The 51,834-nt window shown below is 30.5% G+C and overlaps 3 protein-coding genes across 4 annotated transcripts; 1 reads left to right on the plus strand and 2 right to left on the minus strand.

The window, feature by feature from the left end:
• Window positions 1-9,926: 9,926 nt before the first annotated feature.
• Window positions 9,927-11,156, minus strand: LOC104644557 (xyloglucan endotransglucosylase/hydrolase protein 2-like). The gene is made up of 4 exons (XM_010314624.3): window positions 10,951-11,156; window positions 10,757-10,857; window positions 10,435-10,640; window positions 9,927-10,351 (listed from the first exon to the last, which is right to left on the minus strand). The coding sequence occupies exons 1-4, from the start codon at window positions 11,123-11,125 to the stop codon at window positions 9,991-9,993; spliced, it is 843 nt and encodes a 280-aa protein (XP_010312926.1). The 5' UTR covers window positions 11,126-11,156; the 3' UTR covers window positions 9,927-9,990.
• Window positions 11,157-18,500: 7,344 nt separating this feature from the next.
• LOC101265885 (protein CELLULOSE SYNTHASE INTERACTIVE 3-like) lies at window positions 18,501-29,981 on the plus strand. 2 transcript variants are annotated; one of them, XM_010314537.4, is made up of 8 exons: window positions 18,501-18,702; window positions 19,075-19,216; window positions 19,423-19,524; window positions 19,914-22,974; window positions 23,859-26,400; window positions 27,492-27,946; window positions 29,101-29,217; window positions 29,465-29,981. In XM_010314537.4, the coding sequence occupies exons 3-8, from the start codon at window positions 19,460-19,462 to the stop codon at window positions 29,624-29,626; spliced, it is 6,402 nt and encodes a 2,133-aa protein (XP_010312839.2). In that variant the 5' UTR covers window positions 18,501-18,702; window positions 19,075-19,216; window positions 19,423-19,459; the 3' UTR covers window positions 29,627-29,981. The 2 variants fall into 2 exon arrangements, with proteins under 2 accessions (XP_010312839.2, XP_004250595.2); XM_004250547.5 differs by lacking the exon at window positions 19,075-19,216 and having other exon boundaries at window positions 18,534-18,702.
• Window positions 29,982-32,597: 2,616 nt separating this feature from the next.
• On the minus strand, window positions 32,598-33,895 carry LOC101267475 (NAC domain-containing protein 2-like). The gene is given in 3 exon segments (NM_001278979.1): window positions 32,598-33,292; window positions 33,369-33,646; window positions 33,722-33,895. Coding segments are annotated over 3 exon segments (876 nt in total). The 5' UTR covers window positions 33,879-33,895; the 3' UTR covers window positions 32,598-32,851.
• Between the last annotated feature and the right edge of the window lie 17,939 nt (window positions 33,896-51,834).

The following is a 51,834-nucleotide window of genomic DNA, read 5'->3' on the forward strand; positions in this document are numbered from 1 at the left end:
TGAATTGCCCATACAACATATTTAAAGACCACAAATATGTGAGCTCTTTCATCTTTGAAATTAAACTACAATAAATTAGCAAATTGATCATCTCTATTGTTATATGTTTTGACACATGAGCATTTTTCATTAGAAAAGGATACTACTCTACTTAATATAATAGGAACAATTACCTCCTGGATCGAGATTACGATCAAAATTTCAGAGACATACCTTAATTAAACTAAGGTTTTATTATTCGTTTGGTCAATATAATTGAGAAAAAAATTAAAAATTAGTATTTGATCATAATTATTATTACTTGACAAATATCTTGTTTCCATGTTCTTTGAAAACAATAAGAATTTGGGTTGAATTTTAGTATTTGAGAATTTTTAAAATTTGAAAGCTTATCATATGAAAGGATTGGAGGAGCAGCTTGACACGACTAAGTCCTACTTGTTGGATTTTGGCAAGTGTGAATGGGAAAATAAAAGAGAGAATATGAAAAGTGAGGGAACTACTTTGGAGGGAAAATGAAAAGTCATTTGCAAAGTGCAAATGAAAAGTCATTTCTCCCATATCGGTAAAAGAAATGGAAATTGTTGTCCTTATAGAAGGAAACACTTTCATTACTTCTTAAAAGAGCTAAGAAGAAGATGCCCCCTCGCGCTGTCGTCGTCGTCGCTCGATTTCGGCTTCTGATTTGGCTTTGGATTATTTGGATGGGTCTGAACAGATTTCACTGAACAGACATGTTCCTTGCTGAAAATGGCTATAAAAGGAAGTCAATTTTTGATTTTTCAAATACTGAAAATATTTCTTTCTCTGCATTTATTTTTCTATCAAATAAAATCAAAGTGTCGATCGACTGAGTCTGTGTGACTTGTTGCTGTTTTAAGTTCGTTGAAGTTAAAGAAGCCTGAGGTACCGCTATTTCTTTAACAGGTTTAATCCGTTTTATCTTGGGAGAAATTAAACCATAACCTTGGGTACAGTGAGGGGATTAAATTTCTTAAGGACACACAGTAGTTTCTGTGGACTCGGATTAATTCTTGTATTTTATATTTATTCTGTTTCATCTTATTTCTGTTTCTGTTTATTAATCTTATAAATACAAACTGTAAGAATAACAATCTTAAGAAATTTAACAGTTTCTGTATTTGAGGTTTCTGGAGATTAAAACCTTTATGATTTTCTACTCTGCTTGAATTTTCAAAATTCATTCGATTAACAATTAAAAGAACATAAAAACTTTATCGTTAAATCAGAAATAGTTTGTGTAAAGATTTGTTCTTTACTGTTAGTATTTTAAATACTTAATTTATCTGTCATTTGTGACAGAAAAAAAAAGACTAATTCAAGTCAAACAAATGCTGGAACAGTAAGTGCTGCAACAACAACGGTTGCACATAATCGTTCAAATGCTGCCTTAGCACCGGCTAAGAAACCTGCAAAGTTTTCTGGAGTCGACTTTAAGAGATGGCACCAAAAGATGTTCTTCTATCTCACTACGTTGAGTCTGCAGAAGTTCATCAATGAGAATGTTCCTGTTATGTCAGATGAAACTCCGGCTGATGAACGATTCTTGGTAACAGAAGCATGAACACACTCAGATTTTTTGTGTAAAAATTATATCTTGAGTGGTCTGCAAGATGATCTGTACAATGTGTACAGCAATGCCAAAACCTCAAAAGAACTCTGGGATGCTTTAGAAAAGAAGTACAAAACAGAAGATGCTGGAATGAAGAAATTCATTGTGGCAAAATTTCTGAACTATAAGATGATAGACAGTAAGACTGTCGTCACCCAAGTTCAAGAATTGCAGGTCATAATCCATGATCTCCTTGCTGAAGGATTGATTGTGAATGATGCTTTTCAAGTGGCTACAATTATTGAAAAGTTACCTCCATTGTGGAAGGACTTTAAAAACTACTTGAAACACAAACGCAAGGAGATGACTGTTGAAGATCTCATAGTAAGGTTGAGAATCGAAGAGGATAATAAGGCTGCAGAAAAGAGGTCACGTTGTAATTCAGCAATATCTGGAGTAAGTTTTGTTGAAGAAGATTTCACAAAATTAAAGAAAAGAAAGAAAGCATCTGGTCCAAAAAGCAATCCTCCTAAGAAGAAATTCAATGGAAATTGCTTTAATTGTGGTAAACATGATCATAGGGCTAATAAATGCCGGGGTCCTAAGAAGGACAAGAAAAAGAAAGATCAAGCAAACTTGGCTGAATCCAAAGGAGAAATGGATGATTTCTGTGCAATGCTTTCAGAATGTAACTTGGTTGGAAATCCAAGAGAATGGTGGATAGATTCTGGTGCCTCATGCCATGTTTGTGCCAACAAAGAATTATTTTCATCATATACTCCAGCACTTACAGATGAAAAATTGATTATGGCAAACTCCGCTGTTGCAAAGATGGAAGAAACTCGCAAAGTCCTATTAAAGATTACATCAGGCAAGGTGGTGACTTTGAATAAGGTCTCATATGTTCCAGAATTGAGAAAGAATTTAGTTTCAATTCCCGTTCTGACCAAGAATGGATTTAAATGTGTATTTGTTTCTGATAAAGTAGTAGTAAGCAAAAATGATATGTATGTAGGAAAAGGCTACCTTAGTGATGGCCTTTTCAAACTCAATGTAATTGCAGTTGATATGAATAAAGATTTTGCTTCTTCTTACTTGCTTGAGTCTAAATGTTTATGGCATGAACGTTTGGGACACGTTAATAACAAAACCTTGCGAAAACTGATTAACTTAAATATTTTGCCAAAATTTGAGTGCAATAAATCAAAATGTCAAATTTGTGTTAAATCTAAGTATGCTAAGCATTCTTATAAATCTGTTGAAAGGAATTCAAATCCTTTAGAATTGATTCACATTGATATTTGTGACATGAAGTCAACACCATCACGTAGTGGGAAAAAATATTTCATAACTTTTATAGACGATTGCACTAGATATTGTTATGTCTATTTGCTAAATAGTAAGGATGAAGCAATAGATGCATTTAGGCAATATAAAACTGAAGTTGAAAATCAGTTAGATAAAAAGATCAAAATGATCAGAAGTGATAGAGGTGGAGAATATGAATCTCCATTTGCAGAAATATGTTTAGAAAATGGAATAATCCATCAAACTACTGCTCCCTACACTCCTCAGTCTAATGGAATTGCAGAAAGAAAAAACCGAACTTTAAAAGAAATGATGAATGCATTACTTATAAGTTCAGGTTCACCACAGAACTTGTGGGGGGAAGCTATCCTTACAGCAAATCAGATACTTAACAGAGTGCCTCACTCAAATATAAATGTAATTCCATATGAGAAATGGAAAGGCAGAAAATCCAATTTGAAATATTTCAAAGTGTGGGGGTGTCTAGCCAAAGTCCAAGTTCCTATACCTAAGAGGGTAAAAATAGGACCTAAGACTGTGGATTGTGTATTAATTGGATATGCCACAAACAGTAAGGCATGTCGTTTTTTGGTTCATAAGTCTGAACATCCGGATATTTATGATAATACAGTAATGGAATCAGATAGTGCTGAATTTTTTGAATATATCTATCCGTATAAAACTAGACATGAGTCATCTAGTGGGGGATCTAAACAACCCAGAGAAGAACCAAAAGAGAATGAACAAAATGAAGAAAGTCCAAGACACAGTAAACGTCAAAAGACATCTACTTCATTTGGATCAGATTTTGTAACATTTCTTCTAAAAAGTGAGCCTTAAACATTCAAGGAAGCAATGTTGTCTAGCGACTCAACCTCTTGGAAGGAGGTTGTTAATAGTGAAATTGAATCAATCTTAAGCAATCATAATTGGGAGTTGGTTGATCTTCCTCCAGGGAACAAACCCTTGGGTTCAAAATGGATCTTTAAAAGGAAGATGAAAGACTATGGAACTATTGACAAATATAAAGCAAGACTTGTTGCCAAAGGTTTTAGACAAAAAGAAGGTCTTGATTATTTTGACACATATTCGCCAGTGACAAGGATTACATCAATTCAGATATTAATTGCACTAGTTGCAGTATACGGTCTTGAAATTCATCAAATGGATGTGAAAACAATCTTCTTAAATGGAGAGCTTGAAGAGGAAATTTACATAGAACAACCTGAGGGTTTTGTAGTTCCTGGTAAAGAAAAGAAAGTGTGCAAACTTATTAAGTCACTTTGTGGGCTAAAACAAGCACCAAAACAATGGCATGCAAAGTTTGATCAAACCATGGTGTCAAATGGATTTAAGATCAATGAATGTGATAAATGTGTTTACATTAAAGATACTCCAAATCATAAGTTATTTTATGCCTATATGTAGATGATATGCTTATAATGAGCAAAGACATTGCTAATATAAAAGCTACAAAGTGTATGCTTGCTAGTAAGTTTGATATGAAAGATTTAGGAGTTGCTGATGTGATATTAGTAATTAAAATTCTTAAAACTCCTAATGGTCTAGCATTGTCTCAAACTCATTATATTCAAAAGATACTTGAAAATTCAAATTTTTTAATTTTAAAAGGGCAAAAACTCCAATTGATGTAAATCTTCATCTTGCAGAGAATAAAGGCGAAAGTCAGTCTCAATTGGACTATGCTAGCGTATTGGGAAGCTTAATGTATGTCATGAATTGTACACGACCAGACATAGCTTGCGCTATCAGTAAACTGAGTCGATACACAAGTAATCATAATCATAATCATTGGTTGGTAATGAAGAGAGTTTTGGGATACTTAGATGACACTCAAAACTATGCTTTACATTACAACAGATATCCAGCCGTTCTTGAAGGATATAGTGATGCAAATTGGATTACTGGGTCAACTGAAACAAAATCCACAAGTGGATACGTTTTTACTATTGGTGGAGGAGCAATATCTTGGAAATCATCCAAACAAACATGTATAGCTCACTCTACAATGGAGTCTGAATTCATTGCTTTAGACAAGGCAGGTGAAGAAGCGAATGGCTCCGGAATTTCTTAGAAAATATTCCATTTTGGCCCAAACCAATGGCCCCAATATGCATACATTGTGATAGCCAAGCTGCAATAGGAAGGGCTGGAAGCATTATGTATAACGGCAAGTCTCGACACATAAGACGAAGACATAACTCTGTGAGACAACTACTCTCTAGTGGAATTATCATAATTGACTATGTGAAGTCAAAATATAATGTGTCGGATCCACTTACAAAAGGCCTAAATAGAGAGGGAGTTGAGAAATCATCGACGGGAATGGGACTATGGCCGAGAACAAGTCATCGTGGCGGTAACTCTACCTAGAAGACTGGAGATCTCAAGATCTAGGTTCAAGGAGATAAAACAAAGTCATTGATGACAGTTCAACATTGTCAAAAGAAAGAAAAAAATTATTATTATTTTATGGTCCATTCTCATGATGAGACAATATTTAGTAACTAGGATAAAGACATAAGGACTTTTTAATGGTTTCTAAGTTTGATACAGGGAATATCAAATGGTGTATCTATGGGATAACACATTTAGAAATCACCTATGTAAGTGTGAAGTGTAAGCCGCTTCAAGGAGAATCCGGTAAGGCCAGTTCTTTAAGCACTTACTATCCAAGATGTGTTCATGGCTGAAACGAACAAAACAATGAGAACTAAGAACAATTCAAGGGTTGATTGTGTGACATATGTTGTCTAGGTATACACCAAAGCTCGACGGTTCAAAGATATCAAATCTACCGATTGACTGAGTATATCCGATATATGTTCACTACGGAAAGTTTAAAAGGAAACCTACTTATCAAGATGCGATTAACCTTTACCTACAAGACACACAAGTTTTTTCATGCATATGTTTTAACAATAGCCTTCCCCATTCATGTGGGGGATTGTTGGGTTTTAGCAAGTGTGAATGGGAAAATAAAAGAGAGAATATGAAAAGTGAGGGAACTACTTTGGAGGGAAAATGAAAAGTCATTTGCAAAGTGCAAATGAAAAGTCATTTCTCCCATATCGGCAAAAGAAATGGAAATTGTTGTCCTTATAGAAGGAAACACTTCCATTACTTCTTAAAAGAGCTAAGAAGAAGATGCCCCTCGCGCCGTCGTCGTCGTCGCTCGCTCGACTCCGGCTTTGGCTTTGGCAAATGATGTGATTGATTGATAAATTTTTTGGACAAAATGTATTTAATCAGTTTTTGTTAAATCAAATAAATCCTGTTAATATTATCTCTTATAAATTTACGGGTAACGGTAACATTCTGAAAAGTCGTTACTTTTCCGAAAAGTAGTTATTTTCCTAACAGACACATTTTTTCGAAAAGTTGTTATTTTTTCCAAAAGACACAACTTTCTGGATAAAATGGGTCTGAACAGATTTCATTGAACAGACATGTTCCTTGCTGAAAATGGCTATAAAAGGAAGTCAATTTTTGATTTTTCAAATACTGAAAATTTTTCTTTCTCTGCATTTATTTTTCTCTCAAATAAAATCAAAGTGTCGATCGACTGAGTCTGTGACTTGTTGCTGTTTTTAAGTTTGTTGAAGTTAAAGAAGTCTGAGGTACCGCTATTTCTTTAACAGGTTTAATCCGTTTTATCTTGGGAGAAATTAATCCATGACCTTGGGTACAGTGAGGGGTTTAAATTTCTTAAGGACACACAGTAGTTTCTGTGGACTCGGATTAATTCTTGTATTTTATATTTATTCTGCTTCATCTTATTTCTGTTTCTGTTTATTAACCTTATAAATACAGGTTATTGTAATAATAACACTACTTGAATAAGACAACTAAGTATATGAAGAAATTTGCAGAGTGCAAGCGGTGTTCCACGGACTATAGAATTGGGGACATGCATGGTTGATGAAGTTTAACCAAACAGTTTAAGACACTATGAGGCATGCACCACAATCTATATCGCAGATATGAGGGCCTATTTAAAATCCTTTTTAAGGCGGAGAGAGATCTCATACAAACTTGATACGCCTCCACACCTTAATAATATGTTTGGATCATTGTTATTCATTGTATTGTATTGTATTGTATCGTTACTATACTTACAATGTTTGTTTTGATTGTAACTTAAAATGTTTTGTATTGTATTGTATTGTTAAATTTCATTGTTACGTAACAATGAAAACCCCTATTTTATGGAATAACCAATTTGGTGTGTTTCAATTGTTACTTCATTTCTTTTTCCAATTATATCTTTACATAATATTTTAATTTAAATCTAATCAAACCTCCTACCCTAAAATAATTAAGGACATTTAAGTAAATTTATAAATTACAATATAGTACGATACAAACAATTAAAATATTACTAAACAATAACAAACAATACAATCTAACTAAACATTATATCTACCAAACAATAGAGTACAATACAATACAATATATTATAAAACAATGGGTAACAATAATCCAAACAGTGTAAGATTCATCATGCCTTGAATGCCAACATGCTTAAGCCATACTAGGTAAACAAGAATGACCCAAACAAAGGACAATTGAGAATACATATATTAGAAGTGACTTAATAATACACGATTGAGAATACACATATTAGAAGTGACTTATATAATAAATTTAGTCTATAGACATAATAAATATTTTACTGATGATACTTGAAGTTGATGAAATTAACACCCACTCTTTTCTTTATAGTCATATTGGAAAAAAATAAATTTCATACTCTTCATTTAATGCTGATTTTGTCCATTTATTCAAGGTTAAAAAAGACTTTTGGATTTAACATAAAAATTATGATTAAAAGTATATAATTTCATTTTAACATCAATCAAATAAACTTATATCAAAATCTAGATACTATAGCTAAACCTAAAATTAAACTGCAATTATGTGTTTCGGCAAAATTCATCTCTAAATTAGTTAAACTTGTTTTCTCTCTCGATTTCATGAAGTCATCCTTAACAAACATCTTTTTCATTTTCGTAGATAGAAGATTCGGTGAATCAATTCAATTAGATATTTTTTAACCCTTATTTTGACAAATAAAGATTAAGAATCAAAACATAAATGGATATAACATCATGACACATGAGGGAAATACAATGAAGAGGAAAACTTAAGATTTAATTTTGAAGAATTTAGGAAGAGATTCATGTTGGAAGTGATTTTTCGACGCAACTCAATGTATTATGAATTTAATTTTGAAGAATTCAAATTTATGAAGAGACTCATATTGGGAGTGATTTTTCAAGGGAATTCAACTTAGATTTCTCAAATGCAACTCTACCTATTGTGGGTGAGATGTACTTCATTGAATTGAAATTCCCACCTCAGCCCGCTATAGGTTAAATTGCATTGAGAATAACATGTACTGATAAATCATCATTAATATATATAGGAGAGGCAGGAGGCTAGGGTTTTCTAAGAGTTAGTAATATATTTTCAAAAAAGTCTAATTTATTTCCAATTTTTATGCAAAATCAAAATTGTGCTCTTTATTTTTTTAATTTTTTTTGGAACTATACAAATACACCCTCCTTTCATTTTTACTGGTCAGTTATTCTTAAAAAAAAATTCATTTTTATTTGTCCTTTATTCTTTAAATAGATTTTCAATTTTATTTGTAGCTTTTGGCATATATCAAGAAAAGACAATTTTTTTTTCTTTTTACCCTTTCCATTAAATGCTATTTTTCTTGTCATTTTTTAAAGACTCAATACTTAACATTATTTAGAAAAGTAAGGAGCCAAAAGGGGAAAAAAATTGTGAAAAAATTGAAAAGGGAACATCAATTTTTTTTAAAAATCGATAGGGCAAAATCACTCCTGACGAAGTGAGTTCCCTTTGAGTCTATGACACAATATTGACATCGTTACATGAGAATACACAATATTGACATCGCTAGTATATAATTTAATTACTTAAATGCACGATGTAATTTAATGTTATGAATCTTATCAGATTTTGATATGTCAATCTTATTAGATTTTGGTACATTCACATACATGTATCTCAGAATATATGGACTCAAAATTAGGTTAATTTGTTTTATATACACTCTATCCAAGTATATTCACATGTATCTAAGATACATAGACAAATCTTGTGCCCTCACCTCTTTCTCATCTTGCTTGTCACTCTCTCATCTCGCTCGCGTATCTGATTTGCGAGATACATACACTAGAGTTTTTACTAGAATTATTGAAAAAATACCATAGTTTGTCATATTTGATTTGAAAATCTTCTCATTTTTTTAATATTATAGAATTATAAGTTTGAAAAGAAAATGGCTAGCTCGCCCCAACCCTCGACACTTCCATGGTTGGGTTGGGTTGAGCATTTGCATGCCTTATCAAATGAAGGATTGACCCATCCTAGCCCTTCAAATTCATTGGCCCGCGAGGCTTGAGCTGGGTCGGCCTTTTTGACAGCTCTAAATTTGCTGTCTTGGTAGCTTTTTTATTTTTTTAAAAAATATGAAATTGCTGCCTTGGCAGTGTTTTTATTAAAAATAAATTTTTTAAAACAATCACTGACCTAAAGTCCCTTTCCATTGTTTCTAATTGTATCTCAAACACTCATATGTAACGGTATCGATATTGTGTTAGAGGGAAATCATTTAGTCGGGACCAATTTTGTCCTTTTGATTTTAAAAAACTTGATGTGTCCTTTTGGTTTTTTTGTCCTTTGAGTTTCGTGCTCTTAATTTACTATTTGTTAGACGAGTCAACTTAAAAAGATGCCATCGAATTAGTCTCTTAGTTATCTCCTAATCGTTGTTGACAAAATCATACTATCATTTACAAAAATTACGCTTCAAATGACAAATTGTTTTTTTATAATTTTAGTGACCGATAAACTTATTGAATTGACAAAATCTTTTATCTTTGATAATCGAATTTGTTTTAGTGATATAAATCCGTACTTCCAACTTGAACAGCGCTGGCACATGAGTTGTACGTATAGGTGAATTTATATAGTATACTCACATAAGTTAGTAATATGTTATCACTAGTCAAGCATTCATTAACTTTATTATTACTATAAGAACATCCTCATCAATTTAATATACATTCTGGAAAATTTCTACTATTGTTCCTCATGCAATAACTAAAAATCATTTGTTCTGCCTTCACAGTTTCAAATTCCTGAACTTCATTTGGACTAAGACTGGTAATTGTATTCCAATAATAGTTGTTATTATAGCATTCTTGACGATTTGATTCTTGATATTGACATCCATTAATCGTAAAATTGCGATAATAAGCTTTGAATGGTCCTTGGCTCCAATCTACTTCTCCAACCCAATTTGTATCATTCCATATGGTTGCTTCAATGTGCATTTTGTGTGTTGGAAAATTCACTCCATAATTAGTATTGTTCTTGAAAACTCTTATTGGAACATTATCCGCGTAAAATCTTCAAAAAAAAAATGTTAAATAAATAAATATGCATGTACATAGTTAATAATATTGACGATATGTATAACTTAAAATACTTACATGATATGATGTTGATTCCAAAGAATTCGATACGTATGGAAATCTTCTGTAGGATCAAAATCAAGATTGAATTGTTGCTCTCTACTTCCTCCATCATTTGCAAATATATTTGTATTTAATGTATATATACCATCTCCTCCAAGGAACTCAAAATCAATCTCATCATGATGCATTCCAGGATCTCCATTCATTGGCAGTGATGTTAACTGTAAATGTTCACTCATTAATCGATAACATTCATAAATTGCGTACAATTTTGATGATGAATCGATAAGATTGTGTAATTCATAAATCGTTTTGTATAAAAAAAAAATGTACGTACGTAGAATGTTGTTATTACTCCTGTACTGTTCTTGTTTGGTATTTTTAAGTCGATGCTAAAATCTCCAGAACCAAAATGTTGGTTAGACATAAATCCAGAACCTGAATTCAACAAAATTGAGTCAAAAAATATATTATTTATATGAATTTAATAAAAGCTAGAGATTGATGCTTAATTAATTAAAATAAGAAAACCTGTATATTGGTCTATAGTTAGGCAAACTTGTTTTCCCTGGTCAGTAACAGTTAGATGGTCACCTCCATATTTTTGATAATAATTTTGGTAAAATGGAACCTCATTTGCACTTAAACATTGATTAACAAAAAAGAAAAAACTAATGAAAACAAGAATTGCTTGAAAGTTAACCATTGTTTGTTTTGATAATTTGTTTGGTTGAACAATGACACAAATTCAATTTATAGAAAATTTAGGTGGAAGAAAACATTGAATGATGTATTTTTAGTCATATTTCTGCATTTAATACTTTTTTTTTGGTCTATTTTGTAATTGTATTTCCTTTTTTAAAAGTCAAATTATATTTTTTTTAATCATATTTCTGCATTTAATACTTTTTTTTGGTCTGTTTTGTCATTGTTTTTCCTTTTTTAAAAGTCAAATAATAAAAAATTTGACTATCATTAGAAAATGTGTTTTTCATCAGTCAAACTATAATAATTTTGACGTTGTATGATGTATTTTTTATCATATTTCTGCATTTAATACTTTTTTTTTATTTTGTTATTGTTTTTTCCTTTTTTTAAAGTCAAATTATTTTTTATCATATTTCTGCATTTATAACTTTTTTTGGTCTATTTTGTCATTATTTTTTATTTTTTAAAACTCAAATTATAATAATTTTGACTAACGTTATAAAATGTATGTTTATCATATTGATTTTTAGAGTCAAATTATAATAACTTTTACTAAATTCTACATGATGTATTTTTCATCATATTAATATACAAAAATGCAATTTAATTTAACTTTGAAAAAAAGTATTTTTTGTTTAAAATATTAAATTAATGTAATTTAATTTGACTTTGAAAATGAGTCAAGTTGACTTTAAAAAAGAACAACATGAAAAGTTGACTGAGAGTCTGAGATATATAGCATTAATTTAACTTTAATGAGATATTTTATAGTCATACAAATATTTATGACTTATTTTAAATCATAAATTGCAAAATATTTATTTTTAAATATAATATTTAGTAAAATTGTATCATATTAATTGAGAGGAGTTATTGAATTTTTGGAAGTGGGAAAATGATATTTAGGGGAGTAAAACATTTGCATAAGAAAATGTTAATATAGGGAAACGTGCAATGTATACACCCCTAAAATACCATATACAGTATCTTTGCTTCTTTAAAAATGTGTCCTCATAATATATACATGTAAAAGGTAATTAGATAGATAATTTTAATTTAATTTTAAATACTCAACCATAACCTACCCACTAAGACTTATAGTTGGTTAGATAGTATAAATAAAAGCACTTAGTATTATCACTCTCTTCGTTTATTTTTTCCTAATTAATCTAAAGTATAATACAAAATTAAACTTTAAAAGGACATCAACCTAGCTATTATAAATTATAACACTATACAAATCAATCAAAACGATCTCTCTATATCAATTTTGAGGTAGAAATAATTAGGTCTGTATATACAATATTTTTTTCAACTATATTGTATGGGATTAGATGAGATATGTTGTTGTTATACACAAATCAATCGTTATACATGGTAGAATTAAGGATATCTAAGTCGCTAGGTTAGATTAAAATTGAGTAAACTTAAATGGATAGGGTTAAAATTAGTCCAAAAGTTATTTTTGAGTGAAAATGAGCTAAAAATACATTGGACTAAAATCAATAGTACATCATGATCTTGACTTGAACTCTACTATATGAATTATTTTTACATTTTTAGGCATTATTGTTAAAAAGTAATTTAATTAATGAAGGACATAAAAGTAGATCAATTGATTTTGAAGATATTTTCATCATTCAATATTTAACGTGGAATATATAGCTGTATAATATATTAGTCTTTATAATTGTGCATTGTACGATTATAACATGTCAATTTTATTATACTAAAAAAAGAATTATTATATAAAACGCAAGTATTTAATAACATTGATGAAAGACACAAGGTTTTTGATACTTTTTTTTTAAAGCATCAGACGGATAATTACGTTGTAACCTAAAGGAAAATGCACATATTAACCAACAAAATTTTATTCATACAAAGATTATAGAAAGGTTTGTTCATCCACATCTTTGTGAAATCAATTTTTTAGGAATTTACCTCAAAAAGAGTGTGGATAGTGAAAAAAAAAGTGTTTGGTCGAAGTCCAAAAATCTTTTTTATTAGCCAAGTGATTGAATTATGGGAAAATGGTATATAATGAAAAATTATTAATTTATCTTATAATTACAGTTTGATTTAATTGTGCTTCGAAGCAAATATGTTGTCCGTCGTCTTTTCCTTAAACTCTCGATCGCCACTCTCAAGCAATTGTTCGTCAGTCTCGCTCTCGCCTCTTTTGCTTTATACAAATAGAAATGTATAAATTGTGTTTCTGTATAAAACGAGAGAAAATTGTATATACACATGCAAATACATATATCTTCGTCTTATACACTTATAATTATACAATACAAATATTTTTCTGTCTAGTTTTCTTTTGTCTTTCTCTCTTTTTCGCTTTGTACAAACACAAATTATACAAAATACAATGTATAATTTATGTTTGTATAAAGAGAGAGAGAATGATATTTGATGTACAATCGTTTTATTTCGATTCAATTGTATACAAATTCAAATTTTATATAGATATACAAACATATAACATTGAATTGAGAGGATGCCAACGATTTATACAAACGAGAGACTGACATTAATTTATACAAATGGTCTGCCAGTGAAATTATACAAATCTGAAAAAGAGCCAACGAATTATATAAATTGTTTCTTTTGTATATATGTATAGCGAAGTAATCACTGCCTTTGTATATATGTATCGAGAAATAGCATAGCAAAGTTTGTTATGGAGTTGAATTATGCAAATTATAAGTAAATATAACATACAAATATGATTTTTGTGTTTGCTATATGTGAAAGTTACTCTTGAATTAATGATATCAATTTCGCGAGAAATATAAAAATCACCATCTCTTTTTTTCATTTTTTTGATGCTACCATTTTTTCCCAAGAGATCGAATTGAGATACATAATAACCTTTTTTTTCTAAAAAAAAAAAACTCGAAAATATCTAAATCAACTAACTATAATTTCCAAAGTTGTTTAAGAAATTTCCAGAAGTTATTGGAAGACCAGATAGGCTACTAATATTGTAGGAACCATGCACTATATGTATCATGTATATATTATAAAACATGTGATTTATATCATTTGCTAGCGACGATTTGTTCATGCTAACATGGATTCAATCTTAAAAATAAAGAAAAATAAAAATTATAAGCATTGATTTTTTTTCTTGTACATGTTTTTTTTAAGCTTACAAGATCGTTTATTTAATACTTTTGAAGTTTATTTTTACTCATTCACAATACTAAAAATATGTTTTACTGATTCAATAATTTTATTGGGTCATATTTTCTGGCTAGAGTAGTAAAATTATTATGTTTGAAGCTTCATTATTAAGGCTATTTTTTTAATTTGACTACACATAAATGAGTTTCACATGACACATGAAGTGAAAAGAAATAAACAATTGAACATTCATTATTTTGGCTAAAAAATTTATTTGTATGCAAAATAATAGAGTTCTAGATATTTCTTTTACAACTTATTTCCAGACAAGCATACAATTGGAATAAGAAAATACAACATTGAGGCAAAATATATGGGGTATATCAAAAACTCCACATTTTTCATCAATTTCACGCATCCAAAAATAAATGAAATATCTTCAGACCAATATAATTCTACTTTCCAAAATATTATTTTTTTTGGAATAACATAAGGCTTTAAATCACATAAAAGATTATAAATAGAGATGCAATAAACAAAATTAAAATATATCTTTTCATAAAAAAATTAATAATTAAAAAGATGTCTATAAAAATCAACTTTTAAGATGTATAATTATTTTCTTGATTTAATTACTTCCCAAATCCACAATAGGGATTTACTTTCCATTAAGTGGTTTCTAATCACTTGGAAACTAATTGATATTTTTACCATATTTTGGAATTAAATTAGATTTACTTTCCAAAAAGAGTCTCATTCCTCCCCTATATAAACTCATATATGTCTTATCATTTTCTCATCCCTCACTTTTCAACTCACAATAAAGATGATTATTGAAGATGTTGCAATTCAATTCAATCAATGAGTATTCATGTTGTAAGATCTTTAATTCATTGTTTTTCCTTTAATTTTCTCTATTTTTTTTAATTGATTATGCTATTAGATCCATGTATTTTTTTAATATCTTACCTTTGTAAGAAGTATAAATTTGATTTGCATAGGTTATACAACCACTATTATTGTATGGACTCTTGATTTCTACCAACATATATAAGTTCAGTTCAATTTGTTTACAAATGAACACAATATTAAGTAAAATTGATATATATCCATCCTGATTTGCTCTCCATTTCTAGGAAGATTGTGTTCAGGATCTGGTAGTCTAAGTCTTGCTTTTCTGATCGGCTCGTATTATCATGTGGTTTACTACAGGTAGTCATTCCCCCGTTCCTATAGTCTTTTCAAGAGTACTTTATTCTTAAGTCGCGGTCATTTCTTGCCTCCCAATATAGTGACCGCTTCGTCTTCAGTTTTAGAATATGATATTATAGAAATTAGGTTGATTTTTGAAGTTAAAAGTGAAATGAAAATTTCTAAATTTTACTCTTTTTTCTTCAAATCTAATTATTATTATTATTATTTTTACTATTTTGAGTATTCTGTCAAGGCAAGGGTGTGGTAAGATCCATTGGATTAGTTTTAAAGTGGAAGATGTTTTTTTTTTTAGTGTTCACTTAATGTTGATATCACATACATATTTATATACACTAACTTGTCATAGATTGCATTGGATTTTAGGCATTATGTATTTAATAAAGGATATCATAACTTGGAACCCTTCTAAAGAGCCTAATGTTAGATACAATTGAATTATACAATGAGGCTACTGTGAGATTTGCTGTCACATCATTCCACATTAGAAATTTTGGAGCTATCATTATTCCTTGAATTTTTTTTATCATATAGAAATTACTTCTCCAAATATAAATAGACTCATGTTTTCGATTCATTTGAATCCTTGAGTTCTTTTTTATGTTTGAAGAAGTAATTACAATATGAAAAAGAAATTACGTCAAAGAATAATAATGACTTCAGAATTTTTAATGTCGAACTACTTGAACAGTAAATTCACAATAGCTTCATTGCATAACTTTACGGTATCCAACTTTAGACTTTTTAGAGAGTTTCAAGCTGTGAAGAGTCCTTAATCAAATACCCAACGTCTCAAATTCAATGTCACCAATGACAAGCTAGGGTCAATCATCAAAGAAATTACAACATCATGTGAACACAAAAGAACATTTTCCATTTTTTCTTTGCATAGAAAAACTAACCAAATGGATCTTGCATGAGTGAATTTGATATATTTCTTTAAAAATGAGTTTTTAAAACTAAATCAAGATGATGGGTGTATATCAATTATAGTTAAAGTATCATGTTACATTAAGAAAAAAACTTTACTATCGTCGTTACTTTCATGTTTTTTGAATTATGAAATGACACTATTTATCATCAATTTCTATCTACATTATTCTCAAGTAAAAGTTATGTCGATTTTTTTTATATTATTTATTTTATATTCTGATTATACTCTATTGGAAACTTTTGCACTTGTCTAGAATAGGTATTTTGTATCGTTTTTGAAAGGATTTTTCTTGTTTGTGATTCAAATATTTTTTTTTATATTAAATTGTAAAATGTGGTTAGGGGTCATCTATCTAGTTAAATTAGAGTAGTTGGATCTCATGGTCCCGGAATTTGGGCGTAACTTATGCCCAACAATTTTAAACGAGAATAAAAAGATATTTAAATTTGAAAAAATTTAAATAAATAGATATATACGTTTTACATAAAAAATTTGTGTCACACGTAGTGTTCTACGTATATTATACAACACAGGAAATATGGATTTCTTTTTCAAATTTAATTGCCTAATTCTACTCTAGACCAACATATTTTCTCCAAGCAAGGGATGATTACTATCAGATGAGACTTTCAAGTGGAAACTATGTTAAAATTATTTTTTATGTATATATAATTGATATTAAACCTCCTTTGGCTATTTGTGTTTATTTTTTTTTTTCATAATTTGAACTCTCAATGAAAATCTTGGTTTTACTACCGTTTGATATTTTCTTTAAATTTCAAGCACTAGAACAAATGAATACTATTTTAATATAATTATATTTAGCTTATCAATTCAATGCAATACTATTTCAAATTATATTACCTTCTCAAAATTTTGAACTAGATTTTATTATTTTAAGTTTATATTATATTTTTTTCATCAAAAAATTGCATTATTTACATTTTTAATTACTATGGTCTATGTATATATTCTATTTTTTTTTAGACATTACTTTTACAGTTATACTAATATGCTTTTATTATTTAGTTTTTATATGTCAAAAAAATAAATAAATTAGAATCTCTCTATAAAATTTGACTTTAGACCCCAAATTCGTTTGAGACGGCATTGATACAAAAAGTATACAAGTTTCATTGATGCTCTAACATTGAAAATGCATGCTATTGCCCTTTCTGTTAAAAAATACTGTGGTGTTCCTCTTTGACCAAATGGCATGAACTTGTTCCATATAAACTTGCTTTAAAACTTGTGTCTGTAGTTTGTACTAATCTTTAGTAATTTTCTATAGCCATTTTCGAGTTGAACATCTTTATCGAGATAAAAAATTATATTATATATGTAGCTTGTAAATTAAATTTTTACTTTTATATATATATATATATAAATAATTTTGAACACTTTTTAAACAAGCATACTTAAGGGTGTTAAAAATGAGTGGATTAGGTCGGAACTAGAGATACTAGAATGAGTTAAAATAGAAATTGTGTTAGCTCTTGATCTGTCGAAGCTTACTTTGGGTTCAAATGAATTGGACTCAAATGGGCTAAAAATTAGATTGGGTCATGGTCCATCCAATTCGCCGCGATTTTAATCCTCAATAATTTTACATATTATTGTTTAACTTCTATAAAAATGTTCAAATTTTTCTTAGAGATTTCAAGTTTAAATTCGTGTGAATCTTACATTATAATTTTATCTCTTTTTACACTTTAGGTTAAAGTTTGAATATATTTAAAAATTTTCTTTATAATTTAAGAGAATTTTTAGATACTTATGTGGTCATTAATCAAATAATCTCATTAGGCTAATAGGATAATTTTAACATAAATTATTTTTAATCATAATAAATTCATATATACCTTTGAGATACACTTTAGGTTAAAATTTGAATATATTTCAGACTTTTTTTTTTTATAATTTAACAGAATTTTTAAAAACTTATGTGGTCATTAATCAAATAGTCTCATTAGGTTAATAGGATAACTTTAACATAAATTATTTTTAATCATAATAAATTTATATATACCTTAGAGATAAACGAAAAAGAAAAAATTGTCACGTAAAATAAAACGGCGAAAATATTTTTTTAATTAACCCATACTAGTGTCCTGTGAAAAAAAAAAGAAACCAAGTGTCAAAACAATTCAGGAGAAATGAAGCAATGAAAGAGTCAAATTAGACTTCAGTCTCTCTCTCTTGTTCTCTTTCTCTCTCTACACCTGCTTGTCTCCCTCCATTGATGATGATGATGATGATGTTCTTCTGCAGAAACTGTTAAAATTTTCACTCAAAAGGTACAATTTTTTGGAACATTTTGTAATTTATTATTTATTTTTCTGTAAATTAGTTTTCAAATGAATAAAATATTGTTATTAATTTGACGTATCGTGGGTAATGTATACAGACATTCATTGTTTAAGTAAGATTCTGTAATGGTTCCTTCTGATTCGATCTCTGTATATTTGTTGTTTTTACAGTTTTTAAATGGTTTTTATTAATTCATAACTTTTTTTTTTCAATTTGATTATTCCGTTTTCCAAATTATATGCATGTGGTTTGTGTATTATAATAATGTAATGTATGTATAAGAGTCTCACTCACCTGCATGTATAGGTTTTAATGGAGATCTGGGTATGATTTTGATTATTTTTTGGGGGTTTATGCAGAACCTTTTTTGGCCAATTTTCAATTTTTGTCCAGCTATGTGAAAAATGGGGGTTTTCCAGCTTGTAAATTGTTAAAGTTTAACCTAGAAGAGCAACAGAGGAGCTGAATTTTGCAGCATTGGGGGAAATTTTTTTGGCCACGGTAAATACCCCTTTTCTTCAAGATTAAGTTTGTGAAGTGGTTTGGTCTAAAATGGATTTTTTTGTCAAAGTCAAGCATATCAGGGAGCAAATTTATCCACATTGTTCGTTTTTTCAGTGATTTTTCCCTTTGATTTTTATGGTTGTGGTATCATTGATCAAGCAAACCTGAATTCTACACTGATGTGAGGTAGTTACATTATGTAGGAAGCAAGAAGAGTTTCAAAGTGGAGTGTTGTTGCCAATGTCGAAATCTGCTTCCCCTGATCCAAGGGTCAGAAAGGGTTCATTCTCTTCTCAGAAGAACAGGTCTGTTAACCCCCCCTTTCATGTGAATGTAAGATATGTAAATGTGCTAGTTGGGTTGGTTTAAAATCTGTACCAGAACATTTACTAATCAGAGAATTTGTTCCATAACAATTCTTTTATATTTTTGCTTGAAGTTAAGTAGAGAATTTTACTTCCTGGCTGCTGAGCTTTTCTGATTCGTCTATCTTTTATTTTTAACATACACGGAACACTTGGAGGACCAGGGTTTATTGGGCATATACAATCACTGATTTGTTACCTATCACTAATTGTCTCAAGACAGAAATCATGTCCACATTGCTTGCTTTAATTTTATGCCTTACTTTTTCATCAATTTATGAGGCATACTATGATTTATATTGAGAATAAAAGATGTTGTTTACTTCTAGTGAGGCCAATGGAACTGCTGAAATGGATGATCAAGAAAAGACAATGTCAACGGTTGCTCAACTTATTGAGCAGCTGCATGCAAATAAATCTTCCCCACATGAAAAAGAACTTACTACAGCACGCTTGCTCGGCATAGCCAAAGCAAGAAAGGAAGCACGAGGTCTTATTTGTTCACATGGCCAAGCAATGCCATTATTCATATTCATTCTCAGAAATGGCACTCCTTTGGCAAAAGTAAATGTTGCTGCAACCTTATCTATATTATGTAAAAATGAAGACTTAAGGTTGAAGGTTCTTCTAGGTGGATGTATTCCACCTCTACTTTCAGTTTTGAAGTCGGATTCCACTGAAGCAAGGAAGGCAGCTGCAGAAGCAATTTTTCAGGTGTCATCTAATGGCCTCTCAGATGATCCTATTGGCACTAAAATATTTGTTACAGAGGGTGTAGTACCAACTTTGTGGGAGCAGCTTAACCCAAAGCAGAAGCAGGATAAAACAGTAGAGGGATTTGTCACAGGGGCCTTGAGAAATCTCTGTGGTGATAAAGATGGATATTGGAAGGCAACACTTGAGGGAGGTGGAGTTGACATTATTTTAGGACTTCTTTCTTCTGATAATGCTGCAGCTCAAGCAAATGCAGCTTCGCTATTGGCCCGAGTAATGTTGGCAGTCAGTGACAGCATTCCCAAAATAATTGATTCTGGAGCAATCAAAGCTCTCCTAGGCCTCTTACATCAGAAAAATGATGTGTGTGTTCGTGCCAGTGCAGCTGAGGCTTTGGAGGTTCTTTCTCTCAAATCAACCCAAGCAAAGAAAGCTGTTGTTGACTCACATGGTGTGCCAATTCTCATAGGGGCTGTCGTAGCTCCATCCAAAGAATGTATGCAAGGCGAAGGAGGAGAGCTTTTGCAGTGGCATGCGACACAAGCTTTATCCAATATATTCGGTGGAGTGTGTGCCCTCGTGCTGTATCTTGGTGAACTTTCTCAGTCCCCAAGATTAGCTGCTCCTGTTGCTGATATAATTGGAGCACTTGCTTATGCTCTTATGATCTTTGAGCCAAATGCAGAAGAAATTTTTGATGCAACAAAGGTTGAGAATATTCTAATAATGCTTCTAAAGCCGCGGGATAATAAGTTGGTCCAAGAACGTCTCCTTGAGGCAATGGCAAGTCTTTATGGCAATGCTCATCTGTCGAATCTCGTCCACCAATCAGAATCTAAGAAGGTTCTTACGGGCCTTATAACAATGGCCAGTGGTGATGCACAAGAGTATCTGATACTCTCTTTAATACAGTTATGTTGTGATGGAGTGAGTATCTGGGATGCAATTGGAAAGAGAGAAGGAATTCAGTTACTGATATCACTGCTGGGGTTATCCAGTGAACAACATCAAGAGTATGCTGTTGAGATGTTTGCAATCCTAACTGACCAAGTTGATGACAGCAAGTGGGCAATCACTGCTGCTGGTGGGATTCCGCCACTTGTTCAGTTACTAGAAACGGGGTCTCAGAAGGCTAAGGAAGATGCAGCACATGTTATGTATAACCTGTGCTGCCATAGTGAAGACATTCGTGCCTGTGTTGAAAGTGCTGGAGCTATACACTCGTTCTTGTGGCTTCTAAAAAATGGTGGACCAAAGGGACAAGAAGCATCAGCTAGATCCCTAACAAAACTAATCACTACTGCTGACCCGGCTACTATAAATCAATTGCTACTGTTGCTGAAGGGAGATTCACCAAGCTCAAAGGCCCATGTAATTAAGGTGTTAGGTCATGTGCTTACCATGGCATCTCAGAGTGACCTTGTACATAAAGGGGCTGCTGCTAACGAAGGGCTAAAATCACTTGTCCTAGCTCTGAATTCCTCAAATGAAAAGACTCAAGAATATGCTGCCTCTGTCTTGGCAGACCTCTTCAGCAGTCGGCATGATATTTGTGACAGCCTCGCAGTGGATGAAGTGGTTAATCCTTTCAAGAAGCTTTTGACTAGCAAAACTCCAGTTGTTGCAACACAGTCAGCTCGAGCCTTGGGTGCTTTGTCCCGTCCAACAAAAGAAAAATCTACAAATAAGATGCTTTATATTGCTGAAGGAGATGTAAGACCACTGATTAAGTTGGCTAAAACTGCATCTATTGATTCTGCAGAGACTGCAATGGCTGCTTTAGCCAATCTGTTGTCTGATCCAGAAATAGCTGCGGAAGCTCTGGCTGAAGATGTTGTTTCAGCTTTTACCCGAGTTCTAGGAGAAGGATCAATAGAAGGTAAGAAAAATGCATCACGTGGCCTTCATCAAATATTGAGGCATTTTCCAGTGGGAGATGTACTGACGGGAACTGCTCAGTGTCGATTTGCTGTTCTCGCTATTGCAGAATCCTTAAAAGCAATGAGTGCAGATGGAACTGATGCTGCAGACGCCTTAGATGTTATTGCACTTCTTGCTAGGGAAAAGCAAGGCACACATTCAACATACAACCCCTGGTCTACCCTTGTTGAAGTTCCATCTAGTTTAGAGCCTCTTATACATTGCCTATGTGAGGGATCTCCAATGGTACAAGATAAAGCAATAGAAATTCTATCGAGGCTCTGTGGAGATCAACCAGTTGTGCTAGGTGACCTATTAGTGTCAAGATCCAGGTCAATAGGTGCATTGGCTGATAGAATAATGAACTCTAGCAGCCTAGAAGTAAGTGTTGGTGGGACAGCATTGGTTATTTGTGCTGCCAAGGAACACAAAGCTCAGTCAATGGATGCACTTTATGCATCTGGGTACTTGAAACCTCTTATATATGCATTAGTTGAAATGATGAAGAAAAACTCTAACTGTTCTTCTCTAGAAATTGAAGTCAGAACCCCTAGGGGTTTCACAGAAAGAACTCCATTTGGGGAAGGAAATGAGTTTGAGGTTCCAGATCCAGCAATGGTCTTGGGGGGTACTGTTGCCCTTTGGCTGCTATCAATAATTTCATCATTTCATATAAATAGCAAGTCCACTGTTCAGGAAGCGGGGGGGCTTGAGGCTCTTGCTGACAAGCTTGCAAGACACACTTACAATCAACAGGTAGACATTGTATAATTCTGACTGTCTTTGTGCTGCAGGCCTCTTCTTTAAGAACCAAATTTGATTTCAACTTGGAACCATATAAGTGTTGTTTGGCTAATTTTATTCAGTACTTTTGATTTTTGGACCTTGGTCCAGGTTATTATTCTTTGTGCGGTTTAATGTAGACTGATTGTAATACCTGATGGAGCTGAGAGTTTGTCAGAAACAGCTCTCTACCTTCAAAAGGTAAGGGTAAGACTGCGTAGTGCATACACACTACCCTCCCTAGAGCCCACTTGTGGAATACACTGGGTATGTTGTTGATTGAGCACCTGATGGGCGGTACTGTAAAACTATTTAAAACTGTTGAATGTTTCATTTACCTGACTTAACTAACGATGTAGCATCTACATCGAGAATCCGAATATTGTATACGTCATTAGTCCGATCCTTTGTAGGAACTACCCAAAATAATGAATTCACAAGGCTGTGAGGTATAATCTGTATAAATTACATACTTCTGGATTAGGGCCAACATTAAAGTCTCACTTCATGTTTTTGGATCATGATAAAAACTAATGCATTTGAAGTGTCATGTCTCATCTTGTGTTATACTGGTTTCTCTTTGTCTTTGCCATGTGCTAGCTCTTGATAGAAACCACTTGAGTTGCTACATGAAAGTTTTTCGGAGTACCTGAATATGCAAGTTTACCCTCTCAACTTTGGCAACTGAGATGAAATTAATGAAAAAATAATTAACAAATTAAGAAAAGGTTGATAAGCAAGTAACTGATTCATTGTCACCTTTGTTGAGTCCAATCATCAGAAGTAATGAAGGTTCACATGCTCTTTTTGAAGTTTTTATCTGGTCAAGTGAACTGAAGAAAAATTTGATATGGCAGGCAGAGTTTGAAGATGCAGAGGGCATGTGGATCAGTGCTTTGCTTTTGGCGATATTATTCCAAGATGCCAATATAGTATCCTCTCCAACATCCATGCGTTTTATACCCTTGCTTGCACATCTTCTGAAATCTGATGAAATGATTGATCGTTTTTTTGCTGCTCAGGCAATAGCTAGTCTTGTTTGTCAGAGGGACAAGGGAATAAATCTTACTATTGCGAATTCAGGTGCAATTGCTGGTTTAGTGAGCTTGATTGGTCACATTGAAATTGATATGCCGAATCTTGTTTCTCTCTCTGAAGAATTTTTATTGGTTAGAAACCCTGATCAGGTTGCCCTGGAATATCTTTTTGAAATTGATGATGTGAGAGTTGGTTCAACTGTGCGCAAGACTATTCCTCTACTAGTAGATCTGTTAAAACCACTTCCTGATAGACCAGGTGCACCTCCATTGGCTGTGTGTCTCTTGATACAACTTGCAGATGGTAACGATGCAAACAAATTAATCATGGCTGAAGCTGGGGCACTGGAGGCTCTAACAAAGTACCTATCTTTGAGTCCTCAAGACTTGACTGAGGCAACTATTTCTGAGCTACTGAGAATACTCTTCAGCAATTCTGATCTTCTCCAGTATGAAGCAGCAGTTAGTTGCTCAATACAACTGATTGCTGTTCTTCATTTGGGGTCAAGAAATGCAAGGCTGAGTGCTGCTCGGGCTTTAAATGAACTTTTTGATGCTGAGAACATCCGAGATTCAGAAACATCAATTCAAGCCATTCAGCCATTAGTTGACATGCTTGATGCTGCATTAGAAAGTGAAAAGAAAGTTGCTCTTAGCGCCTTGATTAAGTTGACATCAGAAAGTGATTCAAAAACATTACTGATGGCTGATCTAGAAAGGAATCCCCTTAAGAGTCTACATAAGATTCTTTCTTCAGCTTCTCCATTGGAACTGAAAAGTGATGCTGCCGAGTTATGCTTTGTACTTTTTGGTGATCCAAAAGTCAGAGCATTGCCAATTGCTTCTGAATTTGTGGATCCCCTAGTAATGCTAATGCAATCTGATGCAGAACGGGCTGTGGAATCAGCAGTTTGTGCTTTTGAGAGCTTGTTGGATGATGAGCAGTTGGTGGAGGTTGCATCAGCTTATGATCTGGTTGATCTTCTGGTTCATTTGATTTGTAGCTCAAACCACCGGCTCAGCGACGCGAGTATTTGTGCACTTATTAAGTTGGGTAAAGACCGAACTCCCCGCAAGATGGATATGGTCAAGGCAGGCATAATAGAGAATTGCCTTGAGCTGCTCCCAACTGCATCCAGTTCCCTATGCTCCACTATTGCAGAACTCTTCCGCATATTGACAAATAGTAGTGCTATTTCGAAAAGCACATCAGCTGCAAAAATTGTAGAACCTCTCTTTATGGTTTTACTACGGTCAGATATTGGACTGTGGGGACAGCACAGTGCTTTGCAGACTCTTGTAAATATTCTAGAGAAGCCACAAAGTCTTTCAACTCTGAATCTTTCTCCTAGCCAGGTTATTGAGCCTCTGATTTCCTTTCTTGAGTCTCCATCTCAAGATATCCAGCAACTTGGGACTGAATTGTTATCTCACCTCCTTGCACAAGAGCATTTTAAGCAGGATATAACTACAAAAAATGCTGTAGTGCCTCTTGTGCAGCTAGCAGGCATTGGTATTTTGAACTTACAACAGACGGCAATTAAAGCTTTGGAAAATATCTCATTAAGCTGGCCAAAAGCAGTTGCTGATGCTGGCGGTATTTTTGAGCTTGCAAAGGTTATTGTTCAAGACGACCCTGTACCGCCTGCATTGTGGGAGTCAGCAGCTATGGTTCTCTGCAATGTCCTATGCTCTAACTCTGATTACTACTTCAAAGTTCCCCTGGTGGTTCTTGTAAAGATGCTGCGTTCAACAGTCGAGACCACTATCACTCTTGCACTAGATGCACTTATAGTTCATGAAAAGGCCGATATTTCATGTGCGGAACTGATGGCTGAAGCAGGCGCAGTTGATGCCCTTCTGGATCTGCTAAGATCTCACCAGTGTGAAGAAGCATCGGGAAGATTACTTGAAGCCCTTTTCAACAATGTCAGGGTACGACAGCTGAAGGTATCTAAATATGCAATTGCTCCTCTGGCACAATATTTGTTGGATCCACAGTCTAGATCGCCAACTGGTAGGCTTCTTGCAGCTCTCGCTCTTGGTGATCTCTCCCAGCATGAAGGACTAGCTAGATCGAGTGATTCTGTCTCAGCCTGTCGAGCTCTGATAAGCTTGCTTGAAGATGAACCAACAGAAGAAATGCAAATGGTGGCAATTTGTGCATTGCAAAATTTTGTAATGAGCAGTAGAACAAACAGGAGAGCTGTTGCAGACGCAGGTGGAATTTTAATGGTTCAAGAACTGCTTATAGCCCCTAATACAGAAATTGTAGTACAAGCATCTCTGCTCGTAAGGTTTTTATTCTCAAATCACACGCTTCAAGAATATGTATCAAACGAGCTTATCAGATCTTTGACAGGTAACTTGCTTGTTAAGTAACCCCCCTCCAATTTTATGTTCACGTTTTTACTCGTCACAACTTTAAAGAGAAAGCAAGATTTCTGAAACTTGTGATCTAAAACGTGCCTTGGACATTTATGTTGCTATAATCATCTCATTAAGGGTAAAAGTTTTTTGAAGTAAAATTGTATGTAAGACTAGCCTTAGACATTTGTATGGCTATAAATCACCTAAATAAATGAGAATTTTGAAGTTCAATTTTTTTTCTAAAGGTGACATTCTTTTTGGAACAAACTAAATAGGAAAGTGTGCCGCATAAATTGGGACAAATAGGAGTACTTGCTTTTCATTTTTAATTGTTGGAAGTGCGATGATGATGAAGCACCTACATCTGGTGAAGAGCTTTTATGGAAATATACATGAACCATCCAAAGCCTACACGAAAATAATGTTACATGCAATCTGCTAAAAACCCAGAAAAGGAGTCTTCAGATGTATATATGTTCCAATATTTTACCCTTAGAAAGTTTATGCTGCAATTATTTTTCTTTTCACATTTTGATTTATACCCCACAAGTTGAAGGTAAAGTCTTGAAACAATAAATTGAAAGCTATAGCTTTTCAGTCACTTTAGAAGCTAGCACTTAATTGATAGCTACAGATTCAGAGCCATTTTCAGAAACTAGATCTGTAAGCTAAAGTTAGTGCTTCAAAGAATTGGACAGCTGACAAAAGGAAAAACATAGTGCACTAGATTGGTAGACATAAGACCTAATGCCATTAAATAAAACGATCCTACTTGTAAAAAATAAAAATAAAACGACCCTGTATACTAAGTAACAAGATGCCAAACTGTTACCCGATGCTTATTCTTTCGTTGTCTAATTTTTCTTGTACCGCTCCAATGCAGCTATTAATATTTCTGATCTATGAATTTCGAAATTCAAATTTTCCATGATCTAATGTCTTAAGCTGACCAAATCCTAAATCTTAGTTGCATACCTTTTGTTCTCATCTCTTTTTTGTTCCTTCTTCTTGTCATGACTGTAGTACAAGTATTTCCTTTTCCTTTTATTTGCTAAAAACATTTTAAAATTCCTTGAAATGCAGCTGCACTTGATAAGGAATTGTGGAACAAGGCAACTGCTAGTGAGGAGATTCTCCGGACAATTCATGTTATATTTTCTAATTTTCCCAAGCTCCATGTTACTGATGCTGCTACGCTTTGTATCCCTCATCTGGTGGCTGCATTGAAGTCTGGTAGTGAGCCTGCACAGGATTCAGTATTGACTACACTATGCTTACTCAAGCAATCATGGTCAACCATGCCAATGGATGTGTCAAACTCACAAGCAATGGTTGCTGCTGAAGCCATTCCAGTATTGCAGATACTAATGAAGACTTGCCCACCAAGTTTCCATGATAGAGCAGACAGTCTGTTGCATTGCTTACCAGGTTGTTTGACAGTCACAATCAAGCGTGCAAACAATTTAAAGCAGGTGATGGGAGGAACTAATGCTTTTTGTCAATTGACTATTGGAAATGGTCCATCACGGCAAACAAAGGTAATGAGCCAGCACTTTATAATTGTTGATGAAGCACAAACGCTTTTGTTATTCTAAAATCTGTTTTATACTTTTGAAATCATTAACTTATCATGAGAATGACAATTTTGTACAATCACAGCCTACATCAGCTATACTGGGGGTATATGTGTTAACTGTTAAGTACCATCACAGCTACACTGAGTATAGTTGGGTATGTGTATTGCACTGTCACGACCCAAACTAGGGGCAGTGAGTATAGTAGGGTAGTTTATAGTCTCCAATATTTTGTGAGACTATAACAAGTCAATGAAGTCGCTGGTGGTTGGAACATTTGCATCTGGAATATACTATATTAAAAATATAATTTCCCTATCCAAATATTATAATTCCCTAGTTTTTTTTTCCATTAGAAAAATTATTAAATTGTGGATCCTTCACAAAAGTAATCCTTGTACCATAATCTCTCCACTATTTCCTTTTTAAAAATGTAGAGCTTCCAAGATCAACTTCTTATTATAAATCTGATCTCAAAATAACAAATTTATCCTGTAATTATATTCAAAATTAGGAAAAGAACTATAAAATGATTTTCGTGTGAGGAAGAAACAGAATGTCGTCTCACATTACCTTGATGCTCAGTTCTGGGTGACTAGACATTACTTTGAAGGTATTTAAGGCATGCCAGCGATAGTGGTGCTTTATACAAATTGCTTGTGTGCTTGAATGTTTAATTACATGATGTCTTATATAACTCTTTGCATAAGACAGTGATGATTTCCATGGATCTCTATAGATAATCACAAAAATATTGTCAGGTGCATATTCAATTCTCCAAAAGTAGTATAATACATGGGTGCGTCGGCATATTTGAAAAGTCCTAGAAACACAGGATAATCATATTAAGCTCATGCAACAATTATAAGATCTAGTCATGCTAAGAACATTTTTTGTGTGATATTTTCGTGTGGTTTCTTCTTCCCTTTTTTATTCTGAAATTTATTTGAATTGCAGTTTACTTGATTGTACTTCATAGGAACTTCCAAGAGAGGAATAAATTATGTCTACCGATTAAGACATTTAGGTTTAGGAATGTGTTAAAGAACCTTGTATATAAAAAAGCTTCTTGTTTTGGTGATCTGCGTTCATATTAACAATCTATGGTTCATGATTAGGTTGTGAGTCACAGTACGTCACCAGAATGGGAAGAAGGCTTCACATGGGCTTTTGATGTACCACCCAAGGGACAAAAGTTACATATCTTGTGCAAAAGCAAAAACACATTTGGGAAGGTAAATAGCTTTATATTCTGAATGTCTGATGTGAAGTTTATATTCTTTGACCAATGAACTTCCAGCTAGAACACCCTTCGGGGTTTCCCAGTGGTTTGGGCTTGGGACTTTCATGTTGGAGGTCTCAAGTTGAAAACCCCTTGCGTTTGTCTTCTGGATCGAGCTCGTTGCACCGGGCTTGCCTAGTGCAGGTCACTCCTACTTAACATCAGTCTCAGCATTTCTGATGAGTAAACTTTTGTTTCAGACCACTATCGGGAGGGTAACAATCCAAATTGATAAAGTTGTTAGTGAAGGTCTGTATAGTGGCCTTTTCAGCCTCAGCCAGGACAACAACAAGGATGGCTCATCACGGACTCTGGAGATTGAGATTAGCTGGTCCAGTAGGACTCATAGCGATAGTGAGTGAAAGAAAGCAAGACAGAAATAATGCAAACTTGAGAGTTGAACATGGTAAAGAACAATCTTCTGTTCATGTTCGAGCCTATGGGGTAAAGTCATATCTAAAGCTTTGCTACCTGTGTTACAACTGTAAAATAGTAAGATATTTGCAAGTAGAAAGAAGTTAGTTACACCTAGCTTTTAAGCACCAAATTGTACAGTTTCTGCGGTTCTTAGAAATATGAATATCAAGTAGTCGTCATGATTAGAAAAACGGAATGTTTATTCCAAATCCCAGTGGTTCATTTGTTATGCAACAAATGCCAAAGGTGATTGCTGTGCAGAAGGCCTGGCACAATAAAGTTTATTAGTTTTGCTTCGTATTTACTCTGTCCAACTACATTTTCAAAATTACTAATTTTGCAGATCTCAACTCTTTCAACAGATATTTTGGCAGTTGCATTTGCTTCTTGATGAATCAATAGCTTTAGGGGCATATCCTGTCAGTTTACCATCTTAACATAATTGGGTTTTGAGAGATTGAAGAGTGAAAAGGATGTTGCAACAAATTAAACCACTTTGTCAATTAATCAATGGAATAATATATTATTTATTTATTTGTCTTTGTTATTGAACATGAAGTCTAATTAGAAAGTTTTTGAAATTTAAATTTAAAAATCAACCATTTAGTATGTCAAATATGTTTGAGGTATACATTACATGTATGTCATTGTTAATTAGATGGTCCAAAGGTATCGAGTTTGTACGAGTCTTGAATATGTCACGTGGAATTTCAGAGTTCTTAACAAATTTAAAAGATATTTTAAAAAAAAAAATTAATTAAATTGAAATAGAGTTCTTAACAAATTAAAAAGATATTTTTAAAAAAATAAATTAATTAAATTGAAATAGAAGAAGTACTAATTATTAGTTAGATATCGCAAGATTACAATATTTTCCAATCTTTTGTATTTTAGTAGTAGTGACTAGTGAGCTTTCCTTGATTTTCAGATCATTTGCCCAATTGAGTAAAGGGTCGATATCTGCAAATAGAAGCTCACTAACCTTTCTCTCAATCATTAATAACCTTTTCTTTTTTGGGTTTTTCACCTGGTGTTCAGAGTCTATATTAGAGCTTCGATTAAATTTGAATTGCGTACTGCAAGGCCCATTCGGAGGTGGCACTCCCAATAAATTTTTCTTCAAAACCCAGGACTCGAACCCGAGACTTTTGATTAAGGATGAAACACTCTTACCAGTACACCACAATCCATATTGATCAATCATTAATAACTTATTCTTCAAACCCAGGACTCGAACCCGAGACTTTTGATTAAGGATGAAACACTCTTACCAGTACACCACAATCCATGTTAATCAATCATTAATAACTTATGTACGAGTAATCATGAATCCGAAACTAAAACGGTACAAAATTTTAACAAAAATTCCAAAACGGTATATAAAATTTTATATTAACCTAAACAGTAAAATCGCTGCAGGCGCAGCGACTTACTTCACCTGAAAAAGTAAAATCGCTGCTGAGGCAGCGATTTTGAAAAAATTATTATTTTTTAATAAAAAACTGAAATCGCTGCCTAAGCAGCGATTTCAAAATTTTGCTTCTTCCAAATCGCTGCTTTGGCAGCGATTTCATATTATTTTTTAATTATAATTTTTTTTTTAAAAAATAAGGTATATCGCTGCCAGTGGAGCGATTTACCAAAAAAAATTATTTTTTTATAATATAAATCGCTGCCACTGCAGCGATTTATAAAAAAAAAAATTTAATAATATAAATCGCTGCCAGTGCAGCGATTTATAAAAAACTCATTAATTTAACTTTTTTTTTTCTAATGTAAATTACTATATCTCAATAAAAAACTCATTAATTTTACTTTTTTTTCTAATGTAAATTACTATATCTCAATAAACAACTCATTAATTTGCTTTTATTACAATCTTCTTAGTCACATCATCACATCCTATAACATAAATCGCTGCCCTTGCAGCTATTTATGTTATAAATTTTTATTTTTTTTTATAAATCGCTGCATTGGCAGCGATTTATATTATTAAAAAAATTATTTTTTTTATAAATCGCTGCAGTGGCAGCGATTTATATTATAAAAAAAATAATTATTTTTTGGTAAATCGCTGCACTGGCAGCGATATACCTTTTTTTTTTTAATAAAAAATAATATGAAATCGCTGCCAAAGCAGCGATTTGGAAGAAGCAAAATTTTGAAATCGCTACTTAGGCAGCGATTTCAGTTTTTTATTAAAAAAAAATAATTTTTGCAAAATCGCTACCTCAACAGCGATTTTACTTTTTCAGGTGAGGTAAGTCGCTGCGCCTGCAGCGATTTTACCGTTTTGGTATAAAATTTTATTTACCGTTTTGGAATTTTTGTTAAAATTTCGTACCGTTTTAATTTCGGACTCGAGTAATCATTCATATTTAAAAATCAAAAGGTCAACAAGAGAGATTATAATTTTAAAATGTCAAAGGAGCGAATTTAGTTAAAATTGAAAATCTTAAAATGCGTTAAAGTTTATTTTGAGCTCGAATAAATTTGGCTCAAATGGTATTAAAAATAAATTGGATCGATTAAGTCTTCACTCGCTCAATCTAATTCGCTTATTTTCAATAATTTTAGTATATTGTTTGCTAAGTTTTATAACCATAATTTGACTTTAGAATAAAAAAATTTTAAAAAAAATATATCAAAAAATAGATAAATTTTAAAAGATATAAAATAGATTTTAATTAATACTTCAATATAGGCACATACACTATATTAATGTAAATAAACAATTCATACACAAATTAAAATTGAAAATCAAATTGAGCTAGACTTGAATGAGTATAATCTAATTCAAATTATTTTGAACTCGATCCTTAGAATTCTGAAGAAAATCGAATTGAGCTCATTTGTAATACCTCTAAATCATATACATACATGAAATTATGAGTACTAATCCAAAACTTCCACAAGTATTCTAATAAATCCAATAAATATATCATTTCACAACTTTGTTTTCTACTAATTTTTCTTCCTTCTTCGAAAAAATAAAACTATATACGACCAAATATGCTTTTTTTTTCTCCAAAACAAAAAAAAATAGCTAATGTGAAAGCAAATGAAAAAACCCAAAAATACTAATATTTCAATTCCTACAAATCATCGGCACGTGCCAAGTCATCGACTTCAGTCTCATTCGCACGTGCGAACAACAATGCGAGGCCCACTCAAAACGGCTTTTGCAGATACATGAATATATCTTGTAGCGGTGACATCTCATAACAACTCTGCAACTCAGAAGCAGTGGCATCTGTGTAATTAAATGGAAAATCAAGGGCAGTTTTTTCCCACTCACTCGGTTTCGGCTTCGGCTCACTCTGAACTTCCTTCTCATATGTGAACTCCGGCGAAGGTACGTGCTCCGAGCAGCTGGAATCGGCGTGAAGTTTCGTAAGAGAATCTGGTGAATTAAAGTACGTGAAGTCATTGTAAACGTGATAAGACGTCGAAGATGGGTTTGTTGAAACTGAAATCGGCACGATCTCAGGCTTTACATCACCTTCACTCACCGCCGGCGACATTTCACCGTTCATTTTTCGGATATTCAGTTGATTCTTCTCAATTGTACCTTTCTTATTGTAGATTCGACATAAAACCCAATCATCGAGCTTTAAAAAAAAAAACATTCGATTAGTCAAAATGATTCAAATCTCAAAATCACTTAATTCAGTTCATTTTACTCACTCTTAGGCTGTTGTTTTTGTTACGAGCAGATCGATCAACATGAGCAAGTCGATATTCGTGCATAATCCAATTTGTTTTTTCTCCCTTCGGAGCTTTTCCTGCGTAAAACACCAAAGCTTTCTTAATTCCCATCGACTTTGGACGACCAATCGGCTTATCCGCACCCGTCGCCTTCCAGTATCCACTCCCCGCAGCTCGGTTCGGCCGTGAACCGTTCGGATACTTCCGATCTCTCGGCGAAAAGAAATACCACTCTTTCTCACCATACAAAGCCAAATCTGAAGAAAAAAAATCATCAAAATTGTGCAAAAAAAAAAAACAACAGCTAAGTAAATAAAATGATGAAAAATTACCAGGTAGATCCCATGGATTGTACTTGTAGAGATCAATTTCAGCTATAATCGGAACAGCAATTGGCTGTGCGTCGCATTTTCGACATAAATAATGCATCACAAGCTCTTCATCAGTTGGATGGAATCGAAATCCAGCAGGAAATTGCAATTCCACCATTACTTTGTCTTCAAGAAAAAGAATTGATTTAATTTGTTTTTGTAATTACTCAGAGAGAAAGAGGTGTTTTTGAAAGTTGAAACGTAGAAAACAGAGGAGGAGAAGCAAATATATAGGAGGTGAAAGGGACACGTGGCTAGATAAGGAGGGAGGACCTAGAATAAACGTGAAAAAGAGAAGTAATATAAAAATTAAAAAAATAAAGTAAATGGACACGTGTCGATACATTAAGTTTGTATGTGGATAAGTAAGATGAGTGGGACCAACCCGAGTCTGTCGTGATGCACTGATGAGACTGTTTTACATTTTCAAATTTAAATTTTAAATATAGAGAAAATCTTGTTCTGAACATCACTCTACAAATCAGTTCTGCATTACATAATTTAAATTTTAATATAAATCTCAAATATCAAAGGAAAAAAATATAAGTGAGATATTGTCATTGCTTACGCATTTCATTTTGTATGGGAGTGGTAAAATAAGAAGGTAGAGGGAAATAGCCTGATTTTTGGTGTGAGAGTAAAAAGGTTAGTAGTGAGGTGGAGGTATATTTGGGGATTGACTTGACTAAGTCACTACTTTTTTAGGTTGACAAAGCTATTGGGGTTTCCTTTTAAGTTTATTGGCGTACGATCGATAAATATTTTTTTATTATTTATTAAAAAATTAAATTTTAAATTCAAAATTATATGCGTTTAGTCAAAATTCAAATTTATTATAAACATTAGATATTAAATGTCAATATTTTCAGTACAAGTCAAAACAAGATAGAGGAAAATAACAATACGTTAAATCATTATAAACAATAGTCATAATAAAATAAAATAATAATAAAAGTGCGAAAAAACATATAGATACTAATTAACCAAACTTAAAGAACGAACACTAGGAAAGTTATAACAACATAAAAAAAATAAAGAAAAACTTAACTATGTAGTTAACCTCGTATCTTAATATGAATCCTTTCGTAATCTCCTTATTATGGCTTGCACGCATTAAGTTATTAGAGTGTCACTCTCAATAACGTGAACACTGTCTTAATATCTATTTTTCAATTCAATAGAAAGATAAGAGGGAATATTAAACACAAATAGGATTAGGTAATTAATAGTCAGAGCATATAAACAACGGTTTTGATTAATATTTTCTTTTTAATTTTTCTTAGCGACAAAATTACTTATTTTTTTAAAAAAATGGTGGCTTGTTTTTGTACCACCTCAAGCTAATTAATTTGATTTTAAACCCTAGTATATACCATTAATATAGTAAATCACATTTGAAATTAAATGAACAAAAATGAATAAATAAATTATTAGGCTAGAGAATCGGATATCTCGGCCTCAAGGAGCTGCTAGATTTAAGATCAGTGCGGCATAATCTGCACCAATCCAGCAGTATCATATTTGACTTGTCCTATCCAGGATACAACAACCCAATAACGTTATACAATTCAAACAACTCCAGATTGGTTGAAGAGTCTAAACTTAAAAAAAGAACACTTTCCTTCAACAAAAATATATATATATATATATATATATATATATATATATATATTCTCTTTTGTATAGTGAATATAATTGAAAACTTATAGAATTTTTTTCTATGTCACTACTCTCTTTTTCACTACACTAATCTCCATATAAACACAACATAATACTAGTCATCTTTTTCACTCTATATTTTTTCTATATCTCTTGTTCTTTACAACACAAAGGAGGAAGACCACTATTTATAGGTGATAAATTCTTACTTGGAATGAATAGAAAAATGATGAATTCCTTGGAATGAATAGCTTATATATAGGTTACATAGGTTACAAGAATAAAATTAGATACTGGGTGAAATGAAGCGTCGATGAGTCACATAAATTACTAACTACGGAAGACCAATTTTTTTCACAATTAATGAGAGTAAGAAGACATACTCTCTCCATTTAAAAAATGATGGCCTAATTTGACTTGAAACAGAATTTAAAAAAAGAAAGAAGATTTTTTAATCTTGTGATTCAAAATTGAATTTATGTCAAATGTACCAAAATACCCTTTATTCTTGTGGTTTTAAACATGTCACGTGGAAAGTTAAAGTTAAATTATTGTCAAATAAAAAAAAGAATCATTCTTTTTTAAACAAACTAAAAAGGAAATAAAAATATTATTTTAAAACGGAGAAAGTAATATAACGTATACATAACATGATACATGATGAATTTTTTAATATATAGTACTACTCAAAGGGATCTAATGTTCCTTATCGTTCTTTTCTTTTAATTTAATATAATATATTATTTTCTTTAAACTAATAAATATAAATTAATTATATTAAGATTGATAAAGTATTAAATTAAGGGAAAATTGTATATAATAGCAAATTAATAACTTAAAATAAATGGAGTAACTAGGGTTTGATTTAATTGTGCTCCATAGCAAACGTTTGCAAAAAATTGTCAGGCGCCTCTCTCCCAGATATCTCGCTCGCCACTCTCCTCCAATCTCTCGCTCGCTTCCTTACTTTTTATACAAACACAAGTGTATAAAAATTATTTCTAATTGTATGAAGCAGAGAAAATTGTATAAATACATATATTTTTGTTCCCTCTCTCCCCTCTTCCAGATCTCGCTCGCCACTCTCCCAAATCTCGCTCGTCACCCTTGCCTTTCTCACTTATACAAACAGAAGTGAAATGTATAAATTGTGTTTCGATTTGTATAAAGCGTGAGAAAATTGTATATACACATGCAAGTACATATATTTTCGTCCTGTACACTTATAATTATATAATAAAAATACTCCCTGCCCAGTTTCTTTTGCCTTTCTCTTTTTCTCGTTTGATACAATTTTCAAATTATATATAATTTCTCTCTTTCTCATTTTATACAATTCGATTCAATTGTATATTCCTTGTCAAGTCTCTTTTGTCTCTCTCTTTCTCATTTTATACAAATTCAAATGGTATATAATCGTTCTATACACTTATAATAATACAATTCCTTTTATGCACTTCGTTTTTATACAGTTCTCTATATGTGTAGCGAATTATACAGTTCTTATGTTTGCTATGAAGCGCAATTATACAAACTTTGATATAGTATACAAATATAAATTTTGTATTTGCTATATATAAAAGTTGCCCTTAAATAAACCTCTCTTTGAATTTAATATAATATATTATTTTCTTAAAATCGATTATGATAAATATAAATTATAATATATTATTTTCTTTAAATCGATTATAATAAATATAAATTAAGAAACCTCCCTCGTTGATGAGCATCTTAGGATGACCAAAAACAAAATATGATACTCTCTTTTTAAAAAGCCAGAAACTTAAAAATAGGTTTTTTCAAAAGCAATTTTGGATGTAGACCAAATATAAAATACTATTTTATTATATTATATTAATAATAAGGTCAAGTTGTTTTCAGGGGTGTAGCAAATATAAAAGGAAAGAGCAATGCATACGCATTGGATTATGTCACGATTTACGATGTATCTTAGGTCACATTTAAATCAATTATTATTATGCTTAATCAAAGCATATTCAAGCCATTGAGCTAAAAAAGCTTTAATATCTTCTAGTGTGTGTTTATTCATTGTATGTGTCAAAAGCAATGTTTTATACAGGATAACTTTTGCTATAAATCCAACTATCTTCCATAACTATAGTGTACTGTATAATTTATACATTTATATAATTCATGGATATTTATATAAGCTATTTATTTTTGTATAAATTCAAAATAATAAATGTATACTATTAGAAACATCATAAGTGTAAATAATTATACAAATTTCAAATTATACAGAAGTTATACAAATTATATAAACAAATTCTGAATTATATAAACATGTGAATTATACAAAACTAAAAAATCGAGCCACGTAATTATAGCGAAAAATAGGTCGCAAATTGTAATTAAGATAAGCTATAGTTATGTTAACTAATTAAGTAATATATATATATTCATAGTGTTAGGATCATTTCGCGTCCTCGTTTTTAGCTATAGATATTAAATAACTAATTATATCCATTTAGAATAGGAAAAAAAATAACCTAATATTTAATTATTATATTTATTGAAATTTGAATCTTACAATTCTCAATTAAATTTACTAATCACTAGGTCACCCCTTAAGTGTTGTCAAACTATATATTTTGGAGGAAATATATAGTTTACACTCTAAATATAAAGTTCTCTATTTTTTCAACAACCAACTTCAATCCAATTCTTTATTCTACTTTCTAAAAAAGAATTTTTTTTTCTCCTCAATATTATACTATTAATTCTATTTCCTTTTTGTTTTCTTATTCTGTAATATAAATCTTTTCTTTCTTTCTCTTCTTTTATGAATAATCATTATATATAATTTCATGAAATATAAAATTTTAATTTTTTGAAATTTTTTATTTAATATTAAATTATATATTATTTTAAATTTCTAAAGAACAACTAAGAATAATTAAAAGAAGAAATCAACAAGTACAACCGCAATCACAATCACAACTTCTTTAAATCATACACTAATTTCTTTTTCGAATATCGTTAAATCTAGACACGACTTTTCGATAATTAAATTATTGTTGTGATTTTTAAAATTATTATGTTATGCATTGTATCTATTGTTGTCTTGTATATTATGTTATGCATTGTATTTATTTTTATCTTATACTTAAATTATTATGTTATGGATTATATTTTTAAATTAGAATTTTATCTTATCATTTAAATTTTGTCCATTCTTCATATTGGAAATTAATATAACATCAAATTGTATCACAAAGCGACAAAAAAAATTTTAAAAAAATTTTAATTCGAGATGAAAGTAGTATATATAAAATAAAATATTTTTGAAAACATTATATTAAATTTAAAAACAATTGCATATATAAGAGATTTAATCAATAGCCTTATATATAAAAAATGATATGTTGATTATAAAAAAGTAGAAATAATAATATAATATTTAAAAAGTGAAATAGAGAATATGAATAGTAGTTCTCCAGCTCTCTATAATTGGAGAGTATAGGGTAAAATAAAGAGTGATCGGAGAAAAATTCTCTATTTTACTTTTCAAATATAGAGAATGAAGAGTAAAATAGAGTAGGGTTCGGAGATGGTCTTAGGATGAATTCAGATCTTCTTAACTATACTTTTGACTTATTATAATCGTAACTACATTAATTTCACTATATCACTAACTATTTGTGCTACAAGATATTTTTTCTTCTTCATAGTTTCACTATATCACTAACTATTACTTATATAATATTAATACACAAAAATTTCTGATTTACAATTTTTTTTCACTTAAATACATTGCTACGACGTTGATAAAATACATTTCGGTGATGAGTACACTAGAGAGATACTATGTTAATACAAATATATAATACAAATACAGTTGGATACATTAATACAAATTATAATAAATTGCAGATACACTCGAATGATACATAATGAATAAAGAGGAAAAAATACCTTCGATGTACTAATACAAATGTATAATCAATAGCAGATACAAACAAATATAATTGATAGAAAAAGTATAACAAGGACCAAATATACTTGAATAAATTGATATAAATTCATAAGTAGTTGCATGATTATATATAGTATTTTTTTTCTTTTTATCCTCAAAACCTTAAAGTGATCTCAATTACTCTCATAAGAGTTTCATCAACATATAGTAAGAACAAATATCTAATGCGAATAATATTGATTGATGAATTACCCCTTTTCAATCAATGGTGTAGTCATGTTCATATTTGAGTGTTCAGTTAAACACTATTCATCAAAAAATTATATATAAATTAGTTTTTGTTTGTTTTTATTAATTTTTGAACATTCTTCAACAAAAAAATTAAATTTGATACAACTTTCATTACATTATTCTACTTTATTGATGGGAGATAATATACCATCCAATTGAAAAAACTATCAAAAATTCAAATCTCTCCTTTTAATAGAAATTTCAATTTTTTCTCAACAATTTTCCAATCTTTTGTGAGACCACACTACACTTGGACACAAAGGAGAGAAAGTTCAATATTACACGGGAAAACTATGTATATTCATTCTTTAGCATCCACAAAGAGAAAAAGGCAAAAAAAGTAAAACATGAATAATTTTGGTTTGGTATTACTAGATTAATGAGCATGTTCCGTTAATCCTTATTCAATATATGTTATTTTATTTGTCCTAACGTGATATTGATAGAATTTCAAAAGTCTATTAAACTTTTTATACATCATCTAATTTGAATTTATTTTTTATTGTGATTTTATAGTATTTTTTTTTATATCAATTCAAATAATATATATTATCTCATTTATCCCAGGTCAATTAAGTGATACTGATAGAATTTTGAAAGTCAATCAAATTTTGTGTATGACTTTTAAGTATCTTTATGTTGCTAATTATTATTTTTCTCCGTCCCTTTTTATTTGTCATATTGGGCTTTTTTAAAAAGTAAATTTGACTAATTTTTAAAGTTATATTATATTACATTAGTTCAATATTTTAAATACAAAAAAATTAGATAATCAAAAACTATATGAAAACTACTATATATTGCAAATTTTTGTATATCAAGAGGATGAAAAAATACGTCCTAAATGTTCGTCAAAATTTTTATAGTTTGACGCTAAAAATAGAAATTATGACAAACAATAGTGGACGAATAAAGTATAATTCATAATATTTTTTCAAATATATAACAGATTAAAAAAAATAAGACAAACAAAGCAACGAAATTTTAAAAATATCCTCAACTGAAAAATAGACATGTCGACGGACAACTACCTGCTTCTACCCTCTTCTTATTTATCACTCTTTGTCACTTAACTACAAATAGCTAGAGGGAAATGGAAGTGATATATATATTCTTCGATTAGGCGATTATTCTACCTTAGTTGACAATTCTACATGAAGAAAAATAGAGGCTATCAAGATAAGGACATCATGTTTTGATTCGATGCAACTATTCTTGATTATTTTTTTTCTCTTTTTTCAACTTGACGTTTGATAGTCATATTTAAATTTGATTATTTTAAATTTAAACTTTGAAAGATTTTATTTAGTGAAATTTTTTTTATTATAATTTTTTTATAGTCAAAATCTAAATTCAAAATTATTGATTAAAAAAATATATCCTTCCTGATAACTATTCTTGATTTCAATATTACGTTACTTTAGAAAGAAAGGAAAGAATAATATATACAGAGAGAGACACTCCATCATGACTTCCATTTATAGGAAACTATATTTCATTAATTCATACAAAATTTAAGAAAATAATAAAAAAAGTTTTGATTCTTATAAATATAATAATAAAGTAATATGCGTAAAATAAAATAAAATAATCTTTTAAGTGACCTTTTAGTATTGAATATAATATATCATTTCAATATGACACGTCATTAAGATTATACAAAACTAAAAATTCACAATATAAACTCGAGCCCAAAGCCAAAAGGCAAAAAAAAAAAAAAAATTTGAAGAGGGGTATATCAAAAATAATTTAATCAAAAGGCCAAAATCGCTATTAATATAACGAAATTGTTTTCACATTGTTAAGTTAAAAGCTCAAAATTGCTCACCTATTAGCGATTTTGACGAAAAAATTTCCAAAAAATGCTACAAAAACAGCAGTTTTGGTCAATTTTTATATAAAAATAAAATTGCTGCAGTCACAGTGTTTTTGTTAATTTTTTTTTAAGACAATGATTTAAGTGGGAAAGCTTTTTTTTTTTTTAGAAATCGTTGCCAAGGCAGCAATTTCGATGAATTTTTTTTCCGTATTGAAGGTTGGTGTTTCAAAAATAATTTTACAATTTTTAATAAAAAAAAGGGCATAGCACTGATTTAATTTTTTTAAAAAAAAATTCCACCAAGCAGCAATTTTTTTATAATAAAAAAAAATCACAAAAATCCTGCCAAGAAAAAGTTTCACTAAAACGCTGCCTTGACAGCGATTTTTTAATATGTAAATGCTGCAATTGCAGTGATTTTTTTAAAAAAAAATCATTTAGTGAAATCTTTATTAAAACTTGTAATGCGATTTTTATTTTGATCAAAATTAAAAAAGAAAAATCACCAACATTTAATACTACTTTTTTTAAAAAATAATTGACAACAATATTTTTAAAAAGAAAAATTTACTAGAAGTGATTTTTTAAATTAAAAAGAAAAAACTTTTTTTTTATAACAACACTGTTTTAATCAGTTTAAAAAAAAATTCACCAACATTAAATAATTTAGTATAGTATTAATTTCAGGGGTGATAGAACTTTAGTATTGTATAAGTATGTCTCTCATATTTCGAGCATAGATTGAGGAGGTACTTGTGCATTATCCCTTTCAAAAAAGGAAAAAGAAATATGAACAAAATCGCTAGTAGATCAAAGATTTTGAAACTTAACGGCGTGAAAACAAAATCACTGCGTCAATAGCGATTTTACACTTTTGGTAAAAAAAAAAGAACTTAATGTACCCTTTTAAATTTTTTAATAATATTTTTAACCTCTAGACTTTAAACTCATATAAACTCACATATTTTTGTTACGCAGGTTACAAGGAAGTCAAAGGATCTAAATTCACCCCTAATTAACTTCACGAAATGGTTTAGATATACCCCTTTTTGGTTACAAAAGTATAGGCTAAATTTTCCCTCTTTGACTTTTTTCCAACAAATGACCCTTACAAAGGTTAATCAAGGTTAAATTTGCCTTAAAGTTAAATAGCAAGGATTTATTTCGATGATAACAATATCACATTCTTCAATATTCAAAATCTCCAATAAATAAGCTAAGGAATTAATAATATTACACTAATAAGGATTAGTGACATAACTCCATCACTAATCCTTATATCAACCACCTAATACCAAAACAAACTTAGATATACACTATTCAACTCCTAATTAAATCAGTTGCATTAATATAATTGTGGCAATTAAGATAAGGGTTAATTATATATTAGTTGATGGCTGATAGTCTTTTAGGGGAGGTAATTAATTAAGTAATATCTGATATAAAATGTAAAAATAAAAATGATTTTGTATGGAAAATTTGTTTTTATAACTGGACAAAATTAATTGTTATAGTGGTAATTGATCTTAGAAAAACGAGGGATGAAAATTTAAATTTTGGACCATTTCTTTTAAGTGGGGCAATTTTTAATTCAAAAATAAATCTAAAAGTAAATTATAAAAGTCACATACTTTTACGGTAAAATTATAATCTAAACCTTAAAAGTTTATAATTATAGAAATTCCTTAAACAGATGTAATAATATAAGCGTTGATACATTAATTGTTAAGTAAGATACATTATCTTTTATACATGATACACTAATATGATGTACATTTTATACACCATACACTAATTTGATGCGCGAGATATATTAATCTGATTCGCGAGATACATCTGATGTACATTTTATACATGATACATTAATCTGATGCGCGATATAACTAATATGTTGCGCAAAAATAAGAAATTTTGGAGATTTATAAAACTAATAGGAAATAATGATAATAAGTAAATTAAAAGGTGAAATTTCCATAATTTTTCCTAAATTTAATTACTTTTTTTTGTGAAAAAATGCCAAAATGTTGAAAAGCCTTCTATCACTAGTTAATAAGCGAAAAATAATTACTATGCACGGTAATAAAATTATTGAAATTCCTTCATTCTTAATTAAAGAGATTTTGATTTTGATTTTTAAAAATAAAAATTAAAATTCTATTAAAACGTCACTCTCATATATAGATGCTTGAATACACGAATCAAACAAAAGGTTGGGGATTGGCAAGATTCTTTTAAAACTAAGAATTTTATTTTCCAAGTTTTTTGCAATAAAATAAAAATAGAATTAAAAAAAATGGGTCTACGTGAAATGAATCAATCATTTTCACACAACAAAATTATGCCAAAAACTTTAAAACCCTACCAAAATTCGCCGCCATTTTGACAGCCACATAATTCCCTTTCCCCACTATTCAACAAAATGTGAATAAGTTTGAAATATATTCTTTACGTTTTAATTTATTTTATTATATTTAGATTATTAGAATAATTTTTATAATTTAAAATCATTAAAATGTGAAAGTTTTGTTTATGTATTTGTTTTTCTTTTTCATTTTATAATATCTAAAGTTTACTAATTCGATTTTTTTAATTCATTGTCATGCTTATTGGATTAGAAAAAATAAAGCGACAGTTGACGTTAAAAATATTTTGAATATAATGATATTGTTCGTCATTTTTATAGAAAATATTTCTTAAATGAATAAAAATAACTTGTTCGTCCTTTTGAACGATGTTACTCATCCTAAATGAAAAAGTAACAAAGATATTTAAGACGAAAGTAACTGTATCACTTTTAATGACACTTTTTAGACAATGTTTAGTACTGTATTCGTACTATATTCGATATTGATACCTTTAGTTGAGGATAAAAAAAAATCATGAAGATTTTGTTTTTAAATTCTTTGGGACAAAATGACAATAATTATTAAGAGCCCACAATCACGCCTGCCTTGTACAAGTTGAATTGTGTGTATTTTGCATCACACATTGTAAGTTGTAATGAATGTTGGGTTTAAAGGTGTTACAAATAAATGAAGGGTCATAATTTTTATGAAAGGATTATATATCACTTTTATAAAAGATTATGTTCTTTTAGAGGGTTATGATCATTCGAAAGTTTGCATCTTTTTTAATGATTGGTACCTTTTAGAATTGTCGTTTCTTTTTTCATGTGTTGTCACTAAGGCATAATTAACATTTTTTCAGTTAGCAATAGTGAAAAGATTTTCTTTCATTTTTTGTATCGAATTGTTTTCTTCTTCTACATACATTCCTTACAAATGAAATCGATTTGATCTTGTCTGTGTGCAATCTCGTTGATGTCTATTTGAGTTTGTTGAAATTATCAAAATTTGATATATCACTACTTTTTTAATAATTAATCTATTTTATCTTAGGAGGATTAATCTTCGACCCTAAATACTTGAAGGATTACATTTCTTAAGAATACACAATAAATTTTATAAATTCAAATAATCATTTTTCTATTTCTTTTCATCTTTTATTATTTCTGACCGATTTACCAATAAGTAAACTAGCTATCTAAAATAGTGCTTTTAACCACTAAAAAGATTATGCTACAACAGGCGTGACCAAAATTTATGGCAATATCTCATCCAAAAGAATAGTAGTTGTCCTTTCTATCCTTAGATTTATGGATAAGTTTCACTCTATCAATTGTCCCTATTTAGTGCATGTTAATTATTATGATCTTATTCTTCGCTTAAATAGTATACTTAATTTTTAATTTCTAAACTTTAAATAAAAAGTATTAACTCGAAATATTTTTTTATTGTATAAATCATATCTAATTATGATTTTGTTCTACGTTAACAATAGTAATTGTTGAACCATGCTTTTACGTCTAATTCTTAATTCACCTTATGTGAATGAGGTGTAAAAAATAGGAAATAAACGAAGACATAAAATTGACAAATAAGAAGTAAATATGTCCATTTTAAGTTACATTTTATTTTGTTACAAAACTTCAAGAAAGATACGTAGAATTATTTTCAAAAAATATTTTCTGCCAAACACAAGCATTGTGTTTTTTTATTTTGTCTGAATAAAAGATTTGATTTATCTTATCATGAAGCCGCAATATCTTTTGACATATTCTATATTCCAAGATTTGAAAAATATTTTGTGAAAAAGATCCCAAGAGAAAAGACAGCTGGAATTCCATTTAGTCACGTGATATTAATAAATTTGAATACTTAATTCAACTCTACCAATAACAATACTAGGATATACTCACCACGTCAGCCTCACACATGAAAAAGTATAAATATCTTTTTGAATTATCGTAAATAATATGAAATTGAATATTTATATCTTTATCTTTCTAAAATTAAAATATATATGCCGTTTATACTAACAATAAGAGCTTCTTCTTGTATTATGCCTAGGTGTAAGAAGAAGTTTTTGAATGTTGAAACAAAAGCGAGTGCAACAACAATCTAAGGCTGAAAAGCAAGTGGAGAAACAAGACCAAGTAGTTCTACAGAGTATTTGACAAATTTCCAACTTGTAAAGCAAGTAGAGGAACGAGAACTGCAAATAAACAAAGGAGAAATCAAGTTAATTCGGAGTACGAGGATCAAACTAACAAATGTTTGATGTAAATATAAATATAGAATCTTCCATTGTCCAAATTGTAAGTTGAAACATGAAGAGTATAATGATATAATCATTTATTTCCTAATTCTATTCATTAGTACATAAGAAGTCACATTTAATAAGTCTATTTTACAACAATAATATATTCAATAAAATTTCATAAATGGAGTTTGGGGTCCGAAAAGGATAGAGGATAGTGAAGCCTTGATACATCAAACAGGATCCACGCTCATGCATTCTTTTGGCTGTACAATCTTTTGTTTTTTACAAGCCTATTGTGATGCTGATTGGGGATCTTGCCTCGATACTAGGAGGTCCATTACTTGTTATATATAATAAAATTTGGAGACTCTTTACTTTCTTGGAAGTCAAAAAGCAATCCACTAAGACAGGGGCGGAGATACATCTAGATACTCTACAATAAAAATGATCATTAGAGATAATTAATTCTTCATTGTCGCTAAATATGTATTTTTAGCGGCAATTGTTACTCTTTGTATATGTCCCAAAAGCCTTTAGCGACATTGATTCTAATGACACTTAACTAATGCCGGTAAAGACTTTAACACTTTTCATTAATATTAATATTTAATGCCGCTAAAAGTTGTTTTTGTTGTAGTAATAAGGGTGGTAAGATGAACAACCTTTATCAATTTTTTTGTGTGAGTATATACGTTAAATATCGATATTTTTAAATATATACTCCCTCCGTCCCATTTTATGTGACACCATTTCCTTTTTGATCAGTCTAAAAAAGAATGTCACATTTCCTTATATGGTAAGTATTTAAATGTACAATTCCTCTTTTATCCTTGTTGGCTCTACTTAATTTTAAATAATACTCTAATACATTTATGAGGAGAAAAAAAAAATCAACTTTTAAAGTCAATTTGATTAACAATTCAAAATCTTTATTTTTTTCTCTTAAACTTCGTATCGAATCAAATGGTACCATATGAAATGAAACTGAGGGAGCATCAATTATTGAACATTCTGACAAAGTAAAAAACCATATAGCCTAAAAATTAAGGCCGTTTAAATTAACCTTGGGCTTGGATTTGAGCCCATAATTAGGCATTTTGTTTAATTTTTGAGAAATTTATCAAAATGTCAATATTTTAACATTTAAGAGGGCTTATTAGCAACACTTTTAATATTTAGTAAAAATGTTAAATTTTAGTTTGTTATGTATCTTATTTATGTTTTTACTATTTGTTTTTATTTAAAGAATATAATTATTTAATTACAAAAGGGAGAAAATCAAGGGAAAGAGTATTTCAAAAATCAGTAAGTAAATAAATAAGAAATCTAAAAAACATAATACCCAAATCAATGTTAATCTTCAAATCAAATCTTGCAACGAAATTAAATGAGAATAATAGAAAATATCAATATATTGAATCGAAAATCTTTGGAATTGATTTGGAAGAGTGTTAGAGAGAAATTGAAAAAAGCGTATGAAAAGAGAGAAAAATTTGGGGATTGATTAGGAAGAAAGTAAGAGAGTGAAATTGATAAGTTTAAGAAAAGAGAGAGAAAAATTAAAATGATATTAATATATATCCAATTACATAAATATAGGGAAATATGTAATATGAGAGAGAAAAAAAGGGTGTAAATAATGAGAGAGAAAATATTTATAATATTAGAATAATTATTTATTTTTAAAATAATGACATTTTTGACATGTTTATTAATATTATTAAAATATGGATATTATTATAAATAAGTTAGTTTTTTTGAGTAGTTAGCTAAATTTCCCTTTTTTAATTTAATTATTTAAGTTAAAAAAGAGAACAGAAGTGGTCATAAAGGTTTATTTTTTTACTTGTCCTCTAGTATGAATACACTTGACAAAAATTCTAGCTCTGACATTACTCAAAGAGTTCTAAAGAAGCAAAATACAGAAGCATGACTTTTACTGTTGCTGAAGTTATATGAATAATTGATCTTTTTCGTGAACTGAATATGCCTCGTCTTACATGTTATACATAGTGATAGTACTGCTGTTATCCCTATTGCATCTAATTCTGTCTTTCATAAAAGAACCAAACATACTGACATTGATTATCATTTCATTTCATTAGGGAGAAGATTCAAAGAGGTCTTCGTTCCGCATTTGGCCACTACTGAGCAACTTGCTAATGTATTAACCTAAGTCCTTGGTCATTTCAACCCGCAAACTGCCTCATGTCACATTCAATTCATAAAAATTTATTTCAATTAGTATTTTGACAAGGCACCGCATCATTTCATGTAAGATTAAATCTGTCCTGTTCTATTACCATCTGGCATCTATATAATTGTCTAATAGTTTAAAAAAAAAATTGTGATAGACTTTTGTACTTTCTCTGAATAAAAAATGTAAAACTAACAAAAATAATATATTCTACAACATTATATATAAGTGAGTAAATTTTATAGCAATCCTAAAAGTTTTGAGATTAGAAAACAACGTCTCTGTTTATCTCTTGCATAATTTAATCTAAGGATTGTTATTGGCATATATTAAAATCATATGGTTTATTTCTAGCCATTAATTTGATATTAGGAGGATTTATCGTCTAGTTTAAAATGTGTACCTACTAATACACAACTTGACATATATATACAACTATGATTGTTTTGGGTTTGGAAGCGCAAAAATGAGGATAGAAAACACCCTCTTGAATAGTCGTACAATTGATCGAATTTTTTTCCCAACAAAACAATTGGATTACATAATTTAGTTTGATTATAAAATTTAAAATATAACAAATATTCTTTAATTGCAATATGACATGACACATAAAAAAATTATAATTAATTATCCTATTTTTATATTGGGTAGTCGAAAAATAACTAACGATAACAAACTTAGTTGGGGAAGTTGTCCTCGACAACCTAACTGTGGCTACTTGAAGCCAAATTAATGTCCATTTACCATGAATGTTCTCATTTTGAAGCCAAATCAGTGTCCTTTACTATGAATGTTCACTTTTTTTTTTCGCTTTTCGATTTATCCCATTGCTAATTATTATCTTCTTCGATTACATAACTTTATTTTCTTTTTTCACACAATAAATCTTAATAATGTAGCAACTCGCAAGTAAAAATAAATTAGAAGGAAGTTTAGAAATTTGAAATAGTTCTTTTTGGAAATAAATTGAAAATTCGGAAATTTGGTAAGTAAGTTAAAAGTGAGTTTTTGATCAACTTCAAACTGCCATAACTTTTAGCTCAGGATGAGTTAGGTCTATTTCCAGATATGGTTGGAAAGCATTTGGAATAATCTTTTCAACGCCGTCGAGTTTGTGAAATTTTAAGTTTGGATAAGTGAGTTATGCCCTTTGTAAGTTGGGTTGTTGAATTAAGGAAATGTCAAATCCGAAATTTTAGAAGAATAATTTTGTCTTTCCTTACCCAATTAATTAAATTCGTTTTTAATAAGTTAATTGGGGTAAAAACTAATTTAGTTCAGTTTACGCATTTGAGAAAAACAATTAGGGCTTTTGGAGAAAGAACACAAGAAACAGGAGAAGAGGTAAAACAAAAATTTCCAAGAACGATCCTTTGAATTGTGGATTTCTTCAAGATTTTGATCCTACAAGGTATGTGAGTCTCTTATAGCGTTGGGTTCATTCACCCACACGCTAGACATGTTTAGTTCAGCGTAATTCGTCCTTGAAGAGTTTGAAAGTTGATGTTCTTGACATGAATTTTTGAAATTGAATGTTGTTCTTGAATTGGATTGAATTGTGGAGTTCTTGAGATCTTTAAGTTGAGTTTTAGAGTTGCTTTGAGTTAGGTTCGTGAGTACTAATGTTGAGTATCGGGATCTAAAATGAATTTGAGAAAAATATTTGATTTTAGGCGAATTGAGGCTGAAAACGAAGAAGGAAAAAGTTGAGTAAGGTTCATGAAACAAGCCCGCGTGGGGAACTTGTTCCCCCAGTGAACAAAAATCTGCTCCGCGTCGCGAACAAGACGCAGACTCTACTGTCTCCAAATTTAATTTCGCAAACAATTATTTAGGAACATGTCGACATCGCGGACTAGTTCCAAGACAATGATTTCGTAATTTTTCTCAAGTTTAACTATTCGGGATCATTCCTAAAAATCATGGGGTATTTACAAATACAAATCACAATCCTTGAATCCATAATTCAATTCAAGGATCAATTAAGAGTCAATTCAAGTAAGAGTTAAGAGTCAAGTCAAGTGAAGTTCATCAAGTTTTCGAAGTCTTTTACCAATGTTTTAACTTTGTTTCAAGACTAAACGTTTCAAGTCAAGCTAAGAGTAAAGAGTTGAATTCATTTCTCAAAAGCTAGAGGTATAACTAAGTATTTCCAAGGAATTTATAAATATTTTCACATTTAAGATAAGAGAAAATTGAGATTTCTAAAAGAGTTTTGAGCAAGGAAAGGGAACATCGATTCCAAGAGAACTTTTCAGCTAAGTATTGAGTAATTATCTCAATCCAAAGATAGAAGTTGTTTTTAAAACATATGAGCTTAGTGTATTTTTGAGAGTAGTATTGAGCACCGATATGGGGATGAGAGCCATATTAACTCAAATTTGCATAATTCATGTAGCCATCATAGTCATTAAAAGATCATACATTTTAGATTCACTACAACAAATATGATATATAGCTACAAATTATTAGCTCCTACAACAAATTCGTCACTAATTATTCGCTTTTAGTGAAAAAAATTTACTTTTCATGCTTAAATATATGAAATACATACTTTTAGTAATGAAACATAAGAATTCGTATCAAATTTTTGTCAAAACTAAAGTCTTTCACCAAAAAATTATTTGGCGCCATTTTGTTAAGTAGTGTTGGTCACGAATTTAAATTTATCGGTGACACACTATTTCGTCATTAATCGTGTATGTAATTAATGAAAAAGTACGACATCAAATTCGTCACTGATTGTTCGCTTTTAGTGACAAAATTTATTTTTCATGCTTAAATATATGAGGATACTTTTAGTGACGACACATAAAAAATTCGTAGCAAAATTTTGTTCAAGTTTCTCCCAAAAAATTAATTGGCGTCATTTATTAATTTGTGTTAGTCACGAATTTAAAGTTATCAGTGACACATTATTTCGTCACTAAAAATGTATCTAATTCATGACAATTTGTCTTATACTTATTAACTTTTGGACACAAAAATATTTCATCCAAAAAATATGTTATTACAATATCGACAAATCAGAGTTCGTAATTAAATATTATAAATTTTAGGTATGAAAATTTATATTTAATTATGACATTTTTTTATCACTAATAATATAAATAATTGGTGAAAAATATTTTATTGTCTCTAATCAATCTATGATTTAGTGACAAGAAAAAAATTGTCACAAAATATTTAAGGTGTTAAATAGCGACAACTTAAAATTTGTAATGAATAATTAAACTATTTGTTACGAAAAAAATTCATAGCTAAATGCCTTTTTTTTTTGTTTTGCTACAATTGTTCATAATTACAAATGGCAATTTACAAAAAGAATAATACAAGTGCTTCATAAGAAGTAGCCAGAATCCATTCATTAATTGACTACTGAAAATATTAAAATCAATGAATTCGATTGATTTTGTAAAAATTTAAAAGTTCAATACATCAAATTTATTAAATTACGCAATTATAAAATGCATCATTTGAAATATATAATTCGAATTATAAGTATTGTGATTGGGCACGGTTCTACCACTAGATCACTAATATTTATTGGTTTAATACTTTTGTTTTTT

Source organism: Solanum lycopersicum, chromosome 11, assembly GCF_036512215.1.
Source record: "Solanum lycopersicum chromosome 11, SLM_r2.1".
NCBI classification, from domain to species: domain Eukaryota; kingdom Viridiplantae; phylum Streptophyta; class Magnoliopsida; order Solanales; family Solanaceae; genus Solanum; species Solanum lycopersicum.

Excerpts from the sequence above, each read along its gene's own strand:
- LOC101265885 (XM_010314537.4), top strand. The coding sequence starts at position 19,460 with ATGTCGAAATCTGCTTCCCCTGATCCAAGGGTCAGAAAGGGTTCATTC. Across the intron at positions 19,525-19,913 it reads TTCTCTTCTCAGAAGAACAG|TGAGGCCAATGGAACTGCTG; the intron begins GTCTGTTAACCC and ends GTTTACTTCTAG. Across the intron at positions 22,975-23,858 it reads GACACACTTACAATCAACAG|GCAGAGTTTGAAGATGCAGA; the intron begins GTAGACATTGTA and ends TTGATATGGCAG.
- LOC104644557 (XM_010314624.3), bottom strand. The coding sequence starts at position 11,125 with ATGGTTAACTTTCAAGCAATTCTTGTTTTCATTAGTTTTTTCTTTTTT. Across the intron at positions 10,858-10,950 it reads AACTATAGACCAATATACAG|GTTCTGGATTTATGTCTAAC; the intron begins GTTTTCTTATTT and ends TGTTGAATTCAG. Across the intron at positions 10,641-10,756 it reads GAGTAATAACAACATTCTAC|TTAACATCACTGCCAATGAA; the intron begins GTACGTACATTT and ends GAACATTTACAG.